The sequence below is a fragment of the Asterias amurensis genome, chromosome 10 (assembly GCF_032118995.1).
Source record: "Asterias amurensis chromosome 10, ASM3211899v1".
Taxonomy (NCBI): Eukaryota; Metazoa; Echinodermata; class Asteroidea; order Forcipulatida; family Asteriidae; genus Asterias; species Asterias amurensis.
In genome coordinates, this window is record NC_092657.1 from 7222586 (window position 1) to 7275326 (window position 52741).

At 39.2% G+C, this 52741-nt stretch overlaps 3 protein-coding genes and 1 long non-coding RNA gene across 5 annotated transcripts; 1 reads left to right on the forward strand and 3 right to left on the reverse strand.

Annotated features, from left to right (window-relative positions):
• Positions 1 to 4291: 4291 nt before the first annotated feature.
• Positions 4292 to 9889, reverse strand: LOC139943475 (uncharacterized). The gene is made up of 6 exons (XM_071940286.1): positions 9818 to 9889; positions 8591 to 8641; positions 8269 to 8313; positions 7275 to 7331; positions 4794 to 4826; positions 4292 to 4386 (listed from the first exon to the last, which is right to left on the reverse strand). The coding sequence occupies exons 1-6, from the start codon at positions 9879 to 9881 to the stop codon at positions 4292 to 4294; spliced, it is 345 nt and encodes a 114-aa protein (XP_071796387.1). The 5' UTR covers positions 9882 to 9889.
• Positions 9890 to 22008: 12119 nt separating this feature from the next.
• LOC139943220 (uncharacterized) lies at positions 22009 to 39392 on the forward strand. The gene is made up of 8 exons (XM_071940029.1): positions 22009 to 22146; positions 26180 to 26248; positions 27650 to 27700; positions 28660 to 28704; positions 29052 to 29108; positions 38173 to 38205; positions 38579 to 38644; positions 38799 to 39392. The coding sequence occupies exons 2-8, from the start codon at positions 26185 to 26187 to the stop codon at positions 38810 to 38812; spliced, it is 330 nt and encodes a 109-aa protein (XP_071796130.1). The 5' UTR covers positions 22009 to 22146; positions 26180 to 26184; the 3' UTR covers positions 38813 to 39392.
• A 3549-nt stretch (positions 39393 to 42941) lies between these two features.
• Positions 42942 to 46468, reverse strand: LOC139943221 (uncharacterized). Of its 2 annotated transcripts, XR_011786775.1 has the most exons (5): positions 46163 to 46452; positions 45074 to 45165; positions 44386 to 44601; positions 43697 to 43852; positions 42942 to 43574 (listed from the first exon to the last, which is right to left on the reverse strand). It is a non-coding gene; the product is annotated as an uncharacterized lncRNA (long non-coding RNA). The 2 variants fall into 2 exon arrangements; XR_011786774.1 differs by having other exon boundaries at positions 43437 to 43574; positions 44386 to 45165; positions 46163 to 46468.
• Positions 46469 to 47376: 908 nt separating this feature from the next.
• LOC139943254 (putative deoxyribonuclease TATDN2) lies at positions 47377 to 48681 on the reverse strand. The gene has a single exon (XM_071940075.1). It carries the CDS (start codon positions 48677 to 48679, stop codon positions 47747 to 47749), a length of 933 nt encoding a protein of 310 aa, XP_071796176.1. The 5' UTR covers positions 48680 to 48681; the 3' UTR covers positions 47377 to 47746.
• Positions 48682 to 52741: the final 4060 nt, after the last annotated feature.

Sequence of the window (52741 nt, forward strand, 5' to 3'; positions counted from 1 at the left end):
ACCGCTAACTGTGTAGCACACGAAATGGCGTGCTAACCTTGCGTTGCGTTGCATCATGGTGAAAGAATTGGGTTTTTTTTTACCATCTTGGATAGAATTTTGTTTGGGAAACATGAGCCCCATAAATACCCCTCCCCCACAATCCTTTGTGTGTGACACTGCTGGTATTGTAATGTATAACTCTAGTTAGACCACATCAGCCCTCAAATAAAATCGCAAACCATCAAGAATTTTGGTAAATTTGGAAACAGAGGAGTGAGTTTTGTTGGGGGATTTATGTAAAGTTTATAAAAATTGACTAAATTGTAACCTACCAATTGTACAAAAATAGCCATTAAGTTGTAAATTTTGAAGAGCCCAACTGTTTCTTAGTGGATTCTGATAGAGGATGACATGCTCTATTAAGTGATTTTCATTTCGGTCACGATAACTTAATAAAGATTACAGTGACCTACATTTCATAAACTTATTTTTTGACAAAGGAGTTGATTTGAGCAATCATGCAATTTTCATTATTTTTATACCAAATTTGAATAATGTGAGGAGAACTGACATGGTTATGACATATTTTTTTACAAAAAGGTGGTATTTTACCCTAAAACTGTCAGATTTTAGTGATGTCTGCCCCTGACCACATGGTTAGTCGGATCGGGATAAAAATTTGTTTTCGAGCAACACAAAATACTTGTCTGTGAATAATGTTCTGTTTAACTATGACAATCGAACCTAGTACCGGATTATACTACTTGCGATTGCGAATGTGGTACTAATTCTGACGACACAAATTCGCAAAGAACAATTTGTGTATGTTAACATGTACCTTCCTGCGAAACATTCGCAGCGAGGAGAGCAACGTGACGTCAAAATTGGCCTCGTAAACGCATACACAGGAAGTGAACCGGGCTTTGTGCTGAACTGGAACCCCCAAAAAGTGATTCCAGGTCCAGTATAGGGTGCGTTCGTTTAGCTCCCTTCGGTCGACCCCGGTTCGTGGCGGTTTTTTTTTTACCAGGACGAACGTGGGTAATTATCTGCACACACTTGTCCTGGGGGGAAAAAAACCACACACCGGGGTCGACCCAGGGAGGCTAAACGAACGCACCCATAATGACATGATTTACGGAGCCATAGAAGGACATGGCAATGTTATTCCGTTCGACATGAGCTAAATAGCACCTCACTCAAAAAAAAGATGCAAACTAGCTTAAAACTTCGTGTTTAAACACACGTTCTGACGATCTGTTCAAATAACAGAACCTTTGTGCGGTACGCTGGACAACTCGACCCACGACACATACCCGTAAAGATCCCGTGTTGTACCCCAAGGTTTTAACTAGAAAGGTGAATACGTGAACAATGCATTTTGGATAACACCAGACTATTGTTGAGCACCATGGCGCCAGATAATCCTTTAAAAGGTATTTTATCCACTGTTAGTTTCGAGGCCTTTTTAAAGAAAAGACAATGAGTTTTTCGGTCTAATATTCCCGTCAACAACCTGTCAAAATGGCATACAATTTGTAACCAACCGCCACAAAAGAAACATTCAAGCAAATGATCAAGTTGTGCCACTGTTTCCTCCCACGCAAAATAGGAACTGTTCCATTTAGTGTGCATGACTCAAGGACACCAGTAAACAACGTGACTCAAACAATGTGACTTGCCCCGAAGGTTATTGCGTTTTCAAAGAACAGAACTTTTCAGGATCGGAATTCCAATCAATATTTTTAATGACATTGGACACATTTGGTATTTGTCAAAGACCATTTTTCTCACTTGGTGTATCTCAACATATGAATAAAATAACAAATCTGTGAAAACTTGAGCTCAATTGGACGTCGAAGTTGCGAGAAAATAATGAAAGAAAAAACACCCTTGTTACACAAAGTTGTGTGCTTTCAGATGCTTGATTTCGAGACCTCAAGTTCTAAATCTGAGGTCTCGAAATCAAACTCGTAAAAAAAACTACTTCTTTCTCGAAAACTAATTTACTTCAAAGGGAGCCGTTTATCAAAATGTTTTATACTATCAACAGCTCTCCATTGCTTGTTACCAAGTAATTTTTTACTCTAAAAATTGTATTGAGTAATGACCAATAGTATCCACTGCCTTTAAATGGATGTTCGTTGGCTCCCCTCCTCCTTCTTTCTCATTGGAGAGCATTGGATACGACGTCAGATGTGCCGGGTACACCTGGGCATTCAATTCGATTCTTTAAATTCAACTTCACTTCAAAAGGCTAACTTTTTATTTTGTTCAATATTTTTTCATGACGAACCTTAATTGCCGATCACATCAACATTTGTTGTACGTTCCCCCAAACGTTAACATTCATTTGTTTTATTTTCGATGAATGGACAATTTCAATTCAGATATGCAAACAAAAATCACCTTTTTTATACTGGTGTGCCTCCTTGTTGGTCTTACAAATTCAACACTAATAAACGTCCTTAGTTCGGTTTTGATATATTCATTTTATTCTAACAATAATTATAAATCTGCTACAAAACTAATTATTAAAGGCGTGAAGGGTTAACAATTTCTTAAACTGTTCCAGTATGTCGTCAATATTAGACGTAGCTTGGCTTTTAATGGAGGTGTATTCTTGTCACGCATTTCGTCATTTCAATGCAAAAATCTCGCGTTTGTAAAACTCGAGCAAATTGCAGTTGGAATGACGTTTTTGCACAGACAAGACAACATGGAAAAGAAAGTTTGTGGATCGAAAATACGTTTCCCATCGACTTCGTGTTAATTAATTGTGTTATCTGCAAAGTATACGATGGGAGTACATTTTACTAACGTTAAACCCTTGAAATCATATTTATAAAAAAGAAGTAAAAAAAAAATTTGGTAAATCGCTTTCAAAAGAATACTACATTAGAGCAACATACATTGTTATGCCACGGTCGGAGTATAGATATGGGTCTGGGAGAAAAAGCTGATTCCATATTGCAATGGAATTTGGTTTTATTCACTCGTTGTAGTTATTATGGAAACTTTAATAGTTGCCTGTTTTTGGTTGATTGCTCTTTTTGTCACAATTCGTTCTTACGCCATTTTAAATTGCCCGGGTTAAAACAAAACGTGCCGTGACTGCCACTGACAAAGTAAAGCAGACGTAACGAGCAGCCAACCAAAGAACAGGCAACCTTACAAGATTATAACATAACGAGTTAACATTACAGGACAGGAAAAGAAAACAAACCGTTTGAGCTCTCTGAATTAGAAGTAAACCGACAGTGAGTTAAATGCAAACCCACAGTGAATTAAAACATGAAGACTTGATTATACGATATCTTCTGCTTAGCAATTTAATGAGGTAAGTATAATATGATTATCATTGTTTTCATTATCATTAATAATCGTTAATCAAGATGATCGGGAACAAAAAGCAAGTTTGCAAGACACACACTTGAAGCTACAACAATAAAGTATAGTCCACCATATGTAAAGTATAAATCCATCAACGCGTGTTGATTAACGGTAGATGGGCCTATAATTTGTTGTGGGTGTAAACAATGCTTTACAGTTCCTCGTTGTCTTCAACACTCCATCAGATCAATTAAGTCCCACGCTGTGAAAAGAAAAGTAACAAATTTCTTGAATTATTTGACGAAAGAAATGCATGGAGCATGGCTACTTCTTAAACTATTCGCCAAAGCAATCTTTATTCACTGAATCAAAATGCGCTTTACTCATAAGTTGCAACCATTTTCCGGGGCAGCTTGACTTAGATATAGGTCAGACCCCTTGAACCCATAATCTGAGTCAACTCTGATCCGGGATTAGACTGTAAAGGCTTCATTTGAGAAAAAAGACAAAAGCTGACATGTATTAATTTTGTTACCATTTTTTTTTTGTTTTTTTTTTTGGGGGGGGGGCGGGGTTTGAGGGAGTTTTACTGTGTTATTTGATAATCAGTCTCATTTCTTGACGAGACAGTGCCTTGATGCCACGAGTTACTTTTTCTGCATTTACTCACATTTTTTGTAGCATTAAGAGATAATCTTCTCAAATAATAAATTGTATGAAATAAAATAAAGCAAATGTTTTTACTAGAAAAACATTTACATTAATCTGAAAGCATTCAATTTTAGCTTTTGGGTAATTACTAATCACTTTTAACGTCGAATCAGCCGTGTGTCTCAGCATTTTGTTCAATTTGTGGATTGACTTGATAGCAAAATATCTGTGCGTTTATAAAGTGTTCGTGTTACGTCTGATTTTAGACCAAATATAAAAATAATATCATAATTAAGAATACAAAGATGTAAATTTGTCTTACCATCTAAGACTTCACCTTAACGCAGTATCCAGTGCCTTTAAAATCTACACAGGTTAAGCCCTCGGCACACTGGAATAGTGCTCCACATTGATAGCGCTCTGTGGGGAGAAGACAGAACAATACAACATCAGTGAAAGAGAGAATTAACGGTACTGGTACGGTGTTTACGTGTTGTGTGCGTTTCGTTACAGGATAAGAATGACGGCCTCCTCCAAACTTGCAACAAACTTTCACCTTTTTCCATAATTGCTGGCGGATAAAATGTGGGCTCACCAGTTCAGATAATTTAACCCTCATCAAATTATTGCAATTCTGTTTTCATTGGTGTAAAGGATAAAAACACATCGATTGTTTAATCTTATTCTAGAGGGTTTTATCATTAAGTTATTCTTACATGATCAAATTGTTCTTTTACGCTCCATCTTTCTTCTCAGCTCAAATTATTAAGGCATTATACAATAAAATTGTTAAAATTTGATAACATGAATGAAAACATAATGCTTACTTTGTTCAGCGAATTTCTCTTCTTGCGTTTCAACTAAAAGCACAACAAAAAGAAAAAATAATTAATCAAATGGCGTTCATAGAAAAATCAGGATATTGCAAAGGTTCTTAATGCTGCTGCTGCTGTTACTATTGCTGCAGCTGCTGTTACTATTGCTGTTGTTATTGCTTCTGCCGCTGCTGTTACTATTGCTGCTGCTGTTGCTGTTACTATTGCTGCTGCTGCTGTTACTATTGCTGCTGCTGCTGCTGTTACTATTGCTGTTGTTATTGCTTCTGCTGCTGCTGTTACTATTGCTGCTGCCGCTGCTGTTACTATTGCTGCTGCTGCTGCTGTTACTATTGCTGTTGTTATTGCTTCTGCCGCTGCTGTTACTATTGCTGCTGCTGTTGCTGTTACTATTGCTGCTGCTGCTGCTGTTACTATTGCTGTTGTTATTGCTTCTGCCGCTGCTGTTACTATTGCTGCTGCTGTTGCTGTTACTATTGCTGCTGCTGCTGTTACTATTGCTGCTGCTGCTGCTGTTACTATTGCTGCTGCCGCTGCTGTTACTATTGCTGCTGCAGCTGCTGTTACTATTGCTGTTGTTATTGCTTCTGCCGCTGCTGTTACTATTGCTGCTGCTGTTGCTGTTACTATTGCTGCTGCTGCTGTTACTATTGCTGCTGCTGCTGCTGTTACTATTGCTGTTGTTATTGCTTCTGCTGCTGCTGTTACTATTGCTGCTGCCGCTGCTGTTACTATTGCTGCTGCTGCTGCTGTTACTATTGCTGTTGTTATTGCTTCTGCCGCTGCTGTTACTATTGCTGCTGCTGTTGCTGTTACTATTGCTGCTGCTGCTGTTACTATTGCTGCTGCTGCTGCTGTTACTATTGCTGTTGTTATTGCTTCTGCTGCTGCTGTTACTATTGCTGCTGCCGCTGCTGTTACTATTGCTGCTGCTGCTGCTGTTACTATTGCTGCTGCCGCTGCTGTTACTATTGCTGCTGCTGCTGCTGTTACTATTGCTGTTGTTATTGCTGCTGCTGCTGCTGTTACTATTGCTGCAGCTGATGTTACTATTGCTGCTGCCGCTGCTGTTATTATTGCTGCTGCAGCTGATGTTACTATTGCTGCTGCTGCTGCTGTTACTATTGCTGTTGTTATTGCTTCTGCTGCTGCTGTTACTATTGCTGTTGTTATTGCTTCTGCTGCTGCTGTTACTATTGCTGCTGCCGCTGCTGTTACTATTGCTGCTGCTGCTGCTGTTACTATTGCTGCTGCCGCTGCTGTTACTATTGCTGCTGCTGCTGCTGTTACTATTGCTGTTGTTATTGCTGCTGCTGCTGCTGTTACTATTGCTGCAGCTGATGTTACTATTGCTGCTGCCGCTGCTGTTATTATTGCTGCTGCAGCTGATGTTACTATTGCTGCTGCTGCTGCTGTTACTATTGCTGTTGTTATTGCTTCTGCTGCTGCTGTTACTATTGCTGCTGCCGCTGCTGTTACTATTGCTGCTGCTGCTGCTGTTACTATTGCTGTTGTTATTGCTGCTGCTGCTGCTGTTACTATTGCTGCAGCTGATGTTACTATTGCTGCTGCCGCTGCTGTTACTATTGCTGTTGTTATTGCTTCTGCTGCTGCTGTTACTATTGCTGCTGCAGCTGATGTTACTATTGCTGCTGCTGCTGCTGTTACTATTGCTGTTATTATTGCTGCTGCTGCTGCTGTTACTATTGCTGCTGCCGCTGCTGTTACTATTGCTGCTGCTGCTGCTGTTACTATTGCTGTTATTATTGCTGCTGCTGCTGATGTTACTATTGCTGCTGCCGCTGCTGTTACTATTGCTGCTGCTGCTGCTGTTACTATTGCTGTTGTTATTGCTGCTGCTGCTGCTGCTGTTACTATTGCTGCAGCTGATGTTACTATTGCTGCTGCCGCTGCTGTTATTATTGCTGCTGCTGCTGTTACTATTGCTGCTGCCGCTGCTGTTACTATTGCTGCTGCTGCTGCTGTTACTATTGCTGTTACTATTGCTGCTGCTGCTGTTGCTTGCTGTTACTATTGCTGCAGCTGATGTTACTATTGCTGCTGCCGCTGCTGTTATTATTGCTGCTGCTGCTGCTGTTACTATTGCTGTTGTTATTGCTGCTGCTGCTGATGTTACTATTGCTGCCGCTGCTGTAACTATTGCTGCTGCTGCTGCTGTTACTATTGCTGTTGTTATGCTCCTGTTGCTGCTGATTTTGTTGCTGTTGCTGCTGTTGTTGTTGTTAGTGCTGCTGCCGCCGCCGCCATTTAAAGTTAACGTTGTAGTTTTACTATAGAAAGAGATATATCTTAAGATATTTTCGTGAAAAAATTACTACGAGTTTCAGACGAATCTAAGCAATAAGAGTAATTCCAGTCGACTATCCCATGATGCATCAGTGTGAATGCTATATAGGATTGTTGTTTTTGTTTCGTGTTGCTGAGTTACATTGGACTAATTAGAATACTTACTGCGTTTATTCAACAGACTCTCAACATTACGGAGAAGCTCCCGAAGTGTCGGTTCATCTGAAGGTAGAAAAGATCAATGCAGAAGTTATTATTAGTGACCTGAGATGATGAATTGTAAAATGCAAACTAAATCAACACATTCATCAAGCAGTGCTTTATCGTACTAAGGTGGCCTGGGTACAAAACGATTGTAGTCAAGTCTACTCACCTAGAAACTAATTCATTGCATCGTTTTAGGAATCAAACATTACGTCTCAACCAATTTTTTTACTTTGAAGAAGTCTGTACGTAATTAACTAAATTGCAACCTAAATGTGTCTCTTAAATCTCAATACTTTACCCAAATTGATTTACAAACATCAAAGTGTTTCAATGGCAGGAATTAAAGGCAAAGAAAGGATGAGAAAAGGCTCACAAGTTACTCTTTTCTTCAAGCTGCCTTTCTTCCGGGGCCTCCTCCAATTTAACTAAAAACAACCGAAAGTCAATCCAGAAAATGTTTTTAAAGTAAACCGCCTTCTTTTTACTTTCAAGTAATGGAACTTAGTCTTTGTAATTTAATTAACATCATGTAATTGTTATGCATCAAAGTATTTCACTTTTAAAATAACTCCATTAAATTTTTCCGAAATTTATTTGGGTCCGCCATCTTGAAACCAAATCCAACAGACCCAACAAGTCGGCTACCGTTAGGTCTGAACAGCATCGTCATCGCACCTCAACCGAACACGCGAAAACGCTCAACCGGTGACCAAAACTCAACAACATAATGTTCTGTTGGGTCACCACAACGCACTCCGTGTCCCCTCAAATGTCATGACGATTAACCGCAGGTTTTATCATTCGCATAAAGGTATTCTTACATGATCAAGTTGTTCTTATTATAAACAACCTTTCGACTCAAAAAGGTTCACAGAATGATTTACAAATGTCAAGGTGTTACAAAGGCAGGAATGAAAGGCAAAGAAAGGATGGGAAAAGGGTCAAAACTTACTCTTTTCTTCAAGCTCTCTCTCTTGCGGGGCCTCCTCCAAATTAACTAAAAATAACAAAGGTCAATTCAGAAAATGATTTTAAAGTATACCGCCTTCCTTTTACTTTCAAGTTTTGAACTTAGTCTTTGTAATTTACTTCCAGTTTCTGTTTTAAAGTTGGTACACAATATTTACATGTGTTTTCTTTTTAGTTTTGATCAATAAAAGCTGGGTCCACACAGATTGTCAGTTTTGACAACATCGTCAGTTAACACGATTCTTCCCACTATTCTAGCAACCTTTTGATTAAAAAGAATGTAATTCACATGAAGTAAAACTCACGATTTTGAGACCTCTTCAAATCCAGAAGGCGCTCCAAAAGGGCGACCTCATCTGACAATGCAAACGAAAAGAAAACGCATTTATAGGTTTTCCAGTTGCCTGCTCCCTCATTTACGTGCAGTTAATTTTAGCAAAATAACGTGACTCTGTAAAGTTGTATTGAAGCATTTTAAATTGACAGTATCAAATAAAGGAGTGAATAGCTTTGATACGAATGCATGACCGTATAAGTTGGAGTTACTTTGATTTTTAAAGGAATGTTCACAACATGAGCAGCAGATCTATTCTTAAAACACTCAGTAGAAGTATGACTGAAATTGTCTAGACACGTCCAGATTGTACAAATGTCCTTCCAGGTTATTTCGGTGATGATTAAGTTTTGTCAAGACAAGACAAGGAGAACAAAGACAGTAGTACATCCTAGAAGCTCAATAGGGATAGAAGTGACCCGGATCACGGGTCGTGACCCATTTGTGTGTAAAGCTGACCCGGAAACTGGTTTTCAAATGTGAGTTCGCATCCTTGCAAGTTTCTTTTGTTATTTTAGTGTTAGTGTAATTTAACAGCTCGTGCCACTAGAAAGTTCCTTATTTACAGACTATAGTTTTGCTACATACTGCTAAACACTCTGGTTTTCAATATAATTGCGTCAATGTCTTTATACGCCAGTGCCGACATAATGCTAATCAATACCGAAACTTCGATTTGATTTCTTCAGTAAAGACGTATCCTGTCAATGGAAACTCGAATTTAATGAAATTCCAACTGTCGTTAGTATTAAAGGCACACCCATCATTGTTTAATGTTGAACCGATTTGATGGTAATTAAATCTACTTATTGTCACGTATTGTCTGTAGGAACCGATTTCGATTTGCAAATTGTTAAAAGTGCATTAGCGTTGCAGTCAGTGTTTCAACAAAACACATACACGTACATCCTTGTCATCTGATTGGGGCTTGTAGATCACGCGCTTATTCAAACCATCGCATGCCTACCATATTTAGACCATTACAAGTAAACTGCAATGAAAATGACAAACCTACTTGGAATTTATATCAAACATTTTGTTAATTCCTGCAAAGGAAATGTTTGTGTGATTTGTTGAAAGATGGAATGTCCCTCTCAATATGAAACTTTACGATTTGTTGAATGTGACATTCAGTATTTACACTCATTAATAAAACAATATTCCACATATAAATATTCATTATTTGTTTACTACTTACCATCTTGGTATGCTGACACACAGCCGACCACAACAAGCAACGCTAGGAGAGTGTAGCCCTTCATTGTCTCTGTTTAATCAAAATGAAACAATAGGTGATGTTTTCCCATTGAAAAGTTCATTTCCAATAATAAATTACGTTTGCCGTTCATCATGCATTGTTGAAATACACTAAGTAACTGCGTGCTCTTGGTTATTCTTACAAACCATTAATTAAAGATTACAACTTGTACTTGTCTGTGTGTCAAACTTAAGACGAGTTTAAAGCAATTGGACACTTTTCTGAACAGAACAAAAAATAAAAGTTCACAGATTTACAAATAACTTACAGGGTTTACAGTTGGTAATGGTGACGAACTTCCCTTGAAATATTATTCCATGAAATGCTTTACTTTTTGAGAAAACATTAAACTACTTATCAATGCTCGATATCGAGAATAACGGATTTATTTAAAACACATGTCATGACACAGCGAAACGTTCAAAAACAGGATGGGTTTTCCCGTTATTTTCTCCCGACTCCGATGACCGATTGAGCATAAATTTGTACAGGTTTGTTATTTTGTATAGTTGTGATACACGAAGTATGGGCCTTTGGACAATACGATGTTGTGCGATTGCTTTAAGATTTTGAATTCCTTTTAGATTTAATCACATTGCAAGGTTTATACACACCCACGTGACGCGCTCTCCACCAATAGGAATAGCGAAACTGTCGGAGGTATTTATGAATGCGGGTTTAGAGAAATTACACGCTTGAGTATTAATTAAATGTCACTTTCTTATAAAAAAAAAACACAAAACATTAGACTGCAACTTACAATTTTGTACTGCTTTCTTAAATTCTCTATTTTATTACATACAACTTTGTCCTCTTTACAAAGGATATCAATTATGTATTAGGTTAATTGTTTTCTTATAATGGTCGAGGTTTGAGGGTCAATTAGCGCATTGCCCCGTATGAAAGGTCATATGAAGAGGTGTTTTGTTTAGGGACTTAAAAGGAACTTGAAAAGCCTTTGAAACAATTTGTTTTGAAGTCGATATGGTTAGAAAGATGTTTTAAAAATAGAATATAATGATCCACACAAACGTGCCTCGAAAAGGCGTGGTTTTCTTTTACTTTGCGAATTAAGCGGTCGGCAATTTTATAGAGTCAAAAGCCTGACTCCACAAAATGGTGTGCCGTGTTAGTTCACGACGTAAAATAAGGAAACCATGCAATTTGTTTGGATCCGTTATATTCTACTTTTAAAACATCTTTGTAACATGCATTGTATAACTAACGGTTTCAAACGCTTTGCATACCCCAACTCGCCCGATCCAATACATTGTGTCTCTTCAATGTGTGGTTTGATTTATATATAAAACATATGTTTTACTTTTGAAATGAAGGAAGAGGCACATCTCAAAACCTGTTCAGCTAGGGTTTTTTAACGCTTGAGTTTGTTTAGCACAAAATGTTAAAATCCCATGATCGGTGCAGTATCTCGCCTGCCAGTTAGGCACTGGCATGTACAGTGTCATTATTTGTGTATTGTGACAGGGGGTTTAGACTATACAAATTAATGAAGAGACCGTGTGAGTTTATGCGTGAATGGTGACCTCCATCAAGGAAACTAACAGAGCAATGTAAGAACAAGAGGCGGGGTCTCACTTGTTGCCCTCGGCAAACGAAATATGGGTGTGCAGACTACTTTTGTGTCAATCTGAAGGATACACAAAACAGTTGTCAGAAATTCAACCATACAAAGAACCAATATGCATGAAGTACCTTATTGGGGGTCAGTGTTCAATAACATGTTATTTTGAAGTTTTTTCGCCTTGCCTTATTTCTGACGAATACAATGCGCTGTAATTAGAAAGTGGACTAAGTCCCCAGCAGTGTGTGTGGGCAGCATTGCTTTGGATTTGTTTGTCGAGTCACGTGTGTAGAGTCCGAGGTGAAATCTCGAGTGTGCCGAAGGGAAGTCCGGGTATTTTGCAGACGTCACTCGAGTCTAGTCTGAATCAACGTGACTGTGGACTCGAAATGGACTCAAGTCATTTGGGTTGCGCCAAACGTTCAGATGTTTTAATGCAGCGAATGGTTCACCGACCAATCACGCAAGCAATTTGATAAACTCCAGCGTGCAAAATGGACAAGCCATTTTGAGATATGCTGAACTGAATACACGATTTGGTTTGGGTTTATTTGAATGTATACACCCAAACCAAATCGTGCACTAGAACCATATTCACCATATTTCAAAGAGGCTAATTATCCATAATGTCCGACTTTACCCGGTAGCCCTATGAGTCGAATCAAGTGGGAACTATCTTTTACGTATTTATTATTTATAATTTGGACCTATTGGTTTTTGTTGTCAAGCGCCAAGGGCACAATATGAGCTCTATAGAAATCATGTTTTGTTGTGTTATAAATCCTTGGGATTGGTCCAATTTTTGAAATACGCCAAAAACTCATTACTTTACACTCCTTTCAAGTTTTGACTGAATCGTTACATTTTGGTCAATATTATCAAAAATAAGAAAATGCATCAACTTCCAAGTAGAACCATTAAGTACCGGCATCTTCAAACTTTCGCATAAATAAATTTATGCTTTTACTGCAAAGTATCCACTGACTGATGCTTTTGAGTACAGTGTAAAATAATTTACTTCTGATATCAATGGCTCTTAACAAAGAAAAATTCCCTCAGTACCACAGGACCCTTACGTCATGCACGTACACACACCCACACACCCCAAGCAGCTTTAGAATTAACAGAAACATAGCAATTTACAAGTCAGCCATGAGTTAAGCTTAATGAAGCTGACTCGTCTGGATCCTAAGAATCATAGCAACAAGTTTGTGTTAAAATGCTGAAACATGATAATTGTCTTTTATTGACTGAAGCCCATTTACCTTAAAGGGAAGGTACACGTTTGGTAATTACTCAAAACAAATATTAACTTAAAAACTGACTTGGTAACGAACATTGGAGAGCTGTTGATAGTATAAAACATTGTGGGAACGACTCCCTCTGAACATTATGCTTTCAGTCTGTAGAAATGCATTAACAACAATTACTCCCTCTGATTTTATGAACAATAAGCCTGGTATATCAATTTATGAAGAAGGACAAAATGCTTTGCTATTATTTGAAAACAGTTGTTTAATTGATACAAAACCCAAACCGTTTTATTTTATCTTCAAAATAAATAAAAACAAATTTGTGTAAAGCCCAACAACCCGGCACCAGGGGGCAATGTTTAAGTAAATGAGTAAAACATTGAAGTAATAAGACATTGGTGTATTTTGTTCAGATGGGATCCCTTCTTACAACTTCGGAAAGCGAAAAAACAAGAGTGACAAAAGGTATTCGTCTCGCCCTTTTGTATCGAAATTCCACGCCATCACAGTATTTATAATACGGTAAAACACTACAACAAAAACTTGCAACTAAAACATTGGTATTATTAAGACACTGGACATTAACTGTAGTAATTACCAAAGACAATATGCATACAAATATAACACATCTGTGAAAACTTGGATTCAAAGTTGCAAGAGAATAATGGACGGAGAAACACCCTTGTTGCACAACTTGTGTGCTTCAAAATGCCTAAAAAGGGCATCAGGCCTGAAGCTTTTTAATATTTGAGTGGGAAATTACTTCTTTCTCGAAAACTATACGTTACTTCAGAGGGAGCCGTTTCTCACAATGTTTTACACTATCCGTTGCTCATTACAGAGTAAGTTTTAATGCTAACACTTTTTTTGAGTAATTACCAATAGTGTCTTGACCAGTGCCTTTAACAACAAATTGAAATGGATCGTGTTAAGATTTCTTCTTACCTCGTTAACTTCTTCGCTTGAGTGCTAAGATGACCGATTCAAACAGTGTCGTCAGAGCTCTGTAGTTTCAGTTCTTAAAGAGTAGTTTAACCGTAAAGAGCCACACCTTCAACTGATCGTCAGCTACTGCAGGGGTCTACTTTTAACCTACGATTTATGCACCCAAAAAGTCAAATTTTAAAGGTCTGAATAGGTTAGGTCAAATTTTGTTTATTGATGCATGTTTAGCGACCTCAATTCGGCCTCAGTCGAGGCTGATTAATACCGGAAGGCGATTGGGCGTCACACAAGTTCAACAATACAAAGAGAGTGAAATTGTATTATTGTCATTAATACAGACGATCGAGCAAAGCTTTGACCGATCTTCTGTATTAAGTACAGTGCTAACACACGGTTAACCCTCCGACCCCCCCCCCCCTAAAAAAAAAAAGTAGTAACTATAATAATAATAGTAAAATTTAACATCTGTTAAATCACAGAGCTGTTCCGATACTTTGACCAAGGACACTAACCAACATTATAAAATTGTGTTTTTCGAGTAAATATCCCATAATCATTATGACTTGGATGCTTGGGTCACAATAATTCATTAAGAGGGTGATGTTAAAAATGAAATAATGACGTGTGTTATAAACCGAGGGGCGCGGGATGAAGGACCAGCTACATAATTTTTTTTAATTACTATAAAAAATGTGAATCAATTTGGCTCATTTGTGTTTTTTTGAAGTACCCTTATTAATTTCATAAACTCATAGGTTGACAAATAGTTAAGGATGGCAGATTAGACTCAAAATATTATGCCTTCAATTGTTGAATGATAGAAGAGATTGCGAAAAAGAACTTTTTGGAATTTGACAACAAAATTGTGGTAGAAAATCACGGCGGAGTAATTAAGGGTCCATTCCACAACACAGTTAATTACCAGGAAGGTACACAAGTCACTGTAAAGTATTATATTATAAGTATTGATTGTGTGGTCCACACCATCACAACTTGAAGGTCTGGCTTTTGTGATGGTAAATGCTCTGCTTGATCGTGGAGGTAGTACAAACAATGAGGCCTAATTATAGAAACGTCACTTTCAATATTTTGATTAGTGACAGTTTTCTCAGTCTTGAGAGTCGTTGTAGGCGCAACTGATTGATTTTGACCGAGAACAGTATAACCAATCAAACCCGCAACTGATGACGCAGGCGTTGGTCTCCAAGCTTTCTTGCTTTTTTTCAATCCCTCTTTCTCTCATCCAACTTGAAACATTGACGTCAATGGGCATAGCCGCGCAATCTTGAAACATTGACGTCAATGGGCATAGCCGCGCAATCTTGTTTCTGATTTTGATGGTACAATCCTGCAAGGGTGTTAACCAACGGTTCAGCGAAACATTCTACTTGGCTGAGAACCGAGCCTTACTGAATCATATGTTTCAGTGGAAGACTGTATCTTCACCAGTCTATGGATCCACAGTGTGCATCATTTAACTTTCAAGAAAACACCGTTTGTCTCTTGAATAATGCCAGCAGAGCTCACAACCTTGATGACTTTCTTGAGGGATTCAAAAGCCATATTTTTTGGACCGAAAGCATATCTTGGAACGTAAACGTAGCTGCGTATGGAACGTAAGCGTAACTTGACTCGGGATTGAAAGCGTACCTTTTGTAACTTGAAGGAACGTAAGCAAAACTTGGAATGTAAGAGTAGCTTGGAACCTAAGCATATCTTGGAAGGTAAGCGTAGCTGGGTATCTTGGAACGTAGACGAAGCTGCGTATGGAACGTAAGCGTAGCTTGACTCGGGCTTGAAAACGTACCTGTTGATATTATGGCGTAAGGAACGTAAGCGTAGTAGGAACGTAAGCGTAGCTGAGTATCTACGTTTTTTACAAAATAATGCTTTGAGGGAATTTTTTTTTATCATTATTTTTGTTTCAACCTTTTACAAAATTACTATTCACCTGGTCTTTTTACCATCGGGGGCTCCGTTTTTTTTATCCACGAAGGTCTACCTCCATAGTCGAAGGATTTGCCTGATCCGTATATTTATGCTGGTTGTTTATAATACATGGATAGACTGGATCCTTATGCTGCGTCATAGTAAAACGTTGCTGTAAACAAAGCACCGGTCTACTTGCAACATTGTGCGACAATGTCACGAAGATTTGACAGTTGCAACGGCTGGAAACACGTATACGGTGGCCTTTTACCGCTTTGGGTTTTTTAATCATTTTTCGCTAATTACGTGACATTTTGATGATTGTTTTTACAGCAACCATCTATAAAAACATTATTTATGATTCTACACCCCTAAATTGCGTAAATGGTGAGCCGGTGTGTCCCTTTAAGTCTGTATATAATTTTTTTTTAACCGATTTATTGGGCCTTTGTTTCCCATACTTTCTCATAAAAAAGTTTAACAAGGTTAGTCAGTAAGCATGCTTTAAATAGATTTGTGTAGACTTTTTTTGGGGGGGGTCCACACCGCTTGAGATTAACAATTATCGTCAGTTGACAATTCTTTGTTTAGTTTGTCTTCTTCTTCTTCGTCACACTATTTATGAAAACGTAATTCAGACGAAGTATAACTTACGTTTCTGATGCCTCTTCAAATCAAGAAGGCGCTCCAAAAGGGCGACCTCATCTGACAATGCAAACTACAATAACTACAGTCAATCATAGGTTTCCCGCTCATTCTTTTGACAATTATAAGCAGCCAACATGCGTTATTCTTTTTTGCAGGATATTTTGTTCATCTTTCAAGCAAAGAATAATTGCGCCTTAGAATAAACAAAGATGACCTTTCAAATGAAATAGTCCACAGTTACACAGTTTTGTGATCAATTCATTTACCGTTGCACATTACATGTAGTCATTGTCAAAGCCACTGGACACTATTGTTTTTTTTACTCAAAATATTTTGTTGGCTTAAAACTTATTTGTTAACGAGCAACCGCGGGAGCTGTTGGTATTTTTATTGTGAGAAACGGCTCCCTCTGAAATAACATAAAATTTTGAGAAAGTGGTAATTTCTCACTCAAATAAGCCTTTTATTATGCATCTGAAAGCACACACAGTTGTGCAACAAGGTTTTTTTTATTCAATGTTCTTTTGCATTTTTGACGACCAATTGAGTTCAAATTTTCACATGTTTGACTGTAATTTTATATGTTGGGGTACATCAAGTGAGAAAAATTGTCTCTGACAAATATCTATAATGTGTCCAGTCTCTAAACCCCTCGTTAAAAATGTGTACAATCACCATGCTGTTTGAATGTTTTTAACATCCAATAACATCAAGTTTCACCCAAAAGGGTCGCTTATTTTTTCACAGAAAATTGGCAGCAACTTTAACAGTAGCACCACTCTGCTAAATTGGATAACGATTATAAGCATGGTAAAAACAACCTCCTGTATCGACAATAATGGCTGTAAAAAAATTCACTTTTCACAAAATGAAATTGAACGACGGTCTCAACTAAAGAGGCAAATTGTTTTAATAAATGCAAGACCGTTAAACAAGCTCCTGTTTTGTGACGAAGTGAGCAATCAACAAGAAATATGACTGGTAATGACCAGACAGCTATCGACCATTACTTCAAAACTGATTTTGAAATTTTATATCTTTCAACTCAAAAATAAAACATGTAATTCGCTCATAATTAATATTGATTATTTGTTTGTTTACTATTTACCTTGTTGGTATGTTGACACACAGCCAAGCACAACAAGCAATGCTAGCAGAGTGTAACCTGTCATTGTCTCTGTCTGTTTAATCAAAAAGGGGAAAAAGATGTGATGTTTTCCCATTGAAAAGTTCATTTCCAATAATATAACGTGGCGTCTTTCCCAAAGGCCCGAAATTATGACGACCTAAAGTGCAGGTGCAAACACCACCTCGGATCAATCAAAACACAAATGGAAAGCTTATGTCACTGCACGTTTATCCAATGAAATCATTGTATCTTGTCATGAAATCACTGGTTCTGTAAAACCATCCTATTGCGGATAAAGACACTGCTGACGCAGAGCAGGTCGGGAATCGAGTGACATTATATACTGTGTTCCCGCAAAACAGGGGTCAATTTTCTATAATCGAATACGATCCGTTTCCAAGAATGAAGTGACCGTTCGGAAGGTCACTCGTCTGTCCTTGAGAAATGAGATCTTTCGTTGAAACAAATGAAGTCACATGTCATGTTTGCACGTTGTCGACATATTACTATTAACTCAATGATGTCGTGAACTTTAGACAAATAATTCAATCTGAACAGACTGGACCCACTTCCAAAATACACTTTGCATATTTTAGATTATCCAACCTAATCATTTAAAGACAGTCGAATTCCACATTTTAATTAAGACGACTTCCTACCTTCGCTATATTCATTGCTTGAGTTAGAGATGACCGATTCAAACAGTATCGTCAGAGCTCTGTAGTTTAAAGGAACACGTTGCAAGGGACCGGTCGAGTTGGTCTTTGAAAAGCGTTTGTAACCTTTTGCTATAAAATGCATATGGTTGGAAAGATGTTTTAAAAGTAGAATACAATGATCCACACAAATATGCCTCGAAATTGCGTGGTTTTCCTTTTACCTCGTCGACTAACACGGTCGGCCATTCATGGGAGTCAAATTTTTGGCCCCCATAAATGGCCGACCGTGTTAGTTCGCAAAGCAAAAGGAAAACCACGAAATACCGAGGCATATTTGTGTGGATCGTTGTATTCTACTTTAGAAACATCTTTCCAACCATATGCATTTTGTATAAACAAACGGTCACGAAAATGCTTTTTATAGATCAATTCGTCCGAACCAAGGCAACGTGTCCCTTTAAGTTCTTACCGTGGAGAGCCACACCTTCAACTGAGCTTCAGCTACTGCCAGGGTCTACTTTTTAGCCCCCTTTTTGTTTAGTTTTTTTCCTCTGTTTTTTTTTGTCTCAGCAAAAGACGAATTTTCAGACGACTGTAAAGAGCTAAATGTAGGTGAGGTCATGTTCAGATTTTGTGTACACTATTTAGAGAATGAAAATCATGGCACACAGAAGGTATTCATGATTGTGTGAAACTATTCACCTCTTGTGTTGCACATACAAACACCGCGTCAAAACATTTAAAGGTTTTAGACAGTGGACACGTTTGGTAAGTGTCAAAGACCAGTAGCCTCACTTGATGTATCCCAACAAATGCATAAAATAACAAACCTGTGAAAATTTGAGCTAAATTGGTCGTCGAAGTTGCAAGATAATAACGGAAGATAAAACACCCTTGTTGCATTACTTTGTGTGCTTTCAGACGCATATTTAAAGTCTTCAGCGGAAGTATTTTATAATTTGAGTGATAAATTACGTCTTTTTTAAAAACTACGTTACAGCTCTCCATTGCTCGTTTCCCAAAAGTGTTAAATGTATACAGTTATTTTGAGTAATCACCAATAGTGTCCAGTGCCATGCCGCACAAAGTATGGCTCCATAAGTATTCGATATTTGTTTTTGTATCATTCTTTTTTACCAAGAAATGTATGTGTAGTATTCTTTTAAAGTATTATACTGTTAATTAACGAAAACAAACTATCCCTCCATTTAGGTGCTGTTGTTGTGGACGTTGTGAGTAAAAAATAAATAAAATAATAAGAAAAATAAACACAAAAAGAGTTGAAATAGTAGGCTTTGTTTTGGGTTTTTTATTCTTGTTTTTGTGTTTATATCAATGTCTCACAAGAAACGTTTTTAACGAACGCACCCTCTACAATGGGTGCGTTCGATTAGCTTCCCTGGGTCGACCACGCGGTACTCACTCGGGTGAGCCCCTGACAAGACCTAATCGAACGATCACACTCGCCCTCTCGTGGTAACGTCAAGCACATCGGGTCACCCCCTAGTGACCAACTCCACAAGCAGGGCACTGGGGACTGACCCGGGTGAGTCCCTGCAATGACGTCAAAGCTATTCGAACGCACCGGGTGCAGACCGGGGTCGACCCAGGGAAGCTAAACGAACGCACCCACGGTATCTGTTTTTTAATTGGTCCGAGGTTGGAAAGCTCATGTCACTGCACGTTTTTCCAATGACATCATTGTATCCATTGAAATCACTGATTCTGAAAAAAAAATGTGTTTATCCTTGCGGGTAAAGACAGGCCCCCAGTCTAGCTACACAGCAGCTAACGTTTAGATCAGCTGGGGTCAATGTGTTAGATCTGGTGTAACTGAGGGTGCATAAACACACTGTGCTGGCTTCCTTACGCGTTGACTTTCCTTATTAACGAACCAAACAACAGAACACCCGAAATTAATCTCTTCTTTATCCCAGTCTCTTCTGTATCCCAGTTTGGTTCCTAATTGTAATTAACCCAAAGCGGCATTGTTAAAACTATACCGCTCTGGGTTCTAAATCTCAGTACGGGCCAAATGGAATTGCGTTGAGAAAATAAACAAATCATAAAGATTCTGAATACTGACGGATTCTAAAATGGTCGGATAAAAACTTACTCCGGCCACGGAGGTAGAATTGATGCTCAGGCTGAATCCCATGGTGTGTGGTTAGTCCTCCGAGTCAGTTTCAGTAAGCCCCGCCCTCCCCTCCTCCTGAAATCGATCTTAAAATCGGTACTTAGTCCATTTCCTACATTGCAAAGGTTATTTTGTTGACACTATTCTTTGTATCGGATATAATTAGCCGATGAAAACTTGACACATAGGCCTAATCAAAACTGTGCAGAAGCCCCTGCTTGGTGCTCCAGTGGTAAGACATATGCTTAAGCAATCTAAAGGTCTCGAGTTCGAATCCTACCTGAGTAATTTTCTTGTTTTCCACAGCCCTTTTGAAAGCACTCGGTATACAGTGCTTAAAACACATTAGTGTGATGGTCAATAACCAAATTATAATTCTTATACCCGATGCAAAATTATGATTTATTAAATACCAACACGTACGCGATTTTGTTATGCATCAACAACATTGAGCAACATGATTGATTGCCTTATATTTGTGTCTGTTTGTGCCTTTGACAATACAGAATTTCACTTGCTAGTTTTGTCTGGCTTCAAGCAATTGTGGCGCCCAGTTGCAACCCGTAAATAACAAGCCTCGCCTGGGGCAGCCTTTTCACAAATTCACTAAATAGAGTACAACAAATCTGAATATGACCTCAACTACATTCAGCAATTTAATCTCGTCTGAAAGTTTGTCTTTTGTTGAGCAAAATACGGGAGCTACAAAGAAGTGTAAGAAAAATTAAACCAATAAAAAAACATAGCCTACCTTTTCCAGGACATTTTTGTTTGCTTAGTCAACAAAGCGGTTGGTTGTCTTTAAATTGTTATTGACGTTATTTAAATTGTTTTTTTGCTACAACAAAAGAGGTGAATAGTACGGAAGCGTATTGCCGCCACATGAAAAAAACATTCTCTCTAACCGTGTACGTATCGTGTACGTACACGATAAGCGCAAACTTATCATGTGTGTACGTACACTATTAGTTATAGTGTATTATAACACCCCTTGCAAGTATTCTGCCTGCTCATTGGTTTAGAGCGCGTCACATGACATGTCTTAGTTTTGCTAGACGACGGCCGTGTGATAGTGCGTCGGTTTGCCATGCGCTAGTCCGAAGACTAGCACACGGCGCCGTGCGCTAGTCCGACAGACTAGCACACGGCGTGCAGTACCCAGACGTCCGTTGCGTGTATGAGGATGATAAATTAATAGTCTGTAACCATTTCGGATTGCACGACACCACATGCAACACAGTAAGTAAAAGTGTTTGCAATCTGTATTCGCGTCGTCCGTGGATTGTAGCATTCAGGTCTGTAACTTAATAATAATAGTACAGTATTTAGAAATGTTTGGGGTGTTATAAAACAAATATTGACTGCTTTTACTCGTGCAATGGTTAAAAACTATGACTCCCTCGGTGATCCCCGGAGCGTTCTATTTTCCCTCGGCTTTGCCTCGGGAAAATAGAACGCTCCGGGAATCACCTCGGGAGTCATAGTTTTAACCATAGCACTCGAAGCAGTCAATATTTGTATACGCACACGATATATCCAAACTTGTTTGCACTTACACGATAAGTTTGGACGCGGTAAGTTTGGATTTATCGTGTACGTACACAATAACTTAACGTGTACGTACGTACGTACACGATAAGTCTACATAAGAGAGAGAAAAACATTATTTATATGGCAGCAATACGTTTCTGTAGAATAGTTTGAATAACAATCATGAATAGCTTCTTTGTGCCTAGATTTTTATTCTCTAAATAGTGTACACAGAATCTGCACAATATTATGACCTCACCTACATTTAGCCCTTTATTGTCGTCTGAAATTCGTCTTTTGTTGAGCCAAAAAACGGGCCTAAAAAGTAGACCCTGGAAGTAGCTGAAGCTCAGTTGAAGGAGTGGCTCTCCACGGTACTAGAACTGAAACTACAGAGCTCTGACGATACTGTTTGAATCGGTCATCTTAGTACTCAAGCGAAGAAGTCATTACAAAGGTAGGAAGTCATCTTAATTTAAATGTGGAAACCGACAGTCTTTAAATGATTAGATTTACAAACTTTGATTATACAATTCACTTATGAATTATTATGGTTTTTAGACCATTGAAATTGAATCATCATTCAAACATGAAAAAAACGAAGAGTCATGAAACATGGTTTATAAACCATGAAAAATTAAGCACATCCAAAACATTAAACCCTAAACTTTGCATCTTAAAGGGTCTTTGTAACTTTTGTAGTACAAAAAAACACAATGTCCACAGATATACACTAAACTTTACACGGTTTGAAGATAATGATATATATAGAGGAGTTTGCGGTAACACCATGTAATAACAATCTCTAAATGAGTTGGGGTGGTTCTGAAAAGAACCGTTGGGTTAACTCGACGTTTCGATCAGTATGCTCTGATCGTCTTCTGGAGAATGCTGGACTCTGATGCTGCATGCTGCTTAAGTACTAGGCGGTGGATCAGCGGTGATGCACGAAGGCGGGAAATGTAGGCGGGAAGTGAACTCGATGATGCGTGGTGAAACCTGTTGTGGAGCCTTGGGGTTGTGTGGGGGGGTGTGCTCACTGAACCGTGTCAGTAGGAACAAGCACAGGGGATAGTGAGGGTGTGGGGCCTAGGTGACTGAGGGTATAGATGACCCAAAGCAGTCTAATGGTTGGGGGCCTAGGGGGTGACCGTGGATATAGAAGATCCATTGGTCGGGAGAAGGGGGAGCCAGATGTCTCTGATGTGGAAGCCGATGTCTTGGGGTACGGTGTCATGCTTGTGGATCTCGATGGCCTCTCTAATGCGTCTAGGGTGCCACGCCTGGATGGGAGCGATGATTTCAGCAGCATCCCAGTTCACTCGGTGGTCAGCGATGTGGGAATGCTTGACGATGGCGGATTTATCGAGGTCCCCCTCCTACCGTGTGCTCGGTGTTCCTTAAGTCTAGTGGGAAGTTTACGCCCGGTTTCCCCGACATAAACCTTACCACATTCGCATGGAATGCGATAGACTCCGGCACGGGCGGAGGGGTCCTTCTTGTCCTTGTGCGATTGGAGAGAGCCATGGAGTTTCTTCGGGGCGGAGTGATACACCTTGATACCTGCTTCCTTGAAGATGCGTTGGAGGCGATGAGAGGGGGGACCTAGGTATGGTAAACTAACTGCGGGTGTGTGTGTTTGACCTTGGGTATAGGAGACCCTTTGGTCGGGGGGACGGGCTTGCTAGTCTTTACTTGCTTGGCGTTGTATCCATTCCGCTGTAGAGAAGTGGTGATGTGCTGCAACTCATGCTGGAGGCTATCCGGATCACAAATGGTATAAGCCCGTTGAACCAGCGCACGGTTGACTGACGACTTGATGGCAGGATGATGGAAAGACCGCTGATGCAGGTAACGGTCGGTGTGGGTGGGTTTCCGGTAAATGCTGTGATGTAGGGTGCCGTCTTGGTTTCTTGTAATGAGAACATCCAGAAAGGGTAACTTTCCGGAATGTTCTTGCTCCATGGTGAACTTGATACTGGAGTGTTGTTGGTTGAGGTACTGCAGAAAGATAATGATAGTAGAAAGCTTCCCTGAAAATACTACGTTGCTGAGGTGCTGTAGTTTTTGGGAAATGAGTAAAACAATGTCATGAAAATAATTTTCGTCTCATGAGACGAAAATTATTTTAATCATTTACAAACGTATTTTCAAGACATTTTTTTACTAATTTCTCAAAAACTACAGCACCTCAGTAAGTAAGATTTGAAGGGAAGCTTTCCACTATCATTATCTTCAAACCCTGTAAGTTTAATGTAAATCTATGGACATTTTGAAAAAGTACTGAAATCCTTTAAAAACGTGGCCTATAACTGTGCACATTTAATTCATCATAAACCATTCATCGATGAAATCAATGGACCGATCAGCGGAAATCAGCGGTCTTTCCATCATCCAGCCATCAACTGGGCCTATCAATCAAACTGTGCGCGTTCACCCATTTGACCAATCACAGCAATGATTGTGGTCGGACAAATTCGGTCATGTGTGCGCGTATATTTGGCACGCGCGGCAGAATCGTGCAGAATAGACCTTTTCGCAAATACTGGGGCGCGCGCGTAAAGCTTGGAATTAGGTGCATTGTGGTCTTGCTGGTAGCAAAATTTGATTAATATCTATCCCACAATGCACCTCATTCAACAGTCCGCGCTTGCGCATTGGTAATTGCGATAAGGTCTATGTCATTGGGAGTGTTAGCACACGAGTCTTGCTCACGTTCGCGGTAGGCGGAGCTTAGTGGAAAGCCGGAACGGTCCATAGACCCTTCCCATGAAATATGTAAATTGCACATAGCGCGTGCGCACTAACGTTTTGGTTGGCAAAATGAGGGAACATCGCGCTGTTTTGTACACGGCTATTGGGTGCGTGACGCAGACACGATTGCGCGTCTGCTTAGTGCACAACTCTATGGCGTTTGCCAACCAACTGGGTCTGTACGCATGCGTGAATGTGAATGTGAAAACTTTGATTGCTTAGTAAGAAACCATTAAGAAAATTTCAGCCGTTTCTATGGTTTACATTTAGTTGTTACAAACCATGGTAAAAACATGTGTAAAAAAAAAAAAAAAAAGTGGCCAGATATGATACTAATCGGTATAGAGAACCTGAAATGTTTTTTAAATAATGGTAACCAGTTTTCCAATCTACTCCACGGCAGTATAATGTATAAAATCATGTCTGCATTAAAGTTCATGCTCTATAGATCTGTTGTACACATTACTTGACTTCACATAGTGCAACAATATCTTACATTGACTTTTTTTATTATTCAACTCGGAAATATGGATACTTTAATTGTCACATCCCTTCATCGAAATTAGTTTTCAGTGACGTCATGTCTTCGTCTGGATATGCATTTGTATTTATGTTCCGGATCATTAAATCAGGGTTAAAAAAAGGTTCACAGTAAAAATTATTGTATTATGACAGGATAAATCAATCATCGAACTGTAGCGTGTGACCTGGGCCCAATTTCATAGCGCTGCTTAAGCAAAAAATTTGCTCAAGCACGAAAATAGCTCGCTTATTTAACACATGTTACTGGCCAAAATGTCATGTCATATACATTGGTTATGACGTGTATTTAGCTATTGTTTACTTAGAATAACAATTTGAGTGTAGTCTTGGCCGGTAATCTGACTTTACTAAGCAAGGATTTTCTCGCTTAAGCAAAATTTTGTGCTTAAGCAGCTCTATGAAATTGGGCCCAGATAATAGCAGAGCCGATTCCATGACTTGCCATAGACACGATAACAGTTCAATCGATACAACAATTCTTTACATCTGACTTGCTTGAATCATAGAGGTTTAGGTTGTATAGAACAATTATGATATCGTCGCTCGCCATTACCGAGACTGGTCCCCTGGTTTTAGCAACACTGATAATGACTGGTATTGGGTTTACAGAACCAGTGATTTCATTGGATACAGTTATTTATTATACTTTCCATATCTGTGTTTTGGTTGGTTGGAGGTGATGTGTGGATGCAGCTGACAAACGTCACCTCGGACCAATCAGCACACAGATGGAAAGGTTACCTTTGCTTGTCTGCATGCAACTTCCACGTGTATGATGTACAGGTTGACTCTTTCAAACCATTTCGAAATTTTTTCTAAGTTTACTTTAAAAATGTATTCCATGCTAATCTCTTGAATTAAACGGGAATAATAACGGCCTTATTTGCTGTCTTACATCGGTTTTAAATGTCATGTCTTTATTATCGTCCATAGGCTGGGGAACCGGACTAATAGATTTTGCTGTTTTGTTTACAATTCACTTTCGTATCACTTGTGTATGTACTATCCATTTGGTATATAACATCATACAATTCATTTTGAATCACTATGATATCTGCAAAAGTGATTAAACTTTTTTGTATGATTCGAAATCTTTCAACATTCTTTGATGAAGAAAAAGAACCTCAAATTGAATATTAACTCACCTAATTTTGTTAGATAAATAACCTCATTTTTCTTCTTCGATTAAACAGAGACAATGAAGGGCTACACACTAATAGCGTTGATTGTTGTGTTCAGCTGTGTGTCAGCATACCAAGATGGTAAATACAATACATCATTCTCAGATGAGTGTCATTGTGTTTTGTTTATGATTTGAAATAATGATTTCATGTCACATTTACCAACACGTAAAAGCTCACATTGAGAGGAACGTTCCATCTTTCATTAAATCACGGTATTATTCTCTCCATGAATCGCATGAATTAGAACAACTTGATACATTGTTTGATATCAAATCCAAATTGATATTCTGTCATTAAGATTGCTGCAGCCGATTTCAAGAAACGCTAGAATTAATCCTATCTCGAGTTAGGAAGAGGAAGGAAGGAGTGGTGTACTACAAAACATGTTAATTGATGTCGCTACCTACAAACTGAGAACAACTAGACTAGACGGTGTTTATTACAATCAAATCGTTGAATTAATTGATTTCAACAGAAGACGTGGATGGGTGTGCCTTTAACACTAACGACTTTTGAAACTCCATTAAATACGAGTTTCTTTTGAAAAGGGTATGCCTGTTTTGGTGTTGCTTTTTGAAAAGAAACGCATTCAAAGCTGTGCAGTGATTAACACCATGTCACATTTCCTTTTAAGGGCAAAGAAAAAATCAAATTTAACACCAGAGTGTTTCACATTTCCTTTTAAGGGCATAGCAAAAAATCAAATTTAACACCAGAGTGTTTCACATTTCCTTTTAAGAGCATAGCAAAAAATCAAATTTAACACCAGAGTGTTTCACATTTCCTTTTAAGGGCATAGCAAAAAATCAAATTTAACACCAGAGTGTTTCGCAGTGCAAGGATAAGGAAACTGTCATCTCGAGGTTGTACCTCAAACTTACCATTGCACTGTGGCACCAAAAACTGTATTGACAAAAGGAACTTGCGAAGTGGGTATTGAGAAACTCTACAAGACTTTGGGTCAGATTTAACCCAGACCCCCAGAACAGAGAGGGCATGACCAGTGTGACACAAAAGGTGTCACAATAATCTTGGATTAGTAACTAAAAATCGGAACTAAAGGTTCATTTTGTGAAAACCAGTGTCCGGATCAGCTTGACCCAGATGAGTTGGGACCCGTGACCCGGTTCAGTATTCAGTTCTCACATTTGCTTTCTTTTGACAACATTAAATCAAGACAAACAACAGTTTTCACAATCTATTTCTCATATATCGGTCATTCTCCCCGAGTTTTTAGAATATTTTTGCCCCCAATAAAAACAAAATCAATAAATTAATGAATAAATTAACAAATAAAATTAAAGGTCGTGCATCTGTCGGAGTGTAAGCGCATCTGATTCCTTCGATAAGCTGCAGCAAATTTCCTGAACCAATATTTTGGAAAACTGGAAAACCTTCGAAAAGCTGCGCCAATATTTTGAAGAGAAAAAACGTGAAAACCTACAGAAAATGTTTGTTTCTTTTCGTTTGCATTGTCAGATGAGGTCGCCCTTTTGGAGCGCCTTCTGGACTTGAAGAGGTCTCAAAATCGTGAGTTTTACTTCTTGTACATTACGTTCTTTTTAATCAATAGTGGCAAGAATAGTGGGAAGAAACGTGTTCAACTGATGATATTGTTAAAACTGTCAATCTGTGTGGACACAGCTACTATTGATCAAAACTATAAAAAGAAAATATATACAATTTTGTTTACCAACTTTAACTACGAAACTGGAGGTACATAGGAAACGTTTATTAATAAAAACCCAATACACATTCGCTATTCCCATTGGTGGATGGCGCGTCACATGGGGATGTTTAATTAATAAAGACCAGCTGGGGCTGTTTATAACCGGTTATTACTACGCGAACAAAACTGTGTTATTCTGACTCAGATTCGGGGTCAAAGTGACCCAGAAGTAGTTAAAGGATTTGGGTACTTTTTTAAAATGTCCATAGATTTACATTAAACTGACAGGGTTTGAAGATAATGATAGTGGAAAGCTCTCCTTCAAATCTTACTTACTGAGGTGCTGTAGTTTTTGAGAAATGAGTAAAACAATATCATGAAAATACGTTTGTAAATGCTTAAAATAATTTTGGTCTCATGAGACGAAAATTATTTTCATGACATTGTTTTACTCATTTCCAAAAAACTACAACACATCAGCACGTAATATTTTCAGGGAAGCTTTGTACTATCATTATCTTCATACTGTGTAAGTTTAGTGTCAATCTGTGGACATTGTGTTTTTTGTCCTATAAAAAGTACATACACCCTTTAAGGCACACGGTACCCATGCAGAATACGGGACAATTCTCGATTTATTTTTTATTTTTTATTTTATTTTTTTATTTTATTTTTTTATTTTATTTTATTTATTTATTTATTTTTTTTTTTTTTTTTGGGGGGGGGGATTTTAGAGTATGTGGTTTTTGCATTAAAGAATAACGAATTCAACCACTATCAAACCAACATCTGTTCTGGATTTATCTTTTGTTGTTTTTAGTTCATTTTGAGGAGGCCCTGGAAGAAAGAAAACTTGAAGAAAAGAGTAAGTTTGTACCTTTTTTCATTCTTTATTTTCTTTTACAGTCCAATTATTTCATCGATACACTTCGATAATTTCTGTCACATGGTACAAAAACAAATTGTGATTTAATTAAATTAGTTAAAGTTTTCTCCAGAGTAAAACATTGGTTGAGACGTAATGTTTGATTACTAAAACGATGCAACGAATTAGTTTCTAGGTGAGTAGACTTGACTGCAATCGTTTTGTACCCAGGCCACTTTAGTACGATAAAGCACTTCATGATGAATGTGTTGATTTAGTTTGCATTTTACAATTCATCATCTCAGGTCACTAATAATTACTTCTGCATTGATCTTTTCTACCTTCAGATGAACCGACACTTCGGGAGCTTCTCCGTAATGTTGAGAGTCTGTTGAATAAACGCAGTGAGTATTCTAAAGAAACCAATGTAACTCAACATGAAACAAAGACAACAATCCTATAGCATTCACACTAATGCATCATTGAACTAGCTCACTTGCTTGTTTTCGTCTAAAACTCTTAGTGGATTTAAGAAAAGATCAAATCATAATTATTAAACTGCAACATTTACTTATTTTACAAACTAAGGTTATGTCTTTCCTAAAAAAAAATTACATGCCACCAAAAACTCTGTTTTGAAAGTGAAATTTGTGTTAACAAAATGATGGCTGTTTAGTAAACTTTTTGTTGTGACGTAATGCAACCGGGTCATGACCGGGCCTAATTTCATGGCTCTGCTTACCGTAAGCACAGAATCGGCGCTTACGGAAGCAGGGAGTTCTGTGCTTACGGCAAGCGTATTTCACGGGTTAGTGGCGAATTTTGGCTTTTGCGCGTGCGTACTTCACATTACTAGGTATTCTACGCTTACAAGGCGCTTGCACGTAAGCGGGGAATCGTTTTCGTAAGCGCAGACTTCGGTGGTAAGCAGAGGCATGAAATTGGGCCCGAGTCAGACCCGCAAAACTGAAATGTATTCAACTAGAGTCTTTCGAACGCTAGTTGGCAGCAGATACCAGGGCCCAATTTCATAGCGCTGCCTAACGGTAAGCAAATTTGCGTGCTTACTGTAGCAGAAAAAATTTGCTTAAGCCTTAGCGTATTTCACAGGTTAGCAGAAAAATTGGGCGGCCATATTTCGTGTTTACCGTGGATTTGCATTGTGACGTCATTTATTTTCGTGCGGTAAGCACCGGAAGGTCAGCATGCCTGTTCGTGTGCCTACGTTTAGCAGCTCTATGAAATAAAAGTCGCACAGTAAGCAAAACATCGGCCGCTAAGCAGCGCTATAGCTGCTAAGCACAAAAAATTTGCTTAGCATTTCGCCTCGGGAAAATAGAACGCTACGGGGATCACCGAGGGAGTCATAGTTTTTAACCATTGCACGAGTAAAAGCAGTCAATATTTGTTTTATAACACCCCAAACATTTCTAAATACTGTACTGTTATTATTAAGTTACAGACCTGAATGCTACAATCCACGGACGACGCGAATACAGATTGCATACACTTTTACTTACTGTGTTGCATGTAGTGTCGTGCAATTCGAAGTGGTTACAGACTATTAATTTATAATCCTCGTACATGCACAGGACGTCTGGGTACTGCACGCCATGTGCTAGTCTGTCGGACTAGCGCATGGCAAACCGGCGCTCTATCACACGGCCGTCGTCTGGCAAAACTAAGACATGTCATGTGACGCGCTCTTAACCAATGAGCAGGCAGAATACTTGCAAGGGGTGTTATAAAGGTTTTTATCACCACTCCATTCTGCGAATCTGATTGGAGAATTAGCACGTACTTGAAGATAAATATTTTTATTAGACCTAGTTGTTCTGTACATTTTTGCAATAGGGAAATAAATGTTTTGTATTCATGGGTGCATTCTGTCTTCAATGATATTGGTATAATTGGCAGCCAGGATGTACTTACTTGCTTGGACCAAATTTCTGTACCGATCCTTACACTGAGCTGCTGTTTTGTTGTTCCCTCCAGCAACACTACATACAAACATTAAACAAATATTTGAATGTTTATTTGATTCAACAGTTAAGTGACAGCACATTAGCTATTTCTTGTGTTTGTCAAATATTCATAATGGTTGTACAGTGATTCACCGTATGTTGCAGTGAAGTTGTAGTGAAATCACAGTTATCGTTAATACCACTTTCAGGTTTCCTTATGTACGTGTGAAAATAGTTAACATGCAAGAACTGAGTAAAGAATTTTGCAGAAATAGTTATGCCTGATAATGTCTAGGCAGGCTTCAGCATGTTCGGCTTGAAATATCAGACAACAGAAGCTTTTGGCTCTCTGGAACTAAACTAAACGTTACTCACTTACTGTACTGTACTTGGCACAACAGCTGTAACCATAGAGTAGAAACAGCTACAAGGGTACCGGATTTTTTGTTTTGTAAAGTTAGACAAATACCGAATTAGGCCTACTGTACTGTACTGTAGTTCAAAAGATAAACAAATTGTAGGCACGGCACAAAACCTGAACGCAGTGCTAGGTGCCACTGCCATGACTGCTAGTGCTACGGTGCTGAAGCCAAACAAGTTTTGTTACTTTTTGCAGATGTGAAAAAAGTTAATAATATTAAAGGGACACACCGGCTCACCGTTTACGCAATTTAGGGGTTTAGAATCATAAATAATGTTTTTATAGATGGTTGCTGTAAAAAAAAAATCATCAAAATGTCACGTATTTAGCGAAAAATGATTTTAAAAAACCAAAGCGGCCATATAACGCTTCCGTTACACGGACTCTTTGGATGTGAATCTTACGTTAGATTTTTCACCATTATTTACATTTTGTAGCGATAATTTGAATACATGATCTTTTTCGTCAATTATTCGTAAATAATTTTGTAAACAAAAGATTTAAATTTTGTTAAGTAAGTTACTTTAGACGGCTGAAAGTAAAACTAGCCCGGAAGGTCACGTGATTGTTTGTACCACTTTTTGGTTAGAACAATCACGCGACCTGCGTTTTTATCTTAAAATGCTCAAAAAACGGCTAAATTTGATGATTTTTTTTAAGGACTGTTCTTCTTCATTCCTGGAAGACCGTTGAAGTCATATCTTAGTCTATTTTGTAGCCCAAAATTCGGCCGGTGTGTCCCTTTAATAAAACAAGTGAAGTAGGACTACGTTTATAACATTCACTAGCGGGATGCCGCGCTTCGCGCGGCACCCCGCTAGATGATGAAAATCCTTTACACAAATATTTCGAAATGTAATGTGGGTCAGAGGGTGTTATACGCCTCTCTCAATATTTATGCATGGCGTCATAATTCTAACCCAAAATGAAGCTATTTCGCACGTCCGCCACTACTTGCAGTGGCTGCGCCCACCTCGTTTTGGGTTGGACGACGACCTTATGCATACTTCTAGAAACTATAAGGCTCCCCCGTGAGCCTTATAGGGGTCTAATATTTTGGGCCTCCTTAACGCTACGCGTTTTTCATATCAGCGTTGATAGGTGAAACTGACCAATAGCCAGCAGTAACTAAAGTTTCTTTTGTACTACACTACCAAAACTTTCCCCCAAAAATAATATACATTCATAATGCTTGCATTTCCTTTTTAAAAAACATCATCAAAAAATGACATTTTCACGTCCCACGATACATAGCGTTGCTACAGCACTATAAGTAAAGCGAGTTTTCGGAACATGCTGTGTGCCACAAATCTAATTTATCTACTGTTTTGGGTTTTTTTCGGGGGGGCGGTAAGAGCGTAGGCCTCTTTTTAGTTTATTCTTATCTGAATTGGTCTTGTAAACTTTCTGGTCAATAGGCTGCACTATACGGGAGCACTAAACGTGAACGTCAAAAAAGTGTTTTGTTTATTGTCACTTGGGCTTATTGCATCTCGCGAAATTTTAACGACAAACGACACAATTTCTGACCGCGTTCATGTTCACGCTGCTCTAGAAACAAACCTCCATACATCCCATATCTCTCCTGGAACCCTATATCGTACAAACTAAATAAAAACGATAAATTCATCCTCATTCCTTAATTTTCTCTAACTTATTTCACTTTCAGAAAGCATGTAAAGTTATTTTTAGGGTTTGTTACGTCCAGTTTGGGTCAATAGACAAACTCCTAAAAATGTACCCCATTCAGCCGCATGAGGTCTCTTTTGTTAATATTATCTCCAGTAACCAACCCGACGGCCGATTGCTAAATTAGGCTACAAAATGGATTTGGCAAAATGTACATTCTGAGACCTGACCGACACACTGCTCTAACCAATTTTGTGAATGGACTTGTTCAAAAGGAAACTTAATGTCGTTTTGCTTAACAACTTTGACCAATAATGCAACGTTCTTTTTAACAGCTCCAACACAGCCTTTGACGTACGTGTATAAGTTTCACAAACTTCCGTGATGGGGTAAACTTTGAAACTCCAACACTATACCTCCATGAACAGACCGTATTCTAAAACGGTATTCATGTACTCATTTGAGTTTACTGGCAAAAGATAGTGTCCATCGTTTAAAAACAGCAAGATACGTTTTGCATCAATAGTGCAATTTCTGTATGGAGATTTATTGTAAGTCCGAGGTCGCCACCCACTTTCAACCTGAATTGGTCCCACGGCGACCTCCTTCACCAAGCAACAGGTGGCCTGTCTCAAAACCAGACAACGCACCACTCACAATACACTGACCAGAATGTAAGGAACGGTTAGGCTCTCTGTGTAAGGCCCCCACCCAACCCCAAAATGTTATTAATTGTAAAGTTCCCTTAGACACCTTCCAACCTATAGCCGGCCCTACCCATTGTTTCCAATTTATAAAGCTTCCGTTTGATCCCATCCTTGTCCATCACGATAATTCTCATGCCGTTTGGAAGTGAATGCTTTTTTATAAATATTCTCCATTTAATCTTTTCAACAAATGAGTCACCTGTCAGAAGGATTTCTAGGAAGTTTGGTAACATCGACCAGTGGTTGACACATGGTCGCCTGCGAAACATCAATCTGTGAGTTACTTATTCAATGCAAATTCGTGAGATTTGTTTCGGTTTTGTCCTGGCACCCAGCCTCTTCGATCCCCTTTCGACCCTGCGCGGCAATGAATGAACCAATCCGGAGAACCATGCTTAGTACAACATGAAAGTAACCCGACCAAAAAAGGCGGATCGAATGGCGGGTGGGCGGGCAAGGGGCAATGAGTGAACCAATCCGGAGAACCATCTGCGAAACACTGTCCAATGAGTCGCCTGTCAGAAAGATTTCTAGGAAGTCTGGTAACAACATCGACCAGTGGTTGACACACGGTCGCTGCCCAAACTTTCTCCAATCAGATGACTTGTAAGTGGGAGTTTGGGTCAGGGTTTTGTAGACTTGCAACCCGACGTCTGAAACCACACAAACGTATTGAATTCCACACACTTAACCGTGTTGATTTCCACAAGGATGCCATGCCACTGGACCCTCTAATTTTCAATCCAAGATGGCGCGGGTTACGCTTTTAATAGTATAGATATGCCCTACATTAAATTAATAAAATGCTTACGTATTGTGAGGTCTGCCGTTGACGTAGCCCCACTTGTGTGGCCAAGGCTAGCTGAATCAGCTATGGTTCAGCTAGTCTTGGCCACACAAGTGGGATGCTGGGGCTACAGTTGACGCAGTAAATGTTGACGGCATTGGATGGACGAGCAAAACAACTAAAGTTTTATACGTCCGTGATGGCTGTGATATAACATAATGCTGGCAATCATGACGTGATTGCCAGCATTATGTTATGGCTTATGACGCCAGAAATCATCACCAACGAACAAACAAATTACCAACCCAATTTAGACTGTTAAAACATCGTATGTTGGCCTAGAACTTGAACAAAAACCATATCTTTACAACATAAGACCGTAGCGTTGAATCTGTTTATGTAATACTTTCGTTCGTTATGGTTTATGCTGTTGCGCCACCCATTGACAATACTCACGCATTCACACACCCCCTCACTCGTTCCCAGCTTGATTGTTTGTGCCGGGACGTCAAGTTCGATCCTTTCAAGTGGCCCTCGATGACCGCCTTCTCCTAAATATAGGAAGTCGCCAGCGCCAGGTCCATTTCGGCGGAGAAAGGGGGTGATTTAGGTTTTGCCCCGGCCTGCGCCACTTTCTGATTTATTTCGCCCGCCATTTTTCTGTCAAATTTTCGCTTAAGCAGACGATCTAAAATTGCGCGCGCAGTTTGTTTACGTGCTTAAGTTAGCAACTGCTGGTGAAATACGTTTACGCTTAAGCAAATTTTTCTTCTATAGTAAGCAACAAAATTTGCTTACCGTTAAGCAGAGCTATGAAATTGGGCCCAGGGGTCGATTTCACAAAGGTAGTCCTAACTTAGGACTAGTCCTAAGCAATGCTAAGAGATAGGACTGGTCCTAAGTTAGGACCAGTAACTCATCCTAACTTAGGACTGGTCCTATCTCTTAGCATTGCTTAGGACTAGTCCTAAGTTAGGACTACCTTTGTGCAGGCATGCTAACCTTCCGGTGCTTACCGCACCAAATAAATGACGTCACAATGCAAATCCGCGGTAAACACGCAATATGGCCGTCCAATTTTTCTGCTAACCTGTGAAATACGCTAAGCCTTAAGCAAATTTTTCTGCTACAGTAAGCACGCAAATTTGCAATCTCATCCATAGCGTTATTTATAACACCCCTTGCAAGTATTCTGTCTGCTCATTGGTTTAGAGCGCGTCACATGACATGTCTTAGGTTTGCTAGACGACGGCCGAGTGATAGTGCGTCGGTTTGCCATGCACTAGTCCGAAGACTAGCACACGGCGCCGTGCGCTAGTCCCACAGACTAGCACACGGCGTGCAGTACCCAGACGTCCGTTGCGTGTACGAGGATGATAAATTAATAGTCTGTAACCATTTCGGATTGCACGACACTACATGCAACACAGTAAGTAAAAGTGTTTGCAATCTGTATTCGCGTCGTCCGTGGATTGTAGCATTCAGGTCTGTAACTTAATAATAATAGTACAGTATTTAGAAATGTTTGGGGTGTTATAAAACAAATATTGACTGCTTTTACTCGTGCAATGGTTAAAAACTATGACTCCCTCGGTGATCCCCGGAGCGTTCTATTTTCCCTCGGCTTCGCCTCGGGAAAATAGAACGCTCTGGGGATCACCTCGGGAGTCATAGTTTTAACCATAGCACTCGAAGCAGTCAATATTTGTATAATATACGAACTAGAGGGCGCACGGGTGATGCTGCTTGCACAAACGCGACGGGACCGCAAAATGACAAGCGCGCCATTCTGTACGCGCGTAGAATATGAAATTCACGTTTGAGGTTTTTTTTATTGAACGCTCACGCGATGCTGTTTGTTCAACTTACAAAATGGCCGCACAAACACACGCTGTGAGATAGCTGTTTTGTCAACTTAGAAAATGGCCGCCTGCGCGCAAGCCGGGGCGCGTATATAGGCCAGTGCGCCCTCTAGTTCTTATAATTATATAACTCTATGATCTCATCATATACTTCTGAGCGTGTATGGCAAGCCATGTGCCCAATAATTAGATAAACACTGTTTATCACCGATAAACACTGTTTATCGCCGATAAACACTGTTTTTCGATCGATAAACAGAGTTTATCGAGATAAACAGTGTTTATCAACTGATAAACACTGTTTATCGAAAAACTATGTTTATCAAGCGATAAACACAGTTTTTCGAGGAGATAAACAGAGTTTTTCGATAAACACTGTTTGTGATAAACAGTGTTTATCGAAAAACTCTGTTTATCGACTGACAAACACAATTTTACGCCGACGCCAGATGCCAAATAATTCGATAAACAGTGTTTATCAAATGATAAACACTGTTTATCGAAAAACTCTGTTTATCAACTGATAAACACAGTTTTACGCCGACGCCAGATGCCCAATAATTCGATAAACAGTGTTTGTCGAAAAACTCTGTTTATCGACTGACAAACACAGTTTTACGCCGACGCCAGATGCCCAATAATTCGATAAACAGTGTTTATCAAGTGATAAACACTGTTTATCGAAAAACTCTGTTTATCGAAAAACTATGTTTATCGACTGATAAACACAGTTTCACGCCGACGCCAGATGCCCAATAATTCGATAAACAGTGTTTATCAAGTGATAAACACTGTTTATCAAGTGATAAACAGTGTTTATCAAGTGATAAACACTGTTCATCAAGTGATAAACACTGTTTATCGAAAAACTATGTTTATCGACTGACAAACACTGTTTATCGAAAAACTATGTTTATCGACTGCTAAACACAGTTTTACGCCGACGCCAGATGCCCAACAATTCGATAAACAGTGGTTATCAAGTGATAAACCTTGTTTATCAAGTGATAAACACAGTTTGGACGATAAACATAGTTTGGGCGATAAACATAGTTTCACGCCGACGCCAGATGCCCAATAATTCGATAAACAGTGTTTATCAAGTGATAAACACTGTTTATCGAAAAACTCTGTTTATCAACTGATAAACACTGTTTATCGAAAAACTATGTTTATCGCCCAAACTATGTTTATCGCCCAAACTGTGTTTATCAAGTGATAAACATAGTTTATCGAAAAACTCTTCATCAAGTGATTAACAGAGTTTATCGAATTAATGAGCATTTGGCGTTGGCGCATAACTGTGTTTAAACTATGTTTATCAAAAACTATGTTTATCAAAAAACCTTGTTTATCAAGTGATAAACTGTGTTTATCGAAAAACTCTGTTTATCGACCCGATAAACACTGTTTTTCGATAAACCATGTTTATCACTTGATAAACAGTGTTTATCGAAAAGCTCTGTTTATCACTTCGAAAAACTCTGTTTATCGCTTGATAAACACAGTTTGTCGATAAACAGTGTTTATCAGTTGATAAACAGAGTTTATCTCGATAAACTCTGTTTATCGGCGAAAAACAGTGTTTATCGAGATAAACTTAGTTTATTAATTGATAAACAGAGTTTTTCTCGAAAAACACTGTTTATCGGTCGATAAACAGTGTTTATCGGCGATAAACTTAGTTTATCGACGATAAACACTGTTTATCGAATTATTGGGCATATGGCTTGCCATAAGCGTGCGCACATTTCTGAGAACAATACATTGTCAGTCTGCTGCCACCAACCGCCCTGACAAAGTTCAATTAAAAACAGAATTTTACAAGCAATGATAATATTTTCGTTACTCAATTTTGTCCTTTGACATAATTGGAATAATCTTTCAATACAAATTTGTATAGCTAACAGGTCAATTAAATCATACGGGGCCGGTTACTGCATCAATGTACACCTTGCATTCAAACCACACACAACTAAAAACAATAATAACAAAGAATAAATCAACAAACTAACAAACAAACAATCAGCATCAAGCAAACAATCAACAACTATTGTAACGCCATTTGATTATGTTTTCTTTTTGTGCTTTTATTCAGCACACACGCAAGAAGAAGCTTTTGCTGAACAAAGTAAGAATTCAATTATCATTTAATTTACACAATGTTTATTATTTAGAATGCCATAAAAGTTTTGAAAAGTTGAGTTGACAAGAGAAAAAAGGGTTTCACATCTTGGTGCACGTTTTTTTAAATTATAACTTCACGGGGATTTCGTTTTTGGTGTGAGTCCAATACTTCAAATTCTTGTCGCTGTTTTTAATTATTGGCTAATACACCAATCTATTATATTCTTTTATTGTATAAAATTTTATTGTATAAAAAATATATAAAATAAAAATAAAAAATACCGTGACGTCATTAATACGCACACGTACGCACGCATTTACTCATTCATCCTAATGAACTCTGACCTATGTTGTGATTTTCTACTTTTCCTCCACAGGACGTGGATGTGGCTCATGCCGTTCATATTATGAGTATTGTGACGGGGGCCGATGCGTACCTTATGGTAACAACAATTTCATACTTAGTTTCGATAAATTCACTAAAATTACATAAGTGTTATGAGTACAACAAGTGTCTTTTGCGAATAGTAAATCAACAATTATTGTTATTTTTGTTCATCGAAAAAAATTAGAAATGTTTTACTTGTCTATCCACAGATGTGGACTATTAATTGATGTGATGGACTGTTGAAGACAACGAGGAACTGACAAGCATCATTTACACTCACAGAACATTATTCAACCTACCGTTATCGAAGCATGTGGATTGACCTACTTTTAAAATGGTAGAATAATTAATGTTGGAGCTTCAATTGGTGTTTTGCAAATTTCGCTAAATGTTCCTGCTCATCTTACGATTAATGATAATGAATGAAAACAGTAATAATCATCTTAGACTTAACTCATAAAGTTGCTAAGCAGAAGATATTCGTATTGTACAATCAAGTTTCTTTCATAATTCATTTAGTTTTACTTCCGATCCTGAACTCTTAAAACAATGTGTTTTATCCTTATTAAAGCCTTGTTTCACCGCTACCTTTAGATTGTTTTTTCTTTTTTAGTTGCCTGTTTTTGGTTGATTGCGCTATTTCTTTGTTTATTTTCTAATACGGTCACAGTTCCTTAGTTAATTGTTCGGTAATTTTGTTTATCTAAATTGTTAATTTTCTTGGTAGTGGCAGTTTTGGGGGTCTGATATCTCTGGAAAAGGTTTTTAAACGTTGTTTCGTCAGTTTTAAATATAAAATGTAGACAAATAAAGCACAACAAAAACAAAATAAAATTCGTTCAAGATGTATCCTTACATGATGGACACTATTTGTAATTTTCAAAGGCCAGTCTTCTTACTTGGTGTATGCATATGCATAAAACATTAGACCTGTGAAAATTTGAATTCAATTGGTCGTCAAAGTTGCGAGATAATAATGGAAGATAAAACACCCTTGTCACACGAAGTTGTGTGCTTTCAGATGCTTGATTTCGAGACTTCAAGATCTAATTCTGAGGTCTAGAATTAAAATTCAAATATTGTTGTGGATAATTACTTCTTTTTTGAAAAACTACGTTACTTCGAAGGGAGCCGTTTCTCACAATGTGTACTACCAACAGCTCGCCATAACTTGTCACCAAGTAAGTTTGTATGCCAGTAGTTATTTTGAGTAATTACCAACAGTGTCCACTGCCTTTAAATTTCTTGTTGAACCACATCAATGACCCATATTGTAGATGCGATTTTGTTAATACACATATTAATGATAGATTTCATTGTTCGTTATAGAAAGGGCACTTTATATAAATCGAAAAGCTAAAATTGTGACTGAATTCACAACAGAACAACGGCGAACTTAACTTTAGGCTATGAGAGCCAGTCTACATTTAGGTTGAGGGTTATGGGGCCACACGTGGTTTGGATATTAATGCGCTCCGGCCTTCAATTTGTTTTTCTGCATTGTTTAGCATTGCCACTGTACTAGCGCTTTTCAATAGGGATTTTTGTCCTTTAAAATCGAATAAAAAAAGGAAATAAAAGTCAGGACTATTTTTGGGGATGGCAATTCTATACAACAGTGGGGGGGGGGTTGCATCAGTGCTTTATTAATGGCATGGTTTTTATTTCGGTATCGGGAAAAAGGGGTTTTGGTCAAACGATAGCCGATTAAATTAACTCACGCCAAGTCCCTGGGCGGTAAAAAGTTTAACCTTAATAAATGTCGGTGGGAAGTCTCATGCGAACTTTCCTAGCTTTTCGAATCTGAAAATGATTGCCCACGGAGATCGATTTATATTAATTTGTTCCAAAAGAAATACCTTAGGTAGAAAAGTCATGCCATTAGGCCCACTGCTTGCATTTAAAAACTGTGTACACTGATTTATTAGGCGTTTTCTGTTGCTGCAAAGAACAAGGTTTTCAAAGCCTCTGTAAAGAATACCCAGGGACTTACTATGCGTTTACTAGTCTTGCTCAAGGCAGTCAAACATTTTTTCCTACTCCAAAAAAAGACCGCCGCTGTATAAAAAACCCTACCATATGCACTGTGCGTAATATGTGTGTACCACATCGCGAGACACGATGCCCCCGTACACTATCCGCATGCGTCGGCCTAGTGTTACGAGTGCGGATGACTTGTGCACAGTAGTCGTACAGTCTGCGTTGAGCGATGCGACAGTGTGTATACGGTTGGGTCGTGCGGTGTGAATACACACAGTAATGCTACTCTCACACTTGGGCGAATATTCTTGCGAATATGGATATTTGAAATTCGCGGTGAATTCGCCCAAAATTTGCGAATTGATAGTGACTATTTTCACGTTCGCCCTCGGTCACCCCTCGACCTGTCCGAACCAATATGTTACCTTACTTGGTAACGAGTAATGAGGAAATGTTGATGGTATAAAACATTGTGAGAAACGGCTCCCCCTGAAGTGCCATAGTTTTGGAGAAAGAAGTGATTTCCCACGAAATTGATTTCGAGGCCTTCATATTTAGAATTTGAGGTCTCGAAATCAACCATCTAAACGCACACAACTTCGTGTGACAAGGGTGTTTTTTTCTTTCATTGATATCTCGCAACTTCGATGACCGATTGAGCTCTAATTTATACAGATTTGTTAATTAATGCATATGTTGAGATACACCAACTGGTGAGGCTAGTCTTTGACAATTCCAATAGTGTCCACTGCCTTTAACAATGCTAGCCAATGATTGCAAATGCCTTACAAAAGCTTAGGAAAGTTGCCAACGCTTACGCACGCTTTACCAACGTTACTAATGGCTACCAATGCTTACGAAAATCTACGGCGAATGACTGTCTTCGCAACATTCGCTGAAATTAAAAAGCGCTTCCCAATGCTGTTTCACACTGTTGCAAATAATATTAGAGTGAATGTGCTTACGAATGAAAATATTTGATAATCGCTCATACTTCGCAACATTCGCCGTGTCTCCGTAAGCGTTCGTAACAAATTCGGAGCGGTTACCCGTCACGCCCCATCTCCTTACGAAGATCGGTCAATTTACAAACCGGTTTGTTTTCCTGGGGTCACGGAAAGGCACTATGTAACGAACTTTTACTATTGCAAAAGAAAGCCGTTAGAATTATTACAAAAGCCAATTATCTTTCCCATTCAGCTCCTATATTTGCCGAACTTAAAGTGCTCAAATTTAATGACCTGTATCGTCTGAACTTGGGTAAATGTTCAAAAACAAATACCGCCTGTTACATAATAGCTTTAATGAAATGTTTACTTTAGCTTCATCAATACATTCCTATGGTACTCGTAAAGCATTGAAGGGGGATCTGTATGTCAATCACAATAGAACTTCAATTCATAAAAATAGCGTTGTGCAACGAGGAGTAGAATATTGGAATAGTCTTCCCATACATTTTAAGCAACCTTCTACAATCAGTACATTTTCAAGAAAACTTAAACACTACTTGCTAGATACTTATCTGTAATGCCATCAAAATCTAATGTTGTTCTTTTTAATCGTTTGCTTTGTTTGGTCTCAGCTGTCAGCTTGTGTATACCTGTGTGTCTGTTTTGTCTCTCAAATAGAGAATACTTTGGTACACTAGTAGTAATCGGCGTCTTAATTCACGAAAGCGAGATGTCGGGTTTTTTTTCTTTTTTTCATACTGTTGCATTATTTTGTTCTCTGATTTTTATCATCATTGATTTTAGGCAAATTTATGTACAATTTAATCGGCAATCACTCTACCTCTATTTTCGAGAAAAAAAAACTACAAAAACTACTACTCAATTGCATAATCCTTATAACCTTATAATTCATGACTTTAATAGTACGAGTCCATTTAATGATGACTCGCCTTTGTGTTGTTTGTAGGCCTACACCTATCGTCTGACCATGTTGTCCCTCGTCTTTGTCTTTGTTTGTGTTCCTTGGTATCATGTTTGTCTGTCAATAGGTTAGGGCACAAAAGCATTTTGCTTAACCTTACACCTAAATGTTGTCTTTAAATTACTATTTGTTTATTTTTTTGAAGTACACTCATATCCAAAACAGAGTCAAGCCTACTCTCTAAATGGAGTCCAGCAACTATGTCTAAAATGACTCTATTATAAGGTTCGACTGACACTCATTAGAGTCAAGTGCCATTCCTTTGGAAGGGTCATAACGACTCTTGAAGAGTCATGGTAACTCTCTTCAGCGATTCCTTTTAGGGGTCAAATGACTCTGTTCACGAGTCATGGTGACTTGTCTAGTGGAGTCAATTGCATTTGCAAAAGAACCGGGGGGGTGGTAACGGGGTAACGGGGGGGGGGGACATGGACCACAGAATCATGATGCGAACATTTTGCAATACTAGTGACACATAATATTCTTATATAGTTTTGGATGGGGCAAATCATAAGTATGTGACATATGAACAACATTTTCTTTCGGCTAACTTATACATAGCTCTCAATGGTTTTATTATAACTGTTTGCATTAACTTCAAATGCGATGTTAGAACTAACATTGTACAAATTAAAAAGTAATGCTAAGGGGAAAATTAAATTGCACGAAACAAAAATTACTTTTAGCATAATGTGACATTGCTCTTTGTTAAAATGTGACATGGCTCTTACATATTGTTAAAATAAAATAAAAACACAAGTTTTTGTATTTGGATTATTTCATTTGAATTATTTCATTGGTTGCTTGGATAAAAATAAGTTAAATAAGCATAATGTGCCATTGCTCTTATCTTAAAATTTAAATACAGCACCAGTTTTTGTATTCGAATGATTTCATTGGAATTATTTTATTGGTGGCTCTGAAGCCCGGGCCATTTCCATACATTCAGTGGCTAACTCTGGAAGTTTCCCCCTTGCCGACTTCAAGCAGATCAGTCTGTCTGAATACTTCTTCACACCATTGGTGAAATCTCCCAAGCTTCTCTCTGATAGTCTCATAAATTCTCTGGTGATCTGTTTTGAAAATGAGAACGAGGTTGGACTTGTATTATTTCAAGCAGCACATATACCCTAAATCTGCAAATCAAATGCAAGACACACACACACACACCTTTGATACATCAATCAAAACTTACCTCTTGCTCATTGAATAAAATCGGATAGGTGTCCTTGATAGATGCCACCGACTTATTCTTAACAACTATTTCTTGACGTCTGTCAGCGAAGGTACTGTCCATTCTTGATGTTATTAGTTCCTGGTCACGTTTGTCTTTTTTCAGTTGGCTCTGTCTCTAAATAAGAATAAAGTAAAGACAACCATTACTTAATAATATTTTCATTGTTACAAAATACCACATCATCCATAAATTCTACTCATTATATTGGTCCAGAGTGTGTCACCAAATAAAAAGACAAAATGTAATTGTAAGTAGTAAAGTATAACTGGAACTTTACATAACAACTATGGACTGCAGGTGCATATACACTGAGGTGGAAGAACTGCCTAGAGATGAACAAAAGAAAGGGTAGAAACTAGAAAGTCAAGGTACAATGTAGGAAGCGAGAACAAGATTTTTAAGTATCCGAGTTGGTGGTAGGAAAAAGAAAACAGGCAAGTAAATGGGTTCATTGTGTCAGCAGTTTGGTGCAAAGTAAGAGGTATAAGGAGGAGTGAAGTTGTTGAAAAAAATATAAATATATATAGTTCCCACTGGTTCAAACAATCCAACAATAATATTGGGGAAAAAAATACCCAATGCAAAATACAGTTACACCGTTGCGAACAATACTATTAACAAAATGCCCTGCATAATATGTACTGTACCTGGAGTTGCTTGATGAATTGTTGTATTGTATCGTCACTGTCAGCTGCACTCCTTTCAGGTAGAAAATGAACTAGTCCCCATACATTTTTCACAGCACTCTTGCCACTTGGTGTAGCTGATGAGGCAGCAAGACGTTTAACAACTTGTGGTTGATCTCTGTCTCCACGCTTCCTGGAATTTTAAAATTTGTCCTTTATACGTTGATGCCACATGTACTAAATGATACAAAATGAAAAACAAACATGTTATTTTGGAGTTGTAACAGAAAAGATAAGTACCAACCATGTCATGACAGCTTTTTGGGTAATCAATCCTCTCTATTAAGGCACAGTGAAAAACAAGATGGAGATCTTAAGCTTAAATCTGCTATGATTGAAAAGCCTGTTAGATGTTTTTGTAAAGGGAAAACCAGCAGCATTGGACAGTAAACATAATTTATGGCTTTTCCTTAATACGCTGGCTTTGTTCTGCCAAACACATTCTAAATGCATGAGACCAATTTCCATCACGATTTATTCCATACACTATTTTGTTATAGATCTTGACATACATTTATGTCACAAATAAAAAAAATGCTGAAGGTCATGCTATTTTTCTATTTATCTAGAACCCACCAAATGTAATCTTTTTAATTACATAGACATGGGTAACCCAAGAGACTTCACAGCAAGCTTTTGCAATACTTACCACTGTATCTGTATATTTCAATCCCTCCGTCAAGTGTGGGTAATCTTGCAAAATTGAACGAGCGATGATGTTGTACTGTGTTGTCCAGGTAGCTATTTTTCAAGTAAACAATATGGAAACCAGTTTTCATACAAGATTGCTTGCTTACCAGGGCCCAATTTCATAAAGCGGCTAAGCGCACAAGTTCGCAAAGCACAGAAAAATGTTACTCAGCAGATGGAGGTTACCAGTCAAAATGCCATGTAACTGGTTCCCCGCAATTGTTTTACTTACTTTGAATAAATTTCAAGCAATATGTAATGCTTAAAAGCTCTAAGAAAATTGGGCAAAGGGCAATGACTTAATCATTCTTCACTTAGTAGAGGGTTAGAGCCAAAGTTCTGCAGTAAGCCGGGTATCGTGAAGTACACACCATACACAAGTGAACATTCCATACTAACCCATGAAATATACTTACATTTATACATAAGCACCTATTTTTGGCTTATAGTAAGCAGCACCGTAAAACTGAGCACAGATTTACATACAAGTTTCTTAAAATCTAGTCAAAAAAATCTCTCCCCTATATAAAATCAGACTACCATTTTGACACCCCCCCCCCCTTGCTACAATTTTTTTTTTTACAATGTGATCGCACACTTTTATACATCTTTGGACAATTTGTGACCCCACAACTGAATTTAAAGTTACGTTCTGTTGTGTGTACAAGGTCATAATGTTTCAACATACACTTGAATTGACGGGTAGTGTGTATGTACAATGGCTGCATTTAAAAACTGGTACTGTACGGGGCTGGGCCATTTTTTGAATGAAATGCTCAGCCTTGTCAGCCTAAATGTTAAATAAAAACATCCCCGTAATTAACTTATTAAATAATAAGCATAACGTCATGAACGTTAGCTGTGGCAATGACAATGCAAGACTGCATGAATGCCTTGTGTGTGTCCATCCGGAAGGCTAGCTCCCGATCGAATCCTACCGATCGTACCCAGGATATTTTGTTTGTCTCCCACCACTTCTACTCTAACATGTCTAAACGCTAGGCCTACTCAACACCACATAACAATTACATGTTTTTTCATAACTTACAAAAAGTGCAATTTGACTCCACCGACAATCAAGTAGTTTGAGTTACAGCAATGACATTGGCAATGACTTTCTTCTTATCATCGGAAATCCAAGATGTCAACCAACATAGCAACGAACGTACGTCTGGATACCGCTGCCAGCTCTCATTGCTAGATTAGGTATAGAGTTAGTGACCAGACCACTACGGCTACTGCGCGCGCGCGAAATTTCTGACAAAAGTTCACTAACTTTGCAAGCCCGCCAATACGACTCTGGGCCGGAGCCAAAATGACTCTGATTGTAGTCCAATTGACCCTTAATGAGAGTAAAATGTTGTTTACTCTGCGTACAGAGTAATTCGACTCCAATATGGATATGAGTGTATTGTGTACCTAATCATACCTCATACTATATGTCTTGTTTTAATTTTGACATAAATGTACGCTATTGTATTATTGTTTTGTATGACAACATTGAAATAAATGTACTGAATGATTAATTTCAGCGAATGTTGCGAAGACGGTCATTCGCCTTGACATTCGCCTCGAACAAGTGGCCAGAGCGAGAACCGCCCCGGTATTTATAGTGTAGTATAGCACTTGGCTATTGGTTGGGCCCTGAGTCTAGGCTGGATAAAAGTGTAGAGGACGAAACGTCTTACAGGGTTAGCAGCTGGCTCAAGACTGCCTCGTGGCTGGCCCACTCGCTCAGTCCAGCCACTGACACGCTTGGGTGACTTTATTGTATTCCAATCGTAATGTCTATACAACATAATAATGTACATCACTACACTCCTCCCCGGGCATATTTTTTTTTTTTTTTTGAGAGAGAGGGAGGGTGTCAAAAATTCAAAAAATAATATCACATTAAACGTACATTTTTAAGGAGAAAACAGAATGCAAATTCAAACACAAGTTCAGTGGAACACCTATTGCAAAAAACATGTCTAATCTTCTCGCCTCAAAAATTCCAAAAGTATATCACAATAAATGTACACTGTATAAGTAGAAACAGCATGACAATAAATAAAAAATTTGCGGAACACCTACTGAAAAACATGTCTACTTCTTCTTTAGTGTTCCTTCTTTTCTAACAATCTGGTTAGAAAGAGAAAAATTTGCGGAACACCTACTGAAAAACATGTCTACTTCTTCTTTAGTGTTCCTTCTTTCTAACAATCTGGTTAGAAAGAGAAAACAGAAAATCCAAATAAAATTTATTTTAAATTGGCTTGGGGTCATGACTTGACCTCGTTTTCATCTGACAAGATATACATTGTAGATCTAATGAAACAAAACAGTGCAACAAAATATAATGTCTAATGCAACATGTATACAGTTTATAACACATCACTTTACATAGACCGGTCGGTCTGCCCACCTTGAGGACAGAGCAAAATAACGGGGAAACGTTTATCTTTTTCGTTTCCGAACGTTAATTTAAAGTTTAAGCATTTAAGCTTCCAAAATGCGTTACGTCACATCAAAATTATGTTTTCTTTAAACACTGAGGTGAATCTTAACTATTCTTAACGCTTTTATCGTGAAAATGTAGTTTTAAAAGAAAGTCCAATATGTAGATTATGTTTCCCAAAACTAGGGGACTTTAGAAGAACGTCACCCCGTAGAGGAGCTCGGTATTTTGCCTGGTTTTATGCAACACTTCTGCAACAGTGATCCCCCTGATTTTTGCAACCTCCTCGGCGACGTGTTTTGCCATTGTAGGGATGCTGAACCTGGCCGGCGTAGGTGGAAAGTATGGTGCGTCCGTCTCCAGTAGCAGCCGGTCCAACGGGATGTTCAAGGCTACGTCCCTTGGGCCGGGGCTGCCTAAACCAACTGCATTTGTTAGGCCCACGCAGAGATTTGGAAACGAATCGAACCACACTTTAGCCCCTTCCCAGTCGTTCATGTAGCAGTGGAGATGGATTCTCCACATTCTGGGAAGGGTCTGCCTCACAATTTTGAAGCAGTCCGGTTCAGCATCTCTACAATGCAATACTACTGGTAGGTTGGAGTTGACTGCCAATACTAGTAGCTTCTTGAAGACAGCTTGCTGCTTCTCCTTGTACCGGTAGTAACTGCCCGAGTAGTCAAGGCCAATCTCACCAAGAGCGCAGACATTTGAAGTGTCCAGCACATGCCGGATCAAAAGCTCTGCGTCCTTGGTGAAATTGTGAGCGTTCTTCGGATGGTATCCGACTGCAGCATGCACCCCGGTACTCTCAATCAACGCTTTCTGACTTTCCCATTTGCTCAGACTGGCCTCATCGCAAAATACTGTGATGCATCCTTTGAAGCCTGGTTCGACGAAGCGGCGTTGCTCCAAGAACCCATCGAGTGAGCCAGTGTAGCCGGAAACGCGGAAGAGCCTATCCAGATGGCAGTGTGAATCCACAAACTCTGAAGAGTAACTAAGGGGTGATGAAATATGGGGCGGGGTCCAGGAGAGGAGGCGCTGTAGCGTCCGCCAATGGAAAAGTGACGAGACGCGTGTGGGGTCTTCCAAGTTCCGCTGATGTATCTTTGGTAGGCCCATGTAGCTGTCGTAGCTGTCCCAAACGGTCAGTTCTTCTACTGGGAAGGATGACTGTTGGTCGCCCAACCTATAGTGGGAGACTAACTGCATCAGGTCTTTGGTGTGGTTTAGCCTCAACTTCCTGGATAGGTTCTTCAATCCATCGCGCTAACATGCCTGATATAAGTTTGAAGCGCATCAGCCATGCAAGGCTTCCGTGATCTGTTCTAACGTAAAACTTTTTACCGAGCAGATAATGACGAAACTGTCTGGTAAAGCGAACAATAGCTAGCAATTCCTTGCGCGTTGTGCAGTATTTTCGCTGCGCGGGGGAAAGCACATAACTGCCATAGCCAATCACACGTTCTGTCCCATCCTGTACCTGGAGCAGTTCTGCTCCAATAGCTATGTCTGACGCATCTGTGTCTAGAATGAATGGTTCATCACAATTACTACGAGGGAACGCTAACACTGGACTAGTGGTGAGTATATTAATAAGCTTATGAAAAACTTCCATATGTCCTTCATGCCACACCCATCTCGAGTTTTTCTTAGTTAAGTCATAGAGTGGACTGACAACTTGTGCACAGTTCTTGATGTGTGCACGATGGTAATTAACAAACCCTAAGAACCTCTCAACATCGTACAGGCCAATTTCGCAGGGTCTCTATGCTGTTGGGGTTTGGGGAAACGCCCTCACTGCTAATTTGTTTGCCAAGAAATATCACCTTTCGTTTGAAAAGCTGACACTTTTTTGCTTTCAACTTTAGGTCATGTGAACGAAACCGCTCAAAAACAGTCATGAGATTTTTCATAGAGTCTTCAAAACTCTTGCCGAGAATGATAATATCATCTTTATCACCTCTTCCCATTCCAAACCTCTCAATATCAGGGACATGGCACGTTGAAAAGTAGCAGGGGCATTGCATAAGCCAAAGGGCATTCTACGATATTCAAATAATCCGTATTTAGTGATAAATGCAGTTTTATTCATGTCATCTTCGGACAACTCGATCTGGTAGTAGCCACTACTCATGTCTAAAGTACTAAAAAATACCGTGCCCTCGAGGACGTCCAGACATTCTTCGATATTTGGAAGCGGGAATGCGTCTTTACTTGTCAAATTATTGAGTGTTCTATAGTCTATGCAATACCGGACTTTACCGTCTTTCTTTCGGACCAATACCGGGGGCGACGCCCATGCCGATGAGGAGGGCTGTATAACATGCGATTCGAGCAAAGTATCCAAGTGTGCCTTTTCCTCCTTCTCAAAACCTAGTGGGGTTCGGCGCATCTTTTGGCGAACAGGTTTTGCATCCCCAGTATCGATTTGGTGCTTAATGGCGGAAAATCTTCCTAGGTCACTATCGTCTGTTGAAAACACGTCAGCATATTTTGTTAGAATACACGCTAATTCCTTAGATTGATCACTAGACAGATGTTCACACGACTTTTTCCATAACGCGGTTATGTGGGGTGGGGTCTTTGTTATCTGACGCAAGGTTTTGGAATGGGTACTTACGGGCGCGCAGGGTGAAGTTTGTGTGTTGTTATTTTCTTGCGCTAGTTCCATTTGGAGGTTTCCCAGCAAACACCGGTCTGCCTCCCCATGCAAGTTAATATTGTCGCTCGTTGGAGATATACATTCTTGTGATTGTTCCATGTGGAGGTTTCCCAGCAAACACCGGTCTGCCTCCACATGCAAGTTATTGTCACTTAATGGATATATACATTCCGGGTCCACTTCCTCGCCTCTACCAACCACATGCCCTCTCATTAAGCGAATGTACGAACTACTTTCATTGCGGAGGCACAGGATTCCCTGCTTTGTAGTTGGGTCGTTCTGATGAACTAGACTATGCGGAATTAGAATACCTTTATGGTTAATTTCCGGGCCATGAATTATATATGTCTTATTTGATGAATGAGAAAATTCGACTTTAGCGTTCACTAGGCTGTGAGGGGGAACGATGGTTTTTCTTTGAATTGTCACCCTTTGAACTGAGTATTTCTCATTTTTGTTTTTTCTCATGTGTGCCTGGACGCTACAACCATCCAGATTCAATGTGTCGTTATTTAGGTCAATAACGCCGGAATATGTTTTGAGAAAGTCTAATCCCAATATAACGGTGTCTTCAATAGGGGCATTGACAAAATTCCATTTGAAGCTGCGATTACCTAAATACAGGCTTACCCGCTTCATTTTATGTGCAAGCATGGTGCTGGTTTTGTCGGCACCCTTTAAAATTAATGGCTCTTCGACAAGGGCTGCATGTCCAATTTTATTGGTAATTTCATTGTTCAATATCGACACTTGTGCTGCGGTGTCCACCACAGCGTAAGTGCAGACCCCTTCGACTTGAATTGGAACGACGAGAGTTATACCGGGATTAGTTGAAAATTTAACTTCCTGAAGTGCAGCTACGGGAACATTTGTTTTGCAGGGGGTTTGTTCTAATTTTGAGTTATGATGGCCCAGAGTTATTTTAACCTGGACTGGTTGTAGGCCGGTGCAACCAGTCTGCATTAGTTTAAAGACGCGTTGTTGAATCTTCGTGACGGTGAAGGTGAGCGCGGTCTAGCATTATGAGGGCAATCTCGGGAAAAGTGACCAATCGCATTGCACGTAAAGCACCGTGATTGTCTCCCGGGTGAGGGGGGAGGCGATTGGGCGCGGCGTGGGGAGAAACTACGTGTGTTTGTGGCAGGGTTGCCTGATTTGTCTGGTAAGCGGGTAATAGGGCTGCTGTATTCAGGCTGTGGTTTTTGTGGACCTGATTGTGGTCGGGGACCCTTTAAGCAAGTTACTAATTCGCGAACGTTTTTGTTTAGATCTGACCAATCAAGATGAACATCCAATTGATCCGGCCCAGTTTGTTTTACTTGAATTTGTTTAACCGCAGGTGGTTCTGTCGGGCCGAAAGAGACATGCCTTACTCTTGACCTTCCCTGACGGGCTAGCAGTTTATGGTTATGGGTCGCAGTTTGAGTATATTGGACCGCCTGATTGAGTGTTTGGGGGTCCCTAAAGAGAGCCATTTCGGCAGCGTCGGCGTCTAAACATCCTCGCAAAAATGCTTCCCTAGCTAATGTTTCGAATACATCTGTTTGCGCTGTGGGGAATGCCCGCGTTGTTAACTGACGCACCCGCTGCCCAAATTCTTCAAGGGATTCCTCATCTCTTTGTCTTATGGACGACAGTTCGGAACGGCTTATTATAGGGTCTTTTGTTTTCCCAAACATTGTTAGAAGGTGTTCCCTACTTTGGTCGTAGTTCCCCTTAATGTCCGCTTTCAACCAAGCGAAAGCATCAAGCGCCTTGCCTGTCAGTGCCCCGACTAACTGCAAGAGTTTTATATCGTCATCCCAATTACAACAACCAGCTATAATTTCAAATTTGGTCAGGAATGCATGGAAATCACTGGACCCATCGTAGTATGAAATTTTAGGCAAGGATGACAGAGGGTGGGTTGAGTTTGATTGTTTTGGTAATGTTGGCGAGGTCGCGTGTTGGGGCGGGCTAACGGAATGCTTGTCTTTTTGTTCTACATAGGCCTTGTCTGCGCTCGCCTTTTGAGGGGGAGCTTGTTTTTGTGTAGGTAATTGTGGCTTAATGTCTACTCCTAGGCCAATGACCGCAGGTTTTTGTTCCATTGTGTCACCGAATGGAATTTGGGCACCCAGAGATTCGGCATTGTAAGGGGCGAATGCACTTGCTCCTTTGTCACTTTGAATTGACCCCATAATGTGTGTTGGCAAAGGTGGCGCTTTATCATCGATTACTTTCAACGTTGCATCAATCAATTTATCCCCCGTTTTCTCTACAGGTTTCCCTGTAGTACTTATGGCTGGATTTGGGAGTTTAGAAAACAGATCTTCAATTGTCTTCTGGAACGCAGCATTATTGTCGTACATTTTTTCAACAATTGAGGCGATTCCCCCTATGCTTGAATGAACGGAATGCGTAACTTGTGATGTGTTAGCCTCCACCACCTTTGTCAATACACCAATATGCTGGGATAGGGCATCCAATGAAGTAATTATTTTATCTAGTTTGTCTGTTTCTACCGGTTCATTTTGAGG

What these genes read in the sequence shown, in the direction of transcription:
- LOC139943254 (XM_071940075.1), bottom strand. Translation starts at nt 48,679, where the DNA reads ATGGGCCTACCAAAGATACATCAGCGGAACTTGGAAGACCCCACACGC.
- LOC139943220 (XM_071940029.1), top strand. Translation starts at nt 26,185, where the DNA reads ATGAAGGGCTACACACTAATAGCGTTGATTGTTGTGTTCAGCTGTGTG. An exon ending in TGTGTCAGCATACCAAGATG is followed by an intron (nt 26,249 to 27,649) that starts GTAAATACAATA and finishes TTGCATTGTCAG; the next exon opens with ATGAGGTCGCCCTTTTGGAG. An exon ending in CTTGAAGAGGTCTCAAAATC is followed by an intron (nt 27,701 to 28,659) that starts GTGAGTTTTACT and finishes TGTTGTTTTTAG; the next exon opens with TTCATTTTGAGGAGGCCCTG.
- LOC139943475 (XM_071940286.1), bottom strand. Translation starts at nt 9,881, where the DNA reads ATGAAGGGCTACACTCTCCTAGCGTTGCTTGTTGTGGTCGGCTGTGTG. An exon ending in TGTGTCAGCATACCAAGATG is followed by an intron (nt 8,642 to 9,817) that starts GTAAGTAGTAAA and finishes TTGCATTGTCAG; the next exon opens with ATGAGGTCGCCCTTTTGGAG. An exon ending in TTTGAAGAGGTCTCAAAATC is followed by an intron (nt 8,314 to 8,590) that starts GTGAGTTTTACT and finishes TGTTATTTTTAG; the next exon opens with TTAATTTGGAGGAGGCCCCG.